General features: G+C 30.7%; 4 protein-coding genes across 4 annotated transcripts; 2 read left to right on the top strand and 2 right to left on the bottom strand.

The window, feature by feature from the left end:
- Window positions 1–4,485: 4,485 nt before the first annotated feature.
- On the bottom strand, window positions 4,486–6,194 carry LOC123200954 (UDP-glucuronate 4-epimerase 1-like). Its single transcript, XM_044616377.1, has one exon. The coding sequence runs from the start codon at window positions 6,025–6,027 to the stop codon at window positions 4,732–4,734; it is 1,296 nt and encodes a 431-aa protein (XP_044472312.1). The 5' UTR covers window positions 6,028–6,194; the 3' UTR covers window positions 4,486–4,731.
- A 19,399-nt stretch (window positions 6,195–25,593) lies between these two features.
- On the bottom strand, window positions 25,594–27,313 carry LOC123200231 (tetraspanin-15-like). Its single transcript, XM_044615383.1, has 2 exons — window positions 26,693–27,313; window positions 25,594–25,890 (listed from the first exon to the last, which is right to left on the bottom strand). The coding sequence occupies exons 1-2, from the start codon at window positions 27,311–27,313 to the stop codon at window positions 25,594–25,596; spliced, it is 918 nt and encodes a 305-aa protein (XP_044471318.1).
- Window positions 27,314–36,760: 9,447 nt separating this feature from the next.
- LOC123200769 (cytochrome c oxidase subunit 6b-2) lies at window positions 36,761–48,750 on the top strand. Its single transcript, XM_044616138.1, has 4 exons — window positions 36,761–36,912; window positions 37,337–37,425; window positions 37,519–37,600; window positions 48,409–48,750. Exons 1-4 carry the CDS (start codon window positions 36,901–36,903, stop codon window positions 48,460–48,462), a joined length of 237 nt encoding a protein of 78 aa, XP_044472073.1. The 5' UTR covers window positions 36,761–36,900; the 3' UTR covers window positions 48,463–48,750.
- Window positions 48,751–58,650: 9,900 nt separating this feature from the next.
- On the top strand, window positions 58,651–60,531 carry LOC123200767 (tetraspanin-8-like). The gene is made up of 2 exons (XM_044616137.1): window positions 58,651–59,351; window positions 60,050–60,531. The coding sequence occupies exons 1-2, from the start codon at window positions 58,845–58,847 to the stop codon at window positions 60,356–60,358; spliced, it is 816 nt and encodes a 271-aa protein (XP_044472072.1). The 5' UTR covers window positions 58,651–58,844; the 3' UTR covers window positions 60,359–60,531.
- The last annotated feature ends 11,558 nt before the right edge of the window (window positions 60,532–72,089 follow it).

The raw sequence follows: 72,089 nt of genomic DNA, 5'->3' as shown, positions 1-72,089 counted from the left end.
CATGAATGAATAATGTCAAATTATAAATAAAATATAGGCCAAAGGATTTATTTTCACCCAAAGTTTATTGTATGTCCAAATTGGTACTCGTTAACAACTGAAAACTCAAACATCTACTCATGAATTGTTAAAATTATTAGAATCAGTTAAGTTTTAGGGTTAAAATCGTCATTTAACTAGTAATATATTAAAAATAATAAAACATTATCTATTTTTTCCTACATTTAGAAAACTAACAATTTTCTCTCAAAATTAAACTTTAAAATGTTATATTTTCCTTCTTAAGGTATCCTTCTTTTTCTCCCTATCTTTTCCAGCATTGTCACTGACTAACTTCTCTCTTCCTCCCCTTTTTTAATGCTTATAACTGGATGAAAAAAAAAAATCCTAATCACGAAGAAGATTTGTTTTTGTCCAATGATGAAGATGTTCTTCGTCCAGTTACTAGCATCGAAAAAGAGGAGGGAGAAAAAAGTTGATTGGTGACAACGCCAAAAAAGGGAGAGAAAAAATAAGGAAACCTTAAAGGTGAAAATGTGATATTTTAAAGTTTAATTCTAGAAAAAATATTGTTAATTTTTTAAACCTAAAGGAAAATAGATAATATTAATTAGTTTTATTAATTTTAACAATTCATAGGTAGGTGTTTGAATTTTCAATAATTAATATGTACTAATTTAGGAATGTAATAAGCTTTGGGTGGGAATAAGTCTTTTGGCCTAAAATAAATAATTGAGTTGTCTAATTATATATGAATATATTAATTTTAATTAAAAAAACCTTTTAATAGAAGGTTCACATATGTTTTCACGTGCACATAAAATAAACTAAATATAAAATATATAATTGAAAAAATAGTTACGTAAATGCTTATCTTATTCAAAATTAAAGAATAATAAGATTTCAAGAGATTTTCGTTTTGTGCATGAAAAAAATTCTCCATGTTTCATGTGTGTACTTGGCCACTTACTTACTTTTTATTTTTGTATTAATATTGTTTAGAAATTAAAATAAAAATAATATTAATCTTATTTTTAAACTGAATCGAACTAGAGGTGTTCAAAATTATTCGATAACCAAATCGAACTGATTTTTAAACCGAACTGAAAAATAAGTTATTCAAAAAATCAGTTTGAATACTGGTTAAAAAATATATATAAACCGAATTTTTGGTTCGATTATTGATTTGTCTAATTTTCAAAACCGGTTAACCGAACCAAACCAATTTTTAAAAAATTGAATAAAAATTTAATAAAATATTGATTATATTTTCAAAAAATTAGAAAAAAATAATAAAATAAGATAAATTTTTGAAATTTGGTTCAAAAATTGGTTAACCAAAATTTCGGTTCAGTTAATTGATATTTTCGGTTCGGTTTAAAATCGGTTAATGTTTAAATCGATTCGGTTTCGGTTCATGATTTTTTTCAAACCGAAAATTCAATTCAATTCAAAAAATTAGCAAAGCAATTCGGTTAACCGGTTTTGAACACCCCTAATCTTAACCAATTGAAAGAAGCTGAAAAAAAAAATAATGATACATACACTAATAATAAATATAAATGCAAGGCTAAAGGATTTATTCCCACCCAAAGTAGGTTGTTTTAGTTTGAATTAACAAGCACTTCATCTTCCTGACTTCAATCGATGTCAGCCAAACGTTTAAGTGAGAGGAGAAGGATTGTTGGAGTGAAAGAAAACATTGGGAGGGAGAGACCGCCGACAATAACGTTAGAGTTTGGAAAATAATCATAGGGGGGAATGTCATTTTTTTAAAACTTGATCTATGAGAGAAATTATTAGTTTTTAGGATTTAGAGGGGAAAAATAAAATAAAATTTTAAAAGGTTAGAATTTTGTTAATTTTAACTATCTATGAATAGGTAAATAAAATTTTCAAAGTTAAGAAGTAAAAATTTAGAAAAATAGGATACTTTGGGTGAGAATTAATCCTTTGGCCTAAATACAAATACAAAGTTAATGTGTTATTATATAATTAAATTATTTTAAATTAAATATTAAATAACATCAAATTAAATAATGACACATCATCAACATTGTAACATGAAGTTAATTTAATTAACAACTTATGCTTATGTATTAAAATGTTATTAATATAATCTTAATTTTGTTATAATTTTACGTATCTCAATATTATTTTATTATGAAATTAACTAAACTTTCTTTTTTTTAATAATTCTAATCAAGATTTGAACTCAGACTTTTTTTCTGAAAATTATAATATTTTACTAATTTTAATAACCTTGATATTTACTATTAAGTAAACATGATAATTATTATATCAATCTATTTAAACATATTATTGATTTATTTTTTTAATAACTAAATTAGTTTATCTTTATAATAATATTTCAGTTTTGAGAATAAAAAATTATACCCTTTTACTCAACCCAAGATTATGTAAGATTGAGCCAAAAATGTGGGTGGATAAATAATTTAATTTTAATATTTGAATTATTATATAATTTTATAATAATAACCCCTATCAAATAATAATAAAATTATATGTATATATAATATATACAATTTTATATATAAATAATTATATATCATTATAATAATATTTTATTATTTAGGCCAAAAGACTTTTTTCCACCCAAGGTATAATGAATTCCCAAATTATCATTTTTGAACTTTAAAAAACCTAAACACCCATCTATGATTTGGAGAACTAACACCTTACCCCCTAAAATTAAGTTAAAGTTAACGACAAAATCATCATTTAATAATAATATTTAAAGTTTACATCATTTTAACCTTTTAATTTGAAAAACTAATATTTTTTCTCAAAATTAAGTTTTAAAAAGTGACATTTAGATTTATATAGATCTTCATCATCCAGACAAAGTTGGCTTCGTCTGGATGACGACGACGATCTAGAAGAGACTGATCTCTTTATCTGGACCGTTGTCATTGTCCAAACGAAGTTATTTAGACGATGAAAATATAGATAAAGAGTTTCGATTCTTCATCTGAATGTCTGAATTTTATCAAATTTAAAAAAATGATATATATTATAAAGTATATTAAATTAATATAATATAATAATATATTATATTATAAGATATATATTATTGATATATCGATATATTTTTTGAAATAAAAAAGTTATAATAAGTATGTATATAAAATTTAAGAATATTTGTAATTTTTTTTAAAATAAGTTATATTCATTATATTTTTTATTATTTTACTGTTTATAAAGTATATTATAGGGTATGACAAAAAATTAAAAATAAGATATAAAAAATAACAAACGACACGTGGACTGTCCGCACCGCACGACACACCACAACAACCGTGACAAAGTAGTACAGAAAGGAGTACACCAGAGGGTGCACTTTGTGAAAATCTAAAAGCCGATAAACGAGGCCCAATATCGGCCAATCTAGAGAGCCTTATTGTCGGCAAGCAAAGCGCAAGATCATATATCCTCCCAAGCATTATCGCAACTTTACAGCCTGGATCACAAGATCTTATTGACCAAAAGTTTTCATCAAATCTAACGGCTACTGCTTGACTTTATCCACGTTCCGTCACGGAACGGTGGGTCCCCATACCAACCATATTCACGACTCTCTGCGCTGTCGTTTTCAAGCTGAGCTGTCTTACGCCACTTTCTTTCTTTCAAAAAGGTAACAAGTGTTGGCCCTCTTCTATCTTATTCTTATCAATCCACCCAAAAGTGCTCTTTCATCATTACAATATTTTAAAATAATATTAATAATAACAAAAATAAAGTATTTATTTACTAAACATTAAAAAAAATTTTCATTGATTTTGTAATAATTAATGAATTATTAAAAAATAATTTCAATTTAAAAAAAAAAAAAGATTGATTCAATTTGAATTAATTTAGACTTGAATTCATATCTAGTTCAAATATATTAAATTAGAGTGAATGTTTCAGTTAAATTTTAATTCAATTTGTCACAATTCTTTGACAAAATTATGTAGTTATATTACAGATTCAAATCGATCATTGTTTAAACTCGATTTGAATCGACATTTAACTATAAAATGAGTAATTTAAATTCAATAAAATTATACTTACATATTTTAAATATACAAATAAATATATATTATTATATAATTAAATAATTTAAAATTAATAATAAAATAATATATAATTATATAATAACATAAATAATATATTTATATATTAAAAATAAATATCTCATTTGAATTTCAATGTGATGTGTAATTCTATACTATACATAGCATATGATTGAATTTCAATCTTACCAATCATGACGGCAAACAAAAACATGAATAGTGAGTGGCACATTCTCATTGGTCCAGCACAAGAAAAATTTGAATAATGAAGCAATCATTAAATAATAAATAATTTTAAATTAAAAATAAAATAATATTTATTAATATAATGTAAATAAAACTATTTGTTTTATTATCCAAAAAATGTGTATTCATAATTAAAAGTAAGAAAATTGAGAGCCTTGAAAGCTAAAAAAGTTAGCGTTGGGCCAAATCAGTTTGAAGCTTTATCTTTACTTACACAAAAGAAAAAGATATAAAAACAAAAAAAATATTACAAAAAAAAAAAAAAAACCCTACCAAAGGGAAGCATGACATTACATTTCACCACTCCCTGAAGAAACGAATAATGTGTTTTTTTATTTTTCTTTATAGATTTTCTTTCCCATTTTTTCTTTTCTTTAAAAAAAGCTTCTAAAAACTTCAAAATAAAATTTTAATTTACATGTTTGCCGTGATTGTAGCCGTAATATTGAAGATACCATCTAACAAACTTCTTCAACCCGGTTTGTAAATCGGTTGTCGGTTTATACCCGAACGCCTTCTGGGCCGAACTTATATTCGCATGAGTGAATGGAACGTCGCCGTTTCCGGGCATCTCGATTATATTTTTCTTTGCTTTCATCTTCAAATGCCTTTCCAGCATCTTTACAAGCTTGGGTACGGTAACCGGTGACGTATTACCCAAATTAAAGATTCTGTACGGTGCGGGTCCCCGTTTCTTACCTCCAGACCCGGTACTCTTACCCGAAGTGTCCAACGACCCCAAACAACCTTTCACTACATCGTCAATGTAAGTAAAATCTCGTGCCAAATCCACCTGGTTTTTCCCTCGATATACCGTGATGGGTTTGCCTTGAAGGATATTTTTCGTGAACGAGAAATAGGCCATATCGGGTCGGCCCCATGGACCGTACACGGTGAAAAATCTTAACCCGGTAATTGAGAGTCCGTAAATGTGGTTATAAGTGTGGGTAATTTCTTCACCCGCCTTTTTCGTTGCCGCATACAGACTCGCAGGCTGGTCCGTCCGATCAGTTTCGGAGAAGGGGACTTTATCGTTTAAACCGTAGACTGAGCTGGATGAAGCCCAAACAATGGACGGCTGAGGATTGGCTGATTTACAAGCCTCGAGCAGCGTGACGAGTGCCGCGATGTTGCTATGAACGTATGAGTGGGGATTCTCCATGGCGTATCTAACGCCGGCTTGAGCCGCCAAATGCATCACGTGCGTAAAAGCCACGGTGTTAAAGAGCTTAGCCAAGAGTTTTGAGTCATTGACATCGCCTTCGATTACGAAAATGCCATGGCTGTTTAGCAGAGCTTTACGCGCTTTCTTTAACGAAGGGTCATAATAGCTATTGAAATTGTCAAGTCCAACAACGCCGTCTCCGCGTCTTTTCAAAGCCAACGCCACGTGTGTACCAACGAAACCGGCTGAACCGGTAACCAGCACTGACATCCCACCGGACCGATGGATCTGAGCAGAGTTCCTCACTTGTTTCTCCAACTGTATCCCTCCCCACGAGGACGAGAAATACCGGCTACCGGAATCCACAAAACTCTGAAAACTCAAATACGACGCCGTTAAAGCCACCAGAAACAGCGCCCACAAGAACAAAGTACTCGTGGAAGCGAAACACCGATGAAACTGGCGGTTTATCGAGTAACCCCTATCGATCTTAAACTTCCCGGGCGTCGAGGGGAACAATTCCTCCTCTAACGACGGCATTCTAATCAGAATTTAGCAAGACGATTCCGTTTTTAGAAGAACTAGAGTTGAAATTGTAATGAACAGAAAAAATGAAAAAGAAAAGATGGGTGTTTTTTGAGAGATTGAAAAGCACAGATGCAGAGAAAATCAAGGGACTGCACCTGCTGAGAGAATGCAAAGGATATGCTAGGTCATATATAATGATAACCTACAAAGAAGGCGACAAGTAGACGCGTAACAGGACGGCCAGATTGGAGGACACAGAGTAGAAATAAATTTTTAATTTTTAATTTTTTATGAATAATAGCTAATTATATTACTATTTACTCCTCGTAGAATTATTAGTTCATTGAAGTTCTAGACAGATAAGAAGTAACGTAATTAACTACGGTTTTGGCTTTTTTGGGTTGTATTAGAGTTTGACTGTTAAAAGTGTTTAGTTTCGTGTGTGAAAATATTTTACTCTAGGGGTCCTTGTTTGACTTTTCATATTTTGAAAAATTCCACGCTAAAATTAGGCCAAAGACTACTTCCCACCCAAGGGATATTGATTTTTTAAAGTTTTCTATGTTAACTTTAAAAATATCATTTATCCATCCATGACCATTTAAATCTATTAATTTTAGAGGTAAAATAGTTATTTTATATTTAATATTAAAAATAAACTTAAATATGATTTCATTTTCCCTACTAAAAGTTTAAAAACTAACTTTTCTTCTCTAAATCAAGTTTGAAAAAGTCACATTTCTCCCTTAAGGTTTAGTTTCAAAATCCAATTATCTCTCAGGTGCCATCGTTGACTGTCTCTCTCTCCCGATGGCTCCCCATCCTCCAACGTGCGACCTCTCTTCCACTTCAACCACTCTAAAGTCCAAAACCGTCGTCTAGGAAGAGGAATCATCTTCCCAAACAAAGACGAAACGACTTGTCTTTCTCTGGGAAGACGTCTTGTCTTCGTTCAAGAAGACGATTGTCTTCCTAGATGACAAAGACTAGATCGATCAATCTCGTCTTCGTCTTTTGGGAAGATGATTCATCTTCCTAAATGACTTTTTGGACTTCAGAGGAGTTGGGGTAGAGGTGAGGTAGCTCATCGGAGGATGGGAGCCACCAAGAGGGAGAGACGACTGACGATGCCATCGAAAAAGGTGATCGAATTTTGAAACTAAACCCTAGGGGGCAATGTGATTTTTTTAAACTTGGCTTGGGAAAGAAAATGTTAGTTTTTAAACTTTTAATTGGGAAAGTGAGATAAAATTTTCAGAGGTTAGAGTTCCGTTAATTTTAACTGATCATAGGTTGGTAAATGATATTTTAAAAATTAACAGGAGAACTTTGAGAAATTATCATACCTTAGGTGGGAAATAGTCCTTTGGCCCTAAAATTATTCAGAAAGGTTTTCTAGTACCATTATAATAAAAAGTAGGCACAATCTTAATTAAAACAAACTTGAATAACGATTCAATTTAAGATTAACGTCTCATCAATGTTATACTGTTGGACTTTGGCTCATTGGTTATTCATTTTATCTTCAATATATTTTTTTTAATTTTTTGATAATTTTTTCTAGATACAAATTATTTTTTTTCAACGATCGTTTTCTTCTTTAATGATTTTTATATATTTTTTCTTTTTTTATGACTTTTCTTTTTACCTCTTCTTCGGTGATACTATCCATCAGTAGAATGAGTTAACCTCAAGTTAAAGTTGATCGTTTTGTACTTGAGTAAAATCTCAAACTGGGTCTTAGCTTGTATTGACTCAACTTGTATCTATCCCTAATTATTATAATTTTTATTTTGCTTCTTCTTCAAAAATAGCATTCACTAGTCAAAACAAGCAAAGATCAATTTTGAGTTAACTTTTTTGAACTTAAGTCGATTTCAAATCGACCCTTTCATCACACCGACACCTCTAACCAAAAAATATTTATTAATTATTATTTTGGTTGGGTACATAACAAGGTTTTAAAATATTTTAAATACATTATAATTACAAATTACATCATGGCCAAAAGACTTATTTCCACCCAAGGTTTCATGTAGACCTAAACTCTTATTCGTTAGCTTTTGAAAACTTAAATACTTATAATTATGTCAAAATTATCTGTTAGAATTAAGGGTAAAATCATCATTTATAAAAAAAAATTAACAAACTAAAATTTTATCTCATTTTCGTCCCTTAGTTTTAAAAAATAATAGTTTTCCCAAAACCTAAGTTTTGAAAAGTTATCATTTTTCCCATGAAACCTTAAACTCAAAAACCAACCAATTTTTCGACAATGAAATCCACTATGGCACAAAATCGTACCATCTTTTTCTTTATCGATGCACGAAGATTAACGACTACTTTCGTCGAATGAAGAGACGAAGATGATTCGTCATCTTTGTCTTTTCAGGCTGGACAAAGGCGATTCATCTTTATATGACCAATGATCGGTGTCGAGAGAATCGTTTTCATTTGATGTTCTATCATAATGAATGAGATCTAGAGCTGATTCAAGGATCTAGATAAGCTAAGGCAAACGAGATTTGTTGAGATTCAATTGATTCTATTGGTCATTCTATCATCGGGAGTGATAGAGAGCATAAGAGAAAGGCCTTCGAATTCAACGAAAGCAGTCAAAGTAGATTTCATAGCTAGAAAATAGGTTGGTTTTTGAGTTTCAAGTGTTATAAGGGAAATGGTAACTTTTCAAAACTTATGTTTTGAAAAAAATGTTATTTTTTTAAATTAGAAAAAAATAAGATAAAATTTTAATTTGTTAAATATTTTTTGATAAATGATAGTTTTATATTTAATTATAACATATAATTTTAATAAAATGATATATATTTAAATTTTTAAAAGTTAACATAAGAGAGTTTGGGTTTACACTAAAACTTGGATGGGAATAAATTAAATTAAATTAAAAAGTGAGAGGTTCTTTTGTCACGAAGAGAACATGGGGCCTGCGAAAAGGTATTAGCCGTTGGATTGAAGTAGAAAACTGTGTGCTTGAGAATAAAAATAATAATAAATAATAGTTCTACTCATACTGGACTACCGGAAGAACCGGTTGTAACTGATGTAAGCCGGTAGTTGATCGATAGAGACTAATTCAGGAAAACCGGCGTGTCCGGTGGGACCTACGACTGTTGCTTGGCTTGCCTTATTAGGTGTTGGGCGGTGCTCCTTCATTCCCTTGTATAATTATTTTAGGCTACTAGATTTATTCCCACCCAAATTTTGATGTATTTTCAAAGTTATAGCTATGAGATTTAAAAGATTTAAAATCTCACTTATGAGTCAATTGATATTAAAATTTTTTATTAAAGATAAAAATAAAATTATCATTTTATCAATAATATTAAAAATAAAATAAAATTCATTATGTTTTTCCCTTAAAGTTTTAAAAACTAAAACTTTATTCTTACCTGAAGTTTTATAATTTTTAAAAGTAACATTCCCCCCTTCAAAAAAAATCTAGGGTTTATTTTTCAGATGCTCTTTGACTACTGGAGATGAAGCTTGAACTCATGAATCTCCAACCACCTTCATCTCTACAACTCTTTCAAGAGATGCGATGAGGACTTCTCTTCGTCTATTTTAAAAGAATTGACGAAGACGAGCATCCTTGTTAATTCCAAAAGAATCATTGATGACACTTATCTTCATTGATTTAGACGAATCGACATGTCTTCTTCATCAAAAATGGTGGGTTGAAGTGTTGTCACCAATAGTCAGCGATGGTGATAGGAAAACATCTAAAAAATAAACTCTAGGTTTTGAGGGAAAAATGTTACTTTTGAAATTTAGAAAATTTTAGGGAGTGGTGAAGTTGTTAATTTTTAAAACCTAGGGAGAAAATTTAATAAATTATATATTTTTTTAATATAAGGCCAAAAGACTTTTTTCCACCCAAAGTATCCTCTTATTTCAAGTTCCACCCTTTAACTTTAAAATTTTCATTTACCTATCTATAAACGATTAAAATTAATATAACCCTAACTCCTTAAAATTTTATTTAAATCCCCCCCTCCCCAAAAAAAAAACCTTAAAAACTAACCATTTTTCCCATAAGTCAAGTTTTAAAAAATGACATTTCCTCCTTAAGGTTTAATTTTCAATTTCCAGCACCAAATCCGACGTCATTGTCGACGATAAAGATTCTCCAACGTATCATCATGCTCTAGTGATCTCTCTCCCCTTCTCTAGATGTATGATTGGTGTCGAATGAAGTTGGGGAGATTGCCTTCCCAAACGAAGCTCTTCATTAGTTGACGTTCCAAAAGAGAGGAAAGAGACTGTTGGAGCATAGTGATATATTATAAAGAATCTTCGTCACTGGTAATAGTGTTGGATTTGGCGTCGAGAATTGAAAACTAAACCTTAGGGGGGAAATGTCATTTTTTTTAAACTTAGTCTAAGGGTAAACTTTTAGTTTTTAAGGTTTGGGGGGAGGGAAAGAGATTAAATTTTAATTTATTTTTAATATTACAAATGAAAAGCTGATTTTGCCTTTGAAATTAATAGACTTAACCCTCTATGAGTGGGTGTTTGAGATTTTCATAGTTAAGAGATGAAAACTTAAAATAAAAGATACTTTGGGTGGGAAATAGTCCTTTGGCCTTGAAATTATTAGTAAAATAATAATTTTACCCTTATCACTAATAAAAAATTTTAATAACAGTTGATTTATAAATGAGATTTTGAGTTTTTCAAATCTCATAGATATGACTTTGAGAACGTATTAAAATTTGCGTAGGAATAAGTCTTTTAAGCTATTATTTTATTGTCTTCTTGGACTCACCCAAGTTACCTACCTTTCATATATTCTTTTATTGAATTTTATATTGTTTGAAAAAGTAAGCTTGGTGATATCAGAATAAAATTTTAAGTATTTTTGTAATTTGTAGGAAATACTTAAGTAGGAATTTTATAATTTTATTTTTATTTTTTCCAACAAAAAAAAAAACACTCAAATTGCTTTCGTTTGTTTGTACAATTAATTACTTAGAAAGATATTTAAGCGATTCTATAGAAATTATCCTTGCTTTCGATCACAAATATAAAGTATAAAATTAGGATCATATATCAGAATAAATGAACTTTTAGTACGAGATTTAATAACTTTGAACTCTCAATTCTCAAATCATAATAATTAACTTTTTGAGTGTGATTCACAAAATTTTATGTTTAGAAGTGTAAAAGAGTCAAGTTGATATTATTCGACTGTATAGAGTAAACACAAGGCTCAAACTCGAGAGTAAAAGTGAAGACTTGAGTACGACTGAAAAAATTATAATTAAAATGTTTAACTTATATATTAATCAATTATCTTTATATTCAAAGTCAAAATCTAAGATTTTAGGGGTGTAAATGTAAAATTTTAAAACTTTAAATGTTTATAATATTATATTTTAATTGAGCAGTGAGTTTGCAAACTTACAAAGCTAAGCAACAACAATTCGAGTATAATACTCAAGCCACTCAAGCTTATCTTACCTCAAGTATAATACTCGACTTGTAATTTATGATCTTAAAAATAAAAATTCAATTCTTTTAGCATTTAATTATATTTTAATTAGAATTTGTTAATAGTTATAATTTCTATCATGGAGTCAAATGGTTTAAAGTTTATCTTTAATCAATCCACTATGAGTTTAAGTTAAAACTTGTTTCAATGATCAAACTAAGTCGACTTGAGATAAAATTAAAGAAAATGATAAATTATATCATGTTATAATTCAATTGTTAGATCAATTCAAATAGACTATTATAATGAAGTTATGATGATGTCAATATGAATAAAACCCATTTAAAAAATTTAATTATTTATTCTAAAGTCAACATGTATTTTTTTTTTTAAATTTAAGCAATTTTACTATTTTACAATTCTTTCAAGTGCAATGATAATCATATTATTTTAAAATTAAAAAAAAAAAGCATAATTAAAATAGAGAAATACACCACTTAGTAGTGCATGGAGCCATTATTATTTAGAGATAGTGAAAATCCATAGTGGAGATTTATATATAAGTGGAGACTTTGTCACTTCCCTAATTATATTGACCTAATCATATGACAGGGTTCTTAATTATTAGAAATTCCCAATTGCATTATCTTTAAGAAAACTTCTAGATTTTATAATTATAATACTATATACCAATTTTTAATTATTTTAGGATAAATTGCTTCAAATACAGGCTAATTCATTAGTTGGTCAATCAAGGGTTGGTGTTTGACCAGGACTAATAATTTTATGTTTTGAATTTTCATTTATTTATTTATCTATCATTCTAGAGAAAAATAAATCAATAAATGAATAATTTTGTAAAATAAAATTATTATACCATTTATGAGGACTAAATATTTGGGGTAACTAAATTTTAAAAGTCTTAATACTATATTTTAAGAGCAATATTTTGTGCATTAATAATAAATATAAATAGAGTTGATTTAAATCAAATTAGCTTAAAATTAGTTTGGTGTTTGCTCTGAACAAGTTAGAGTTCAAATTGTAGCAACTCGAATCAAACGAGTCTCTAGTAAGTTATCTTCTTTGACAACTTCTCATTTTATATTACTTTTTTCTTTAGTTTTAATAGTTTTTCTCTTTCTTCAAATTTTTCTTTAGCAATTTTTCTTTTTTTTCCTCAACATTTTTTGATAGCTTTTTCGATGATCGTATTGCCAACTCGTGTGAGATTGAGCTAAACTTTTTGAATTAGTGTTGAACTTGAGTTAATTCTTGTTCGGACTCAATAGTTTAATTTACCCTGGTACAAATATAGATATAAAAGTTGACTTGTCATGTTATTATATAATTGAATAATTTTTTTATTAATAAAAAATATTTAATTATATAATAACACTTTAATATTTGTATATTTATTTATACCCACCGTCCATGCACAAAAGATTACTGACATATCCAAGCCTTAATAATAATAATAAATGTTTTATAATTACATGCTTAAAAAAGAAACCTTATCTTCCAACAACAACGGAGGGCTTTTATAAAAGTTGGTAAGGGCAAGTAGACCTGTTCAATTTGCTTAAAACATTGGAAAGTTAACACATTACTCCAATTTTTATATAATAAAATTATGTATATATATTTTTAATATATAATTTAAGTATATAAATAATTTAATATTTTTTAATTAAATAATTAAATTAAAATTAAAATAATATTTAATCATATAATGATACATAATTTATATATCAAAATTATATAAAAAAATATGAATATATAAAATTGTTTTTTTTTAACATACACTAGTGGCTTTCACTTTATTTGTTTTTAACTCAACATGATAATTTATGAATTTAAGGTAACTAAAAACTACTAACAAACCCTTTAAGTTTTGAAAACATAGTCCAAATAAAAAGTTTTCGAGTTTGTAATCAATTTCTCCTCAATGTTTCAAGTTGGGGTGGATATGAACTAGGTTGAGTCTAAAAACCCCTTAGCTCGAATAAAAACTGATCTGCCTGAAGTTTGGCTCAAGTTCATTGAGCTAAAATTAGGTTCGGCTTGATAGTTTAACTTAGTTCGATTTGAGTTTGACTAAATTTTATATTTCGAATAAATTGTTTAAATTTGTAGCTCAGTTTGACTCGATCATGGTATGAATTATAACTAAGATTTATGGTTTAAGTTCATGGTTTATAAATAGAATGACATTATTTTATCTAAATAATATTTAAAATTATTGATTTTAGCCATAAATTCGAGCTGAACTGAACTATTGATTCGAACTATAAATTTAAACTGATTTAAGCCAAGAATTTGAATTATTGGTTTGAGCTATAAATTTGAATCAAACATCTCTTAACTTAAATTTGATTAGATTTAAAAAATAAATCGAATCTCTTAACTTAAATTTAATTCGAATTGAGTTAATTTTTAAGATCACATCAGTTTGGATTTTATCTAGGCTTAGTTTCCAGGAACAAATTTGAAACCACTGTTATTAACACCTTTCGTTAATAGATCATTAGTCAATAGTGGAAAAAGCGAAAACAAAATAAAATTACCCTCTTGATTGAAGAGAGTAGAGAGTGTAAAACGACATCGTACAAACGGTAATTAACAAAATTATTATAAAATTAAAGCCGACTTTTTACTTAATTAATTATATAATTATAACTAAATGATGTAGATTCCATATTATCTCTAATTACATTACAATTATAATTAGGGAGACGTTGTCATTCCCTAATTATAATTGACCTACTTGCATGATAAAGTTCTTAATTATTCTAATATTTAAATTATTAGAAAATCTCTAGATTTTATAATTATAATTTATAATATTATAGACCAATTTTTAATTATTTTAGAATAAATATCTCCAAATACAAACTGATTGATTAGTTGGTCAGTCAAGACTTGGTGTTTGACCAAAACTAATAATTTTATGTTTTGATTTTTGATTTTATATTTTTTTGTCATTCTTAATAAAAATAAATAAATAAACAAACACTGATATGAAAAAAAATTGGGTTAGGTTTATAATTTTTCACAATAAAAATATTTAGATAGGATTAGGATTGATTTTTAAAAAATCAAATCGAATTCGAATTGATATGAAATTATCTTAAATTAACTTGAAGATTTTAAACAAAATATTACATAACATAATAACAAAAAAAAATCCCCAATATCTTTTATTTTTTTATTTAATAAACAGTGTTTCAATCCACGTAATCTATATTTTTTAATTCAAATTAACAAAGAAATTGACATTAGATAACCAAGCACCAAACCTACATCACTCATTCACGACTTTCTAAAACATTATACAAGTTAGCTCGATATACACTTTGTTTTCGATAAATTTTGGATATCTATTTAAATGAGCTAGTCTTAGGCCTTTTGTAAGAATATTGTCCTCTTCTACTAAAAATATTCATATTTTAATTTAACAACTCTGGTTGATAGACCTATAAAAAACTATTTATAATTTATTTTTTTTGTTGGTATGTTATAAGTACTATTGAATTGAAGTTATTCTATTTGGTATATTATATTTATATATTTGTTAATAGATTTAATATTTTTAATAGTCGCATTCATTATATAAAATGAAAATTAAATTTCTTAAATATTTAATAAATAGTTGTTAATCTAATTAGTTATCAATTGCATTTTTTCGAAATTGAAGTTGTAGACTTATTTAGGTTTTTGATTATGATATTATGCTTTTATCCTTAAAATTGATCGTGTAAAGAGACAATAAACAGTAGACAAATTATTAGTATTAACTTAAAATAGGGCAATTTTGTCTTGCTGAAATGTCGTTTTGTGTCAAAATATCTTTTCATGTGTTGTTTTATAACAAATCGTGTTGTTTCTTGACATTTGAAAAAGTTTGTTGTTTTGTAAGAAATCACATTGTTATATGTTTTGTTTTGATACGACTTTACTTATTATATGTTTGGATTACTTCGGATTGGGTCAGGTCAACCAAAAAATATTTTGGTTTGGTTTAGGGTTGAAAAATTTTAATATGATTTTATTTTAGGTCGGGTTAAGATTTAGGATCTTTAATCCAAAACTCGAATTGACATGACATAAATATGACTTGATAACATGAATTGTCAGGTCTAAATAAGGACTAAAATTTGGGATAATTGAATTTTTTAAAGTCTGATACTATACTTTTACAAAAATATTCTGTGCATTAATAATAAATACAAATAGAGTTGATTTGAATCGAATTAACCTAGAATTAGTTTAGTGCTTGACTTAAACAAGTTGGAGTTTGAGTTGCATCGACTCGAATTGAATGAACTGAGCAACATCAACTCAAGTATAATACTCAAGCCACTCGCGCTTATCTTACCTCGAGTATAATACTCGAATAGTAAGTAACTTACATGCAACTTTTCTAGTTTGCAGTTTTGGTATTATTTGATATCAAACTCACTATTATATCTTCTCGTATTACTTTGGCGCTAGCAAGGTCGCAAGCTATGGGACTTGAATAAAATACTTCTTCTGTTATATATTGATTTGTATTGAGCATATAAGATAAATTCATCAAAAAATAATTTATAATCTTAAAAATAAAAATTCAGTTCTTTTAGCATTTAATTATATTTTAATTAGAATTTGTTAATGGTTATAATTTTCATCGTGGAGTCAAATGGTTTAAAGTTTATTTATAACTAATCCAATCTGAGTTAAGGTTAAAACTTATTTTAACGAATAAACTAAATCGACTTAAGATAAAATTAGAAAAAATGATAAATTATGTCATATTACAATTCAGTTGTCGAATCAATCCAGACAAATTATTATAATGAAATCATGATGATGTTAAAATGAGTAAAACCCGTTTTAAAATTTTAATTATTTATTCTAAAGTCAACATTTAAAATTTTTAAAATTTAAGCAATGTTACTATTTTACAATTCTTTCAAGTGCAATGATCATCATATATTTTTTTTTAAATTAAAAAAAAGCATAATTAAAATAGAGAAATATACCACTTAAAAGTTCATTGAGCCATTATTATTTAGAAATAGTGAAAATCCATAGTGAAGATTTATGTATAAGTGGGGGCTTTGTCACTTCCCTAATTATATTGACCTAATCATAGGATAAGGTTTTTAATTATTCTAATTTTTAATTATTAGAAATTACCAATTGCATGATCTTTAAGGAAACTTCTAGATTTTATAATTATAATACTATGTAGCAATTTTTAATTATTTTAGGATAAATTGCTTCAGATACAAACTAATTCTTTAGTTGGTCAATCAAGAGTTGGTATTTGACCAAGACCAAGACCAAGACCAAGACCAAGGCAAAGACAAACACAAACTTCTAGATTTTTGATTTTTTATTCTTAACAATATTAAATATATTTATTTTTTATACACAAATATATATGACATATTATCATATGATTTGATATTATTTTATCGTTAATTTAAAATTATTCAATCACTTGATGATATATGTTAAATATATAACTATTTATATGCATAAAATGAGTATATTTTGGGGTAACTCATTCTAAAATGAGTATACATAATTTTATTGTTTTATTTATTTATCATTCTAAAGAAAAATAAATCAATAGATGAATAATTTTGTAAATTATTATAGCATTTATGAGGGTTAAATATTTGGGATAACTGAATTTTTAAAATCTTATATTATATTTTTACCGTAATATTTTGTGTATTAATAATAAGTACAAATATGATTAATTTAAATCAAATTAGCTTGAATCTGTTTAGTGTTGGGCTTGAATGAGTTAGAGTTCAAGTTGCATCGATTTGAATCGAATGAGTCACTAGCAAGCTGCCTTCTATGACGACTTCTCATCTTCTATTACTTCTAATAATAATAATAATAAAAGTTTTATAATTATATGCTTAAAAATCAATCCTTAGCTTACCCCAAAAAAATTAAAAAAAAAAGAAACTTTATCTTCCAACAATAATTGGAGGGCTTTCATAAAAGTTGGTAAGGGCAAGTAGGTAGGGTTAGATTCGAACTGAGTCGAGTTTAAACTCAACTCGATTTATATATAGTAAAACTTAAGTTTGAGCTCAAGCTCGTGAAAGTCAAACTCGAATTAGATTCAAATTCAATTTGACTCTTTTCGAGCTCGAATTTTTATTTATTTCGTTATTAAAATCATGTCATTTTGATATATATTGATCAAAACGACGTCATTTTGTATTAAAATTTTTAATTAAAAAATTTAATGAGTAGCTCGAGCTCGACTAAGCTTATATAGGGTTGGCTCGTTTCGGGCTTGTTCTAGCTGAGCTCGAGCTCAAGCTCGAACAGGCTCAGTTCAAGTCTAACCCTACAAGTAGGCATGTTTTAAATTGTTTAAAATTTTGAAAAGTTACCACACACCTTTTTTTTTTGTATAATTTAGTAATTTAGGTACATAAATGATTTGATATTATTTAATTAGATAGTTTTAAATTAAAGATAAAATAATAACTAATAATATAATAATATATTATTTATGTATTAAAATTGTATATAAAAAATATATACTTATAATATTACTTATTTTGACATACACTAGTTGCATTTACCTTATTTGTTTTAAACTCAAGATGGTAATTTGTGAGTATAAGACAACTAAAAACTACAAACAAACCCTTTAAGTTTCGAAAATCATATCCGAATAAAATTTTTCGGGTTTGCAATCAATTTCTCCCCAATGTTCAAGTAGAGGTGGATACAAACTAGGCCAACTTGAACACCCCTTGATTAGAGTTCGACTCAACTCCGTCAAGCCAAAATTAAGTTTAGCTTGAGTTTAGTTTAAATGAAAAGTGGTTTAGCTCAGTTCAGTTTAAATTTAATTCAATTTCGCAGATCGAAATTTATGGTTTAAATTTGTAGTTCGGTTTGGCTCGATCATGATTCAAATTGATAGTTTGAATTATGACTTAAATTTATAATTTATTGACAAAATGATATTATTTTTATCTAAATAATAGTTAAAATTACTTATTCAAGCCAAACTGAACCACTATTTTGAGCTGATTCGAGTTACAAATTCAAACTATTGATTATAACTATAAATTTGAATCAAACATCTCTTAGTTTGAGTTTGACTTGATTTAAAAAATGAGTAAAATCTTTTGATTCAAATTCAATTTGAACTTAAATCAAATAAATTTGAATCCAATCAATTTTCAAGACCAAAATCAGTTTGAATCGTATCTAAGGCTAGTTTCGAGGAACAAATCAGGAACCACTGTTATTAACATCTTTCGTTAATGGATCATTAGTCAATAGTTGAAAAGGCGAAAACAAAATAAAATTACCCTCTTGATTGAAACGAGTAGAGAGGGTAAAGGTACATCGTACAGACGGCTACTAACAAAATTATTATAAAATTAAAGGCGACTTTTTACTTAATTAATTATATAATTATCACTAAATGTGATGCAGATTCCAGATTACTTTAAAAAAGGAATTAATCAATTTTAATGACATGTCATTATCTCTAATTACATTACAAATATAATTAGTGAGGCGTTGTCATTCCGTAATTATAATTGACCTACTCATATGATAAAGTTCTTAATTATTTTAATATTTAAATTATTAGAAATTCTGAATTGCATCATCTTTAAGGAAACTTTTAGATTTTATAATTATAATTTATAATATTATAGGCCAATTTTTAATTATTTCAGAATAAATGTCTTCAAATACAAACTTATTGATTAGTTGCTCAATCAAGAGTTGGTGTTTGACCAAAACTAATAATTTTATGTTTTGATTTTTCTTTTTTTATTTATATGTTTTGTTTTGATACGAACTTTACTTATTATATGTTTGGGTTAATTTAGATCAGGTTAGGTGAACCTAAGAATATTTCGATTTAGTTTAAAGTTAAAAAATTTTGATACAATTCTATTTCGGATCTGATTAAGGTAAAGACCCAAAACTTGAATTAATATAACACGAATATGACTCGGTAATATGAATTGTCATATCTAAATGAAGACTAAATATTTGGGATAATTGAATTTTTTAAAATTTGATTCTATACTTTTACAACAATACTTTGTGTATTAATAATAAATACAAAATGATTGATTTAAATCGAATTAGCTTAGAATCAGTTTGATGTTTGCCTTGAACGAGTTAGAGTTAGAGTTACATTGATTCGAATCGAATGAGTCGCCAACAAGTCTCCTTCTTTAACAGCTTTTCATCTTCTATTACTTTTTTCTTTAACTTCAGTGATTTTTCTTCATCTTTAACTTTTCTCTAGCGAATCTTATTCTTCTTTCTCAATGATGTCTAGTAGCTTTTTTGATGATCTCACTGTCACCTTGAGTGAGCTTGAGCTAACCTTTTTGAATTGGAATCGAACTTGAGTTAGCTTTTGTTTGGGCTCAATGATTCAAATCCATCCCTAATTACAAATATAGATATAAAAGTTGATGTATCATGTTATCATGTATTCGAGTGTTGTTTTATTTTTTAATCAAAATTACTCAATTATATAAAAATTCTTTAGTGTTTGTACCTTTATTTATACTCATTGTCGATGCATTGTTGATATTTTTAAGTCTCAATAATATATGCTTGAAAAAGAAACCTCATCTTCCAACAACAATGGAGGGCTTTAATAAAAGATGGGAAGGCCAAGTTGGCAAGTTTCAAGTGGTTTAAAACTTTGGAAAGTTAACACATTACTCCAATTTTGACATACACTAGTTGCTTTCACTTTATTTGTTTTCAACTCAAGATGGTAATTTATATTTAAGATACCTAAGAAGTACTAAAAAACCCCTTAAGTTTCGAAAATCACAGTTCGAATAAAAAATTTTTGGGTTTGTAATCAATTTCTCCCCATCATGTGAGGGAACTAGTTAGAAACTACTATTACTAACATATTTTGTTAATAATAAAACTATACATATATATTTTTAGTATATAATTTGAATATACAGATAATATATTATCATATATGATTGAATAATTTTAATTTAAAAATAAAATAATATTTAATCATATAATAAAATATTATATATATAAAATATTTATAAAAAATATATACACATTATTATTATTATTACTCTCTGGTTGATAAAGTGAAAACAAAATAAAAATACCCTCTAAGATGGAAGAGTACAGTGCAAAAGTACAACCTATCATAATTAACAAAACTATTGTAAAATTAAAGCTGACTTTTTACTTAATTATATAATTATCACTAAGTGTGATGTAATTTCAAGATTACTTTAAAAAGTGATTAATCAATTTTAATAACATGTCATTATCTCTAATTACATTTACAATTGACATGACATCTAATGTTAATTGGCTATGTCCCCTAGGCATCAATTTTAGTTTTTTGTCAAATTTGAGTTAGGTTAATAGTACCCTAGAGTTAAACAGAAGCAGATGTGAGAAAGAGAGAAAGAGAGAAAGGGAAAGAGAGAAAGGGAGAGAAAAGAAGAAAGGAGAAAGAAAAAAAAAGAGAAGGAAAAAGAATAAAGAATTGGCAGGAGAGAGAAAAAGGCATTAATTTTTTTTGCAATTTAACTTTAGGGTTTAGTTTTTACTATTTAATTTTGAGATTTCCAAAATTATAATTATGTTATTTTAAATTGATGTAAATAAGTGAGAAAAGAGGAAGATTTATAGGAAATTTTAATACTGGTTTTAGGTCTATTTAAATTTATGAAATAAGATTCATAAGGAATTTCAATGCTAGCTTTAGGTTTATTCAAATTTGTGAGTGAGAAACAACTTTTGAACTATTGTGATACATCATCATTAATTTTCATTATAAGTATGTATAACATTGCTATATAATAAGGGAACACATTTATAATGAACAATAAACAACGTAAAAAAAACACTTTGAAGATTTTGGAAACATCTTCATTTGACATATCTAATTAAGACTCCAAATAAAACACACAAGAAAGTCTTCTGTTTGGACAAGTAATAATTAAATTTTTTATATCCTTGTAAAAGTTAACATCCATTGTTACCTTTAACCCTTGTTCAAGCATAAGATCTAGTTGATGAATTCCTCTCTAACCCTGTTTCACCATCTGCTGACTCAGAAGAGGAACTTGAACTTGAATCAGACCTAGAACTAGACCCAAAACCAACTTTTGCACAAAAGCCAAAATCGTTCCTACCCAACCCCAAGCTTAGCCCAATACCAAGACCAATACCAACACCTCACAAGTCCACCACAAGGTCCTTTCTTGTCACTTGCCCTTGGCTCAACACTCCTAAGCTTGAAAACATAAGCAAACCAAAAATAAGCAAACACCCCAATATGGCCATGGCTCAAAAACAAGTCTAAGAGTATCAAACAAAGTCTTTAGCATAAAATGTGCATTCTAGGATACAAGAAAGCTAGAGGCTTTGTGAAATGAGATCGAGAGATTAAGGTAAATTTATAATCATATTTGTAAATAACGAATGTAAGATGTAGCATGGAATTAAGAAAGGGAAGAAATTTGATCAATTGAGGAAATTTGTGGCTGCAAAATTGTGATAAATTTTGTAATGGCATTGTGAAAATTGGACTGATTTGTTATATGAGGATTGGTGCCACTATAATTGCGCCAACCCATGAATTGCCCACTCAAAATAGTGGAGTTTGCAATCTTCGCTTGGATTTTAAGGCAAAATTTGTCACTACACCAAAAACAAGAAATAGGCAAAGGGTTTTTGTGTAACTGTTGAACAGATGCAATACATAGATTGTAACACCCCAGGTCCAATAGCCCGGCCCACTGTTAAGATATTGTCCACTTTGGACACACAGTCCATCATGGGTTTGCTTCTGGGCTTTGCAACCCAAAACGCGTCTTAACAGTTTAAGGAGCTCACAGGCTATTTAACCAATCCAATTCTCCCACCACTAACCAATGTGGGATCCATAGCAAAGCACACACAGACCCAGCATCTCTCCCGTGCTTTGTCGATGTGGGATTCGCCTAAGGGTATCACATACACCCTCCCTTACAGGACTCAGCGTCCTCGCTGAGGTTTGCCCCACCATCGTTCAAGAGGACACGCGGAGTTGCTCTGATACCATTTGTAACACCCCAGGTCCAATAGCCCGGCCCACTGTTAAGATATTGTCCACTTTGGACACACAGTCCATCATGGGTTTGCTTCTGGGCTTTGCAACCCAAAACGCGTCTTAACAGTTTAAGGAGCTCACAGGCTATTTAACCAATCCAATTCTCCCACCACTAACCAATGTGGGATCCATAGCAAAGCACACACAGACCCAGCATCTCTCCCGTGCTTTGTCGATGTGGGATTCGCCTAAGGGTATCACATAGATGGTAATGATTATTATAAAGAAAGATCAAGCAAGAGAGTTAAAGATTACATAATGGGTTTGATCATGGTTATAAAGACCGGATTGAATCAAGACTCGATGACTTTTCTAGTTCAATTAAGCAATCTAATAACTTTAACCATTATATCACTTTAAACCACCATGTCTTAGCATTTGTTGAAGATAAACACCGTTACGTCATAAATGAGTTTGTGACATATTATAAATAATTATACATTTAAATAATATTATTTTCCAGATCAGACCAAGAAAACCTAGTTTGAGCATTTAATCGGGTCAAGACCAATCTGATTTTTATAATATTGAGGTCAACATTAATCAATTTATCATGTCCCTTATGATGTTGCACTTAACCTCCATACTTGTCTAATTTCATACTTTATTATGTAGTATAAAATATGTAGAAAATTTATCATTTATGGCTTATTTATATTCAAATTTATATCAGTGATTTGTCGTGTTCTCATTCAAGATTTGGAATCAATTTGAACAATTTTTGGACACTAAAATGATCAAAAGTTTTTGCTGTTTTCTCTTTCAAGATTTGGAATTGGTTTAAATAATATCACTAATAAGATAAACAATATCATTGAAAGGATGAATGATGTCACTAATGAAAATCAATAATATCGTCGAATGAGAATTCCAGTCAAACTCTAATCAAACTATCAAATAGAAACGTCAACTTAAATTCAGTTCAAGTCAAGCCAAAGACTAAGAATAATAAAAAAAAAAGTGTTTTAATCATTTAAATGTAAATATAATTAGAACATAAGTATATATTCTATAATGTTATATTAAAAACTTGATAATCAAATACATATTAATGGTTCAATATCAATGACAAATCATCTTTTAATTTTCTTCTCTAACTATAGTTTGTTAAAATAAAATTGTTATTTTTAAGTTTTCTTGTATCTTAGGTGACTTTTTATTTAATTACTACTAGTATCTTATATATTTTGTAAACCATATTTCACAATTGAAATTATAGTTATCAAACAAATTTATTTATAACTAAAATTTCACATGTTAAAATTGTAATTTAATTATACATTTTGTGACTAATATTATAGTTACCAAATAAATTTATGGCCAAAACACTTGTTCCTACTCAAAGTATAGTGAAATCATAAAGTTATGCTCTCTAATTTTCAAAAACCTAAATATCTAGATAATTTAGTTAGGATTAAGGGTAAAAACCGTTATTTAATAAAAAAATTTAAAAAACAAAACTTTAATCACATTCCTCCCCCCACCCGGTAAAAAAAAATTCCTTTAAAGTTTGAAAAGTGTCAATTTTCCTTTAGAATTTTTTCCTCTTTCCTCTAGTGATGATCCTTTATCTCTGACCATCGGTTGTCCTCTCTCCTTTCTTATCTCTCCCTCCCAACCTCTCTCTCTTTCCTCTCCAACCATAGATTAACAAAAATTATCTGGAAATCTAGATGATTTTCGTCTGGATGCGTCGTCATCAGACAAAGAGGACAACAATGCATCTAGACAATTTTTGTTGATCTATGATCAAAAAGGAAAGGACAAGAGACTGAGAGGGAGGATGATCAATGACTAGAAACGATGGATCATCATCAAAGATAGCATATCATCGTTGAAGAAAAGAGGAAAAAACCCTTAGAGGAAATTGTCATTTTTCAAACTTCGGATAAGAGAAATTGTGAGTTTTTAAACTTGGGGAAGAAAAATATAATAAAACTTAGATTTTTTAAGTAAATGATAGTTTTACCCCATAATTGAAATTTTTAAAAGAAATTAATTCATGAATGAGTGTTTGAGTTTTTAAAAGTTGAATGATAGAATTTTGAGATATCACTATACCGTAGGGGGGAACAAGTCTTTTGACCTAAATTTATTTACAACTAAAATTTTAGATACTAAAATAACGAAAATGATGAAATTATCATGCAACTAAGCCTTTAGTTGCTAAAACAAAATTGTAACTAAAAAAATTAGTTGCAGAACATGCAAAACGTCGTTACTTGCAACTAGAAATGTAGCTGCAAAAAATTAATTGTAGTTGTATATTTTGTGACTGCCATTATAATTGTTAAACAAATTTATTTATAACTAACATTTTAGTTGCTAAAATAACGATTATATTTATTTGTAATTAAAAAGTTAATTACAGAACGTTAAGTTTACTTCTATTTTGTAACAAAAAACTTAGTTATGAAAATATAATTAATTGCAATTAAAAATTTAGTTTCAAAAAACTAATTTTAATTACACATTTTGCTACTAACGTTATTTATAACTAAAATTTTACTTGCTAAAATAATAATTTATAATTTTTTACACCTAAAAAAATTACTTATAGAATATTAAGTTTACTTATATTTATTTTTCATATACCATTGCCTTGTATCTCTGACACACATAAATTTTTCATTCAATTTTCATTGTAACTCTTATGTAATATCTTCGTATTATCTAGTTTTGTGCAATTTCTAGCTATCACAAATAATATTGAATATGGCCGTGGATCGACCTCTATTATAACACATTTCATTTTATTTTTCTTTTTCTACCACATGATTTAAAAAATGATAGAATTTGAGGATGTACCAAACGAAAGGCGAGGTGTAATAGAAACTTTTAGCCGAAAATTCTAGTGCCTTTGATTAGGCTTTATCAATCACAGAAACCCTAACTCGTAACCCCCCAAAAAAAAAAAAAAAAAAACCCTACTCATATATAAGAGAAAAACTAAAAGAAAATGGCCTTCTCAATTTCTCTAACTTCCAAAATGCTCCAACATGGTGGCAGTGAAGAGCAACAAATGAGAAACAATGAGCAATAAGGCCATTAAAACCAGGAAGAGGCCAAGCTTCCGCCATTTGCCTCTCAAAGTTTTTACAAATCCTTCTTTGCAAGCCTGACAATTGTAGCACAAAATGGTTCTATCATTTGTCCATATATCACAGTCTGAATCACGAGGACCAGAGTCGTTCATGGCTGCATCATTTTTCCTCCAAAAGGTTGCATTCACAAACTCCATCTGACAGGTTGATGGTGGCTTGCAACAGCCGGCCTGCAAATTCACAAACACATTTATAAGAATAGTGCATGCATTTCGAGTTATTAGAATCATTAGGGGTGGATTCCATTCGAATCGAGTTTGAGGTTAGCTTGAACTCGAATCATAAGCGTAATACCCAATTTGAGTTTGAATTTGTTTAAGTTGGTGATAACTAGTGTCACTAGAGGCAGTTGACTAAATTGAATAGTATCACCAGATAAACAAATAAGTTGATTTTAAATCGATTTATTGAGTTGAAGCTTTAATTCAAAATTGACTTGTTTGAGTTGAGTTGCAAATTTGATATGGGCCAACTTGAACTGGAGGTGGTGTCTAGTGTCATCAATAGGTAACTAATGGGATGAATAATAACATTGGAGAGGTAAAAAAGTGTCATTAACAGGATGAATGGTGTTGCCAAATGAATAAAAGGAGTTGATTTTGATTTGAATTGCTAAATTGAAACTCTAATTTGAAATCAACTCATTTGAGCGGATCCAACTTCGATTGAAGTCACCCCTAAGAATCATATTAATGAAACTACATACATGATGTTATTTGATTATAATAATATAGAATTATCAGACATATGCCTTATAACACACGTAATAAAATTATATATATTAACAATGATAATTAAATTATGTACAAATAAATAAATATTATTATATGATTAAATATTTTTTGTTTAAAAATAAAATAACTTCTAATCATATATTGAGATATCATCATTAGTTTTCATTTTCGTAACATAAGCTATAATACCTCAGTGGAAAAGAAAAGTAAGAAGGTGAAAGATGATAAGTCGTTATACCTCAATGGAAGTTAACTTGCTAATAGTAAAATCATAAGATTGATAGGCACTTGATCTTGAAAACAAATCATCACAAGTTCTTGTCTCATAAATGCAAGATTTAATACGGTTCCAGTTCAGATCATCTACAATCTTCGCCCTCAACCACTTGGGTGAAGCAGGAATTCTTCTGCTCTCCATATTATAAGCCCCCACGAGGGCAAGTCCAACGACGAGCATCACCAGCAATGGCACCATAACCAGGAGGAAACCGGGCATTGGAAACCGCTGCCGCAAGAACAAAGCGGCGATGCAGATAATGAACATGAAGATCAACGCAATGCCGATCTCGAATTGCAGTTGAGGAAGCCTCAAGAGAGCCTCGCAGTCGGAGTCTCTCATGTAGAGAAGCCATATGACTGCGGCGAGAATAGGAAGGGAGAGAATGAAAGACAACATTGTTAATAAGCCCGAAATAGTTTTTGCTTTAAGAAGTGCTTTTGAGCCTGGTGGTGGTGCTTCTGAAGCCGCTGTTTTGTCTGCCATTTTTGTGGGTTGTGGAGGTGCTTCTGTAGGTGGTGCTGCGACTGGCGGTGTGGATTTTTCTTCAGCAGTTGTAGTTACTACAACAGTTTCAGCCATGTCAGTGAAGACTGTACAGGTTGGTGGTAATAAATGTGGGATTAATTTTTGCATGCAAAAATTATATATTTTACCAAGTCAGTTGTCAAGTGTTTTTTCAGAGAAATCCATGGCTAGATCAGAAATATTTGGGCAAAATTAGGAACTACCATTTGACGTTAATATTTCCGGGGTTTATTGCAGTTCCACCGCTGAGGTTTGGTGCAAAAAATTCTTTCCCTCCCAGTTTGGTAAATTAACGTCAGACTCTTTCAAATAGAGGTTCATTTAGTTAAATTTAATGATGTAAGGGATAAAACAATATTAATTAATGATATGATTGAGTGCTTTTAAATTAAAGATATTTTAAATAATTAAATTATTTAATCACATTAATACTAAATAATACTTTAAAATCCTTTAACTAATAGTTATAAAATCTATTTAGGAAAGTTTAGTTTAACTGAAATCACGTAACAAAAATGAGTTCAAGAACACCCCAAAAAATTCTCTTACAACTTCAACATTGTAAGACTTGATGACTTATGTTTTGATAATTGTACTCATTAGGATGAAGTTCTTACATTGCTGTCCATATAATAATGATTCACTTTAAGTTGCAACGTAATTGGTTAGTCTTTCGTGTAATCTATAGTCTATTGAAGGTCAAAGGATTATTTCTCATCCAATGTTGGGTGTAAAGACAAACACACACTTGTGAAAGTTCAAAAATCCAAACATTCATCTATCCCTAAACTTTTGATAAAATTATTGTTAAATATAAGAGTAAAACCATTATTTTCATAATAATTTTAAAAAATATATAATTTTATTTCACTTTCTTCAAATTTTAAAAAACTAATAACTTCACTCTTACCTAAAGTTTTAAATTTTTGAAAAGTCACATTTCTCTCCTAAAACCAGTTTTTTTCTTTACCTTTCCAACCACAAGAGATTGTCAGTTTTCAACCTAAACTTGGCCACCATCTTTGTTGTCATCTCTCTCTTCTCCTAGGGTTGACAAATGACAACTTCACCCTAAACCTAGAGATGATGAAGGATGATGTTTATAGTCTAGATCTAGATGATTGTGATGTGAATGATCAAGGCATAATTTCACCAAATTCGCACATGGGGAAGCATAACGATGGAGGTTAGAATTCTACTTCAACAAACACGAAGAATTTGAATCCATTAAGCTATGATGGAGGCCCAATTACATGAGCAAGAGCCAAGAAGATGAAAGCGACAATCATTGGGATTGTTCAAAGTCATTTGGTGCTTATGGGAAAGAGTTTGAGTGAAGTCAAAGGGCAACTCATGGTCAACGACATGACAAGCATGAAGTTTAGTTCAAGACTTGTGCATTTAATTACTTTAACACAAGGAGCCCAAATACATGAATTGGTCAAAGGGCAGCAAGGAGCACATGTTGGGCATTATTCCTAAGGCCAAATTTCATACTTAGCCGAATATGCATATGGAAGCCCAAGTCACATCAATTCAACTAGCCCTTTTGTGATTAGTTATTATCTAATTGTTATCCTAGTTTAATTAGAAAAGCTTGTTTAGTTATTATCTAATTGTTATCTTAGTTTAATTAGGAATCTTAGTTTAATTAGGAGAGTGCTTAGTTGTCATGAATTGTTATTTTCCTTTTTTTTTAAAGGATTTATTTCGTTTTTTAGGGTTAGAAGCAACATATATATGTATTAAACTAAAGATTATGGGCAGCCTTGATTCTAATAAAAAATTTCAAATTTCTCCAAAATTCTTGTGAGAGTTTTCTTTGAATTCACTTCTTGAGAAAGTTGTGAATTCTTTCTTTGATAATTAGAGTTTCTTGTTGTTAGATAACAAAAGGGTTCTAATTCTTTTGGTTTATGCTAGATAGATCTTTGGGCAAGATTCCAATAGATTGTTATAATTCTTGTTAGATTGATCAGCAAGGGTTAGATCAGTTTGGTATTAGAGCATTGGGTCTAGTATAAGCTACGTAGCCTTTAATCTTGTGTTCGTGCATCAATATAAAAAAAAAATTTTTGCATTATTCATCATCAAGTGATTCGATATTAACAAATTCAACATCAAAATTCTTCATACAAGTGGTTTGGGCAACATCAAATCAAGAGGAGCCGCAAAAGCACCAAAGTTCCATTCCTTGTCGATTTGCATCATCACCAAAATCACATATCATGATTCAAGCTTCAAAAGGTGTTCGAAGGCTTCCAAATCTGTTTAGCTAAGAGTTTTAGTGTTAATCAGTAAAACAAAAAAAAATATGAAAATCAAGCAAAAAAAAGAAAAGGAGAGGAAGTCGAATTTAGTTGTGGTCGAATTTACCACTGTAAAAGGCCATAATTCAATTTTTTTTTGTTAGCTCTAATTGTCAAGGACTGTAATTTGTAATTCTTTTTATAAAGTGAGTAGTAAAGGTTAACTCAAATAAGAATTCTAAGGGAAAATTTGTGTGTAATTGTTTTGGTGAGCGTATTAGAGTGTTACAAACATGTTCGAGCAAAACACATGAGGGAGTGTTAGAATAGGTGTTTTCTAATGTTTTCTCACAGGTTTACATCATGGACCCTAAGGAGAAAGTTTCCTTAGAAGCAATACAAGTAATGTTATAGAAGATGATGACATAACAAGACGACATAAAGAGTGAAAACCGTAATGTCCAAGAGAGGTTGGAAAGGTTGGAACAAGGTACCCTTAGCCGTGACAAGACAAGAGACATAAAACACAACCTCTTTGATGATTTAGAAGGGAAGGTTGAAGAAGAAGGATCTACACATTCCATCAAAAGCAAATCAAAAGATGGGAATTTAGGATCAATCAAAATGAAGATTCCAACTTTTCATGGTAAAAGTGATCTAGAGGCATATTTAGAATGGGAGAAAAAGGTAGAATGTGTATTTGAGTGCTATAACTACACTGAAGAGAAGAAGGTGAAATTGGCAGTCATCGAATTCACCAACTATGCTAGTGTATGGTGGGATCAATTTACCTCTATTAGGCATAGAAGCAGAGAAGGTATTGTTTCTTCGTGGTTTGAGATGAAAACAATCATAAGGAAGAGATTTGTACCATAACACTATTATAGGGAACTGTACAATCGATTACAAAGGTTGAATAAAGGATCCAATAGTGTTGAAGAATATCACTAAGAGATGGAGATGGCCATGATTCAAGCCAACATTAAGAAGGATAGGGAAACCACTATGACACATTTTCTTTCAGCTTTGAACCATGATATTGCTAACCTTATTGAGTTGCAACATTATGTAGATTTAAAGGATATGGTATACATAGCAACTAAGATTGAAAAACAATTAAGAGCGAAAACCAAGGCTGTTTTGACCCTAACATCATGGAAGTCGAACTGGAAAGGGAACAATAGAGGTGATACGAATACAAATAAGGGTAGATCTGATCAAAGCAAAAATAAAGAAATCATTACACCAAAAATGCAACCTAAGGATGAAAAATCCAAGGGTAAATCACGTGATATACAATGCTTTAGGTGTTTGGCATACGGATATAGAACTGCACAATGTCCAAATGCAAAGGTGATAACCTTATGGAATGGGGAGGTGGCGAGTGAAGATGGGAGTGAGGATGATGATGACTTGAGTGACATACCACCATTGGAGGATGTTTCAGAAGAAGAGAGTGATGAACCAGCCCCTAAAGGACCAATTTTCACGTTGGTTGCAAGACATGCTCTAAACATGCAAGCTAAGGAAGATGAGGTACAACGCAAAAATATCTTTTATACTAGATGCATGATAGATAATAAATTGTGTAGTATGATTATTGATGGTAGTAGCTGCACTAACGTTGTTAATGTTGGTTTAGTTGATAAAATGGGGTTGAAAATAACTAAATATCCTAGACCTTATAAGATGTAATGGTTGAATAATAGTGGGAATATTAAGGTCACAAAACAGGCATTAATTTCATTCTCTATTGGGCGCTATTATGATGAGATTTTATGTGATGTAGTACCTATGCATGCTAGTCACATATTATTGGGACGCCTTTGGTAATATGATAGGCGTGTTATACATGATGGGTATTCTAACCGATATTCATTCAACATGAATGGTAGGCATGTTAATTTGTTACCTATGACTCCTAAAGAAGTATGCGAAGATAAAAAAACTTTGAGTGAATGTGAAAGTGCATGTGGAAAAGAAAAGATTCACAAGCAAAATGAGAGCTATGAGAAAAGCCAAGAGAGGTGTGCAAATAGAGAGGAAAAAAAGAGCAACCAGAGAGGATGTGCAATGAGAAAAAAATTCATGAGAGTGCACATGCAAAAGGAGAGAATAATGTACAAAGAGTGGCAAAAAAAGAGGTAAAAGACAATTTCTATGCAAGAGGGGGTGAGGTTCAAAAGGCTTATTTAACAAGGCAGCCTTTGATATTATTGGTATTCAAGGATGCGTGTTTATCTTTTGAATCTAACCTAATTCTCTTTTCTCTCCCTAGTTCTTTTCAAGCTTTGTTACAAGAATTTGAAGATTTGTTTCCTGAATCCATGCTTGATGGATTGCCACCATTGAGGGGGATAGAACATCAAATTGACTTCATTTTTGGAGCACAAATTCCAAATCAACCAATCTATAGGAGCAATCCCGAAGAAACAAAGGAGTTACAACATCAAATCGATAAGTTGTCAAAAGGGTTGATTAAAGAAAGCATGAGCCCATGTGCCATTCCTGTTCTATTGGTACCAAAAAAAGATGGATCATGACGTATGTGTGTTAATTGTCGTGCCATCAACAAAATCACTGTAAAGTATCGCCATCCTATTCTTCCTTTAGATGATATGTTAGATGAATTGCATGGTGCACATATATTCTGTAAAATTGATTTAATGGCTGGTTATCATCAAATTAGAAAAAGAGTAGGAGATGAATGGAAAACTGATTTTAAAACAAAATATGGTTTATATAAGTGGTTAGTGATGTCTTTTGGGTTAACTAATGTTCCTAGTATGTTCATGTGCTTGATGAACCATGTTTTACGTGAATTTATTGGCAAACTTGTTGTTGTCTATTTTGATGGTATACTTGTGTACAACAAATCACTTGAAGACTACATTTTGCATGTGAGATTTGTTTTTAGTGTTTTGCGTGCACAAAAGTTGCATGCTAAGCTTGCTAAATGTACGTTTTGTGTGCCTAAGGTTATATTTTTAGGTTATGTTGTTAGTGAGCATGGTATTGAGGTTGATAATGAAAAGGTTAAGGCTATTGAATCTTGGCCTACACCTGAAAACGTTGGGGATGTTTTTAGTTTCCATGGCTTAGCTAGTTTTTATAGGCGTTTTGTGCATGATTTCTCTAGCACATCCACCCCTTTGACAGAAGTTATTAAAAGGAATGTTCGTTTTAAGTGGGGTGATGAACAAGATAAGACATTTAATATGTTTAAATCTAAGTTAATTTCTGCTCATGTTCTTGCTTTGCCTAACTTTGATAAAACCTTTTAGATTGAATGTGATGCTTCGGGAGTGGGAATTGCTGCTATTCTTATGCAAGAGGGCAAGCCAATCATGTACTTTAGTGAAAAATTGAATGGCGCAACATTGAACTGCTCAACATATGATAAGGAAATGTATACATTAGTGAGGGCATTAGAGACGTGGCAACACTACCTTGTGCCTAAAGAGTTTATCATCCATATTGACCATGAAAGTTTGAAGTATCTGAAGGGTCAAAACAAACTCAATAAGCAACACACAAAGTGGAGTGAATTTCTTTAATCCTTCCTATACGCCATCAAATAAAAGCAATGTAAGGAAAACGTTGTGGCTGATGCATTGTTAAGAAGGTATGCACTTCTTACTACTTTAGATGCTAAATTGCTTGGTTTTGAGCATATTAAAGAGTTGTATTAACATGATCATGATTTTAGCAATGTGTATAATGCAAGTGAGAAAGCCGCCTTTGAAAAATTTTATAGGCATAAGAAGTACTTGTTTTGTTTGAATAAGCTTTATGTGCCTAAGTGTTCTTTGCGTTTGATGTTAATTCGTGAGGCACACGGAGGAGGTTTGATGGGTCACTTTGGCATAGCTAAAACTTTAGATATTTTACAAGAGCATTTTTTTTGGCCTAACATGAAATTTGAGGTTTCTAAGTATTGCACTAATTGTATCACATGTTTGCAAGCTAAGTCTAAAGTGCATCCACATGGTTTGTACACGCTATTGCTTGTCCCACATTCACCTTAGGTAGATGTTTCTATGGATTTTGTACTTAGACTACTTAGGACTAGACGTGGTAATGATATCATCTATGTGGTAGTTGATCGATTTTCTAAAATGACACATTTTATTTCATGTCATAAAAGTGATGATGCTTCATATGTTGCTAATTTATTCTTTAAAGAGATAGTACGTTTGCATGGTATGCCGAGAACTATTGTTAGTGATAGGGATGCAAAATTTTTGTCCTACTTTTGAAAGACATTGTGGGTGAAATTAGGAATTAAGTTGTTAATTAGTACTACCTGTCATCCACAAACTGATGGTCAAACTGAAGTTGTGAATAGAACTTTAGGGCAATTATTGCGTGCTATCATAAAAAAGAATATGAAGTCTTGGGATGAAAGTTTACCCCATGTAGAGTTTGCATATAATAGAGTTGTGCATTCATCCACGCACTATTCACCTTTTGAAATTGTGTATGGTTTTAATCCTTTAACACCATTAGATTTATCTCCTTAACCTTTGGAAGAGCGTGTTAATTTCGATGGTGCTAAGAGGGCAGAATTTGTACATAATTTCCATGAGAAAGTAAGGCAAAACATAGATAAAAGGAACCAATAAGTGGCAAACTAAAGGAATCAAGGGTGTAAGAAGTTGGTTTTTGAGCCTAACGATTAGGTTTGGCTGCATTTGCGCAAAAAATGGTTTCCTCTGCGAAGGCAATCTAAACTTCATCCACGAGGAGATGGACCTTTTCAAGTTGTTGCAAGGATCAATGACAATATATATAAATTAGATCTCCCTAGTGAGTATAATGTTAGTGCAACCTTTAATATTTCTGACCTTCTTCCTTTTGATTATGCAGGTGGAGATTCGAGGTTGAATCCTTTCGAGGAAAAGGGGAGTGATGCAAATGATCAAGGGATAACTTCACCAAATTCGCACATGGGGAAGCATAACGATGGAGGTTAGAATTCTACTTCAACAAACACGAAGATTTTGAATCCATTGAGCTATGACGGAGGCCCAATTACATGAGCAAGAGCCAAGAAGATGAAAGCGACAATTATTGGGCTCGTTCAAAGTCATTTGGAGCTTATGGGAAAGAGTTCGAGTGAAGTCAAAGGGCAACTCATGGTCAACGACATGACAAGCATGAAGTTTAGTTCAAGACTTGTGCATTTAATTACTTTGACACAAGGAGCCCAAATACATGAATTGGTCTAAGGGCAGCAAGGAGCACATGTTGGCCATTATTCCTAAGGCCAAATTTCATACTTAGCCGAATATGCATATGGAAGCCCAAGTCACATCAATTCAACTAGCCCTTTTATGATTAGTTATTATCTAATTGTTATCATAGTTTAATTAGAAAAGCTTGTTTAGTTATTATCTAATTGTTATCTTAGTTTAATTAGGAATCTTAGTTTAATTAGGAGAGTGCTTAGTTGTCATGAGTTGTTATTTTCCTCTTTTTAAAATGATTTATTTCATTTTTTAGGGTTAGAAGCAACATATATATATATATATGTATTAAACTCAAGATTATGGGTAGCCTTGATTCTAATAAAAAAATTTAAATTTCTCCAAAATTCTTGTGAGAGTTTTCTTTGAATTCACTTCTTGAGAAAGTTGTGAATTCTTTCTTTGATAATTAGAGTTCCTTGTTGTTAGATAATAAGAGGGTTCTAATTCTTTTGGTTTATGCTAGATAGATCTTAGGGCAAAATTCCAATAAATTGTTATAGTTCTTGTTAGATCGATCAACAAGGGTTATATAAGATTGGATGATGCTTTGTCTAGACGAGACAACTTCTTCATCATCTAGACGAAGGTTTTACCTTTGAGAGATAAACACTATTAGGAAAGAGCATCATCAGGAGAGAAACACCAAAGAAGGAGGTTACCTTTTGCTGGAGGAAGTGACCTAATTTCAGGATATCAAACCCTAAGGGAAAAAGTGAATGTTTCAAAATTTAATCTTGAAAGAAAATTATTAGTTTTCTAAATTGAGGAGAAAATTGTTAGTTTTCCAAATTAAGGAAGGAAAATAAAATATAATTTTATTTATTTTAATATTATTAATAAAATAATAATTTTATCCTTAACTCTAATAAAAAATTCTTGGATATGTGAAAATGAATTAAACTTTTGGTGAATATTTAAGTTTTTAAAATCTCATTGGCCTATATTTGCTTCAACACCAAACCTTAGGTGGGAAACAATCCTTTGGCCTTTTTTGACATTATTTTATTTTTATGCACATTTTAGGTGGATAGAGACTCGCATGTTTGCATTTTAGGAATTAATTCTCCATTTATCACAACATTTTATATGTATACTAAAAAATAATAAATGTTTTCATTATTTTCGTTTGCAAAAAATATTACGTTTTTTTAAACTACAAAATCAAATTTCCTATTTTTCAATATTAATGGTTATATTAACATTATATAATAATTTTATATATACCTATTTTAAATATATAATAAATATAATTTATATATTATTATATGAATATATATTTTTTATTTTTAATGGATTGCCCCATGATTCAGTATAAAATTTTTTATGGACTCCTGTAGATCTCCCTCTTTTCCCTCTTCCCCTAAAATTTTAAAAACGTTAAATTTTTTCCCCACTCGACGGGCACCCGTTGAAAGATTATCATAGTGTCAACAAATCTAACATATTTTTCAGCTAAAAATCATCATTTCAGCCTTTAATTTCAACACAAATCAAATTTACACATCTAATAACACAAAACCCCTAAAGAAATTCAAACAAAATAATCAAGACTTAAATATTTTATACATTATTCAAAATCGGAATCCTAAACATTCAAACATCTAAATCTCCCTCAAATCTCAATACTCTTAACAATAAATTGATTCAAACAAGAAGTGAGATGATGTACTATCATTATTTGTTATTTTTGATTGTCGAAAAATACGAAAAATTGAAGAAAAAGACAAAAATCCGTTACGTCCGTAGGAATTTGAATTTTTCTCTGAATTTAAATAGTAAATCCGTGAGAAATATAGGGTTTATATATAAGAGCAGTTTAGTTATTTCTCAAATTAAGAATATTTTTATTTAATATTTAGAGTTTTAAGTAATTTCAGTTAACACCCTTAATAATTTCCTTACAAATAATTATTTAAAAAAAATATGATGGTTGGCAATTATTTAGGTAAAGTAATCATGTAACCAAACAAGAGCTATTTATACATTGCACTCTGTACACGTGGCTAATTTTAATTAGCAATTGGACGAACCGGATGCACACTACGGATACTCGTTTTTTTATACGGCTTTGTACACTGAGTCTCCGTATTAAATTCAAAGCCACCAATTTCTTGTGTTCGTTGATCGGATCGGATCACCCATGGCGGACGAGGTAAAATTTCTGGTGTTTCCCTGGAAACTACCAAAATATAAAAGAAAAAATTAGTGAACTCGTTTCTTATCAGATATAAAATTTAATTTCCAGTCGTCATATTATTTATTTATTTATTACTATTATCTCGTTTCGCTGAATGAATAACGCTAGCAATCTTGATCTGGATTTATTAGCTTTGTGATTTTGCATATTTTCATCTGTATTTAGCTCCATGCTAGGGCCCCTGTTAGGTCTGGTAACGTTACCGGAATTCCTTGGCCTTTGAAGTGGTATTTTTATATTTATGCCATTTTTGTTACAATTCGTTTATGTGTGTAACATTTTAGGTTGCAATAATAGCGGATCTGGTAACGTCCCGGTAGTTGCGATTTTTATGTGATGTAATGTAATTTTTTATTGTTTATTGTGGTTTTGTTTTCAGATTGAACTCAAAACGGCTCCTGCTGATTATCGGTTCCCGACCACTAATCAAACCCGACACTGCTTCACTCGCTACATTGAGTTTCATAGGTAAAGTTTTTGAATTCTTGGCAGTTTTGGTTGTGATGGAAATGTTTTATGTATATTGTAGGGGGTTATTGAAAAACTGAATGTTTGTTGCAGGTGCTTGGCCGTGAAGGGTGAAGAATCTAATGAATGTGAAAGATTTGCCAAATACTATCGTTCCCTCTGCCCGGGTGAATGGGTGAGTATGTTGAGCTTTTTCTATTTAACTAAGCTGCGTGCAATTCATTTGTAAGGTGTGGAATGTTATGTGCTGTGACTATGGAACTTATGGTCTTTTGGAAGGAAAAGTGCTAATGCGTCTCATAGACAAATTTTGAGTATATAGGCTAACTCTTCCATTGACTGCTTTTCTATTTCCTAATTTTTAGATATCTGTTCCCTTCTGTGGGAGTGCTAAACTATACTAGTATTCTTAGAGGGATTGGTAAACCTTTAGGATGCTACTCTTTGCTCTGTTTGTGCCTGGCACTCATATATACTGGCAGAAAATATATTATCGTGCATTTGCATCACTAATATAGTAAATTGTAGTTGTGTTGTCATTGTCATGTCTAAGTTTCTGGGAGTTGCGATGTTTGAATCATTGTGTGATACTTTTGATACTGATTCTATGCATATTATTGAACATTTGAAACAATCCTTATATACATAAAACCTTTTGGGGACGTTTGGTTTGGGTAATGTTTGATTACTAAAATAGAAAGATTACCTTGAAGATAGATTCCTTAGAAGATTACTGGGTATAAATGATTACTATGTTTGATAAAATTTGATAGGTATAAATAATTATTGTATTTGGTTAAAGGTAATAAAAGATTACTAGTAAATTATTTTATTTAAATGCCCTTGAATATAATTATTTTTAAATATTTTTTATATTATTTGTCATATTAATTAAAAATAAATTTATTTTTATCTCAAAAAATTAATAAATAATAATTTTTCTATAATAAACTAAAGATTACCCTAGTAATCTTTAAATACCTATGGTGAAGGTGGTAATCAGATTACCACTTATATTATCTGTCACATCAGCATTGATAATAGAAGATTACTGTAATATTTTATTACTGACAAACCAAACAAGGAAATAAAAGATAGATTACTAAGGTAATTTATCTTACCGTCAACCAAACGCACCCTTTAGGCTTCGCTTAATTCGAGGGTGTAACACACAAAAATAATTGTGTAATTCTCAATATTTCATAAGAAGGAATTACAATCATTATATAGGGAATTAAAAATCCTAATTTAGGAAGGACTATCAATACATTCCTATTTTAACACAAGAATAATTGTGTAATTCTCAATATTTCACAAGAAGGAATTACAATCATTATATAGGGAATTAAAAATCCTAATTTAGGAAGGACTATCAATACATTCCTATTTTAACATGATACTATTACCTAATTTATTATAATCTCATTTTAGAAAAATCCTAATCTAATATGTATAACTCAACACTATCCCTTAATCAGGCGTATATAAATCATATGTACTAAACTTGTTTCAAATAAACTCGATATGAGGACCTCCAAGAGACTTAGTGAGAATATGTGCAAGTTAATCGTTGAAGTTGACATGATTGGTAATGATACATCTAGACAAGACCTTTTCTTGAATGAAATGGCAATAAATCTTTATATGTTTAATCCTTTCGTGAAAAATTAGATTAGAAGAAATGTCAAGCGCTACCTGATTATCACAAAAAAGCTTCATCTGAGATATCTTTGTAAATTTTAACACCTGAATAAATTGTTTTAACCAAACTAGTTCATAGGTAACCAATGCCATAACATGGTATTTTGGTTCTGTACTCAATCTAGCAACAACATTTGCTTCTTACTTTTTCATGAGACTAAATTGCCATCAATAAGGATACAATATCCTGAAGTTGACCGCCTATTAGATGGAGAACTTGCCTAATCTGCATCAGAATATCTGACAATATGTGTATGACCTCTATCTTCATACAACAACCCTTTGCCTGTTGCTCTCTTAATATAACTTAAAGATTTGACTAACTGCATCTTAATGAGAGTCATGCGAAGATTATAGGAAATGACTAACAACACTAATTAAGAAGGAGATATCTGGTCTTGTGAAAGTAAGATAGTTGAACTTGCTTACTAACCTTCGATATCTTTCTAGTGGCTTCCCTTGTCCTAGCACGAGTCTAGTATTGGGTTATATAGGAGAATCAATGGGTTTACAATCCAACATCTTTGTCTCTTCCAAGATATCCAATGCTTTTTTTGAGATATGACTATACCTAATTTAGATTGAGCAACTTCTACCTCAAGGAAGTATCTAAGTAGTCCTAAGTCTTTGGTTTGGAAATGATTAAATAGATGCTTTTTTAACTGATTGATACCCTTTTGATCATTACTAGTAATAACAATATCATCACTATAAACAACATGATAAATACACTCTCTTCGTGATGTATGTCTATAAAATACAAAATGATCTGATTTACTATGAAGCATTCCAAACTTTTGAATAACCGTGCTAAAACGTCCGAACTAGGCACGCGAAGATTGTTTTAGGCTATACAGAGAGCGATGAAGTTTACAAACCAATCCAAACTCTCCTTGAGCAACAAAACTAGACGGTTGCTCCATATATATCTCCTTCTACAGCTCACCATAAAAAAAGACATTTTTAATATCCAATTGAAACAGAGGCCAGTGACGAATGGCAGCCGTAGATAAGAGCAACCGAACTGAGGACATCTTGGCTATCAGAGAAAAAGTATCATTATAATCCAAACCATAGATTTGAGTGTAACCCTTGACAACTAGACGAGCCTTAAGGCGATCGACTTGACCATCAAGCCTAACCTTAACAGTGTAAATCCAACGACAACACATTGTAGACTGTCTTAGGGGCAATGGAACCAAATCTCATCAACCATAGCCTGTTCTCATCTAGGATCGGCAAGTGCCTCACGGATAGAATTAGGAATAGAAATAGTGGATAAAGTAGACAAAAAGACATAATTTGGTAAGGATAAGCGATGAAAGCTCAGGATGAGGGTTACGAGAAAACCTTACACATTTTCTGATGGCAATGAGAAATTGGTCATGAGGAGACAAGCTCATGGAAGGTGCAGATGTCAATGTAGGAAGAGAGTTAGGGATAATATCTGAAGCAGTAGGAGTACCAGCATCTGGAGCAAGGGAACAATATCAATACAAACAATAGGATTGGGCAAGGGTGGAGCAAGAATAGGCAGTGAGCTAGAGAGTGGATTGGGTGGAGGTGTGGTCCCAAAAAGAGGGATTAAAGTAGGTATGGGTAAGATGTTTGTGTCAAAAGATGGTTCAAATGGAGAACAAAAGTAAGGAGACGACTAAAAAAAGGTAACACCGACAGAAACAAAGTAATGATGTGTAGGGGGACAATAACATTTGTAACCTTTCTATAGCTAGAAGTAACCTAGGAAGATACACTTAATAGGCTGAGCGGACAATTTATCATGGCCAGGAGACAAATTATGAATGAAACAGGTGCAACCAAAGACTTGTGAAGATAGAGGAAACAACATGGAATCAGGAAAAAGAATAGAGTAAGGAACCTGGTTTTGTAAAACTAAGGAAGACATTCAATTGATAAGGAAACAAGCTATGAGGACTGCATCTGCCCAAAAGTGGAAAGGAACATGGGCATGTAGAATCATAGTGCCGGCAGTCTCAAGAAGATGTCTATTCTTGCGTTTAGTAACCCCGTTTTGCTGGGGAGTGTAGGCATTTGATGTTTGGTGGATAATACCTTGGGAAGACATAAAGTTGGTAAAAGAAGTAGACAAATATTCACAAGTATTATCACTACGCAAACTACGAATAGATGTATTAAATTGAGTTTTAATTTCAACACAAAATGATTGGAATATAGAAAATAACTTAGACCGGTCTTTCATTAAAAATAGCCAAGTGCACCTTGAAAAATTGTTAATGAATGTCACGAAATAACAAAAACCTAAAACAGACTTGACTTGGTTAGGTTCCCACACATCGGAATGAATTAACTCAAATGGGGATTTAGTCTATTATTGACACGCTTTGGGAATGAAAAATGAGACTGCTTCCTAAGTTGATAGGATTCACATTGAAAAGACAATAGATGCGATAGATTGGAAACCATTTTCTGAAGCTTGGATAAACTTGGGTGTCCCAAACGGTTTTGAAGCATGGCTAGAGACTCAGTAGCAATATAGGTAATAGAAAAAGGCAAACAAAGGTGATAAAGTCCTTATGACTTAAGTCTTGCGCCAGTTTTCTATCTCAAACTGCAGTCTTGTATAACAACAGAGTCTTTAATAAAAGTAACTGAACAATTTATGGGAGGAAACAGATGCTTTGTTTTGTAGTTTATTATAGAATATGATTGATTCTCAACTTCATCCTATCTATAAGGCCTACAGAATCTGTTTTAAGATATAGACTTAGGCCAAACGTCTTTACACTAATGACATTTATAGACTTTATTTCGTTGTATCCTCCCATGTCAATCTAAAACAAGAAATGGGCATGTCTGAGTTTCTCGGTCGAATAGCCTCCCTGAATGCAAAATTCAATTCATCGATACCTGTTGGCAAAACTGACACCGAAGAGTTGACTTAATGAGATAAATTCTTCATGGTGTTCACCTTTACTGCTATTAATCAGAATCTTGGCTTAGTTCAGGATCGAATTTTGTCTAGTGCTATTGTGCCCACTTTGGATAATGTGTTTGCTTGGTTGCTTTGGGTTTCTTTCAATATCATGGGATTTGAATCTATAACCCTTGATTCCTCTGCCTTGGCTTCAAATTCTCAGCCTAATCCAAGTGTTCAAAGAAACCGGGGGTTGGCCTAGATGTAGTTACTGTAGCTGGTGGGGGTATATTAATGAGAAGTGTTATAAATTGAATGGGCGACTTACTGAAAATGCAAATATTGCAAAGGCCAAGTTAAATCATTTAGCAAGTCAACTTGAAATGTCTACAGACCAATTTTCTCAACCCTTATTGACTCTTACAGGTGTCGATTAAAAAGAATATATATGATTTCAGGCCGTCAAATAGTCATGTCAATCTTTAGTTGCCTCTCTTGCTAATTCTGGTAATTCAATTGGCTGTCTCACTCAGTCTTCTAACTTGGGACCCTTGGTCCTTGATTTTGATGCTTCTGATCACATATTTGGAAACTTCAAATTATTTTCTCATTTATCTCATTCCACATCTTTACCCTCTGTCACTCTAACAGATGGTACACTGGTCTTGGCTAAAGTTGTGTGCTCTGCTCAACCACTACCTTCTTTACCTTTAAGATTTGTTCTTTATCTTCTTCATTATCCTTTTAATCCTGTGTCTGTTAGCAAACTTACACACACCTTGAATTGTTCAATTACTTTTACTAAAGACTCTATTGTTATACAAGACTGCAGTTCGGGACAGACAATTGGTGTAGGACTTGAGTCACGGGGACTTTATCACCTCTGCTTTCCTTCTTCTATTGCTTGTATTGCTATTGAGTCTCCAGTCATGCTTCACAATCGTTTGGGGCACCCAAATTTATCCAAGCTTCAAAAAATGGTTTTCAATCTATCACGTTTATTATCTTTTTAATGTGAATCCAAAGTGTGTCAATAATAGAGCTAAATCCCCATTTGAGTTAATTCATTCCAATGTGTGGGGATCTAATCGAGTCGAGTCTATTTTAGGGTTTCATTATTTTGTGGCTTTCATTGATGATTTTTCAAAGTACACTTGTCAATTTTTAATGAAAGACCAGTCTGAGTTATTGTTAGGAACCCAACTCTTTTCAACCAAAATACAAAATTAAAACACAAAAAACATAATAAACTAAACTATTTCATTAATGGAAACATTACAATGAAAAACTGAACAATTCGAAGAGTTCGGAGCCTCCCATTTTTTTGCCGTTCGAGGCGTTGGAGACCTCCCTAAATCAGCCAAAGATGGCTGCCCTCAAATCAAATCCTAATACATTTTCTTCTTTCCTTCTTTTGAAACCTAACACATAATGGACCGTTGGATTGAGGACAAATGTCCCAATCCTAACATTTCCCTCCCCTTCAAAACCATCTTGTCCTCAAGATGGATGTTTATATAATGATTTTTTTAAATTTTTTTGATATTTTAAATTTTTTTTTTAAATTTATTATTATTATTATTATTTTTTCTCCCTACCTTCTCTCTCTCCTGTTGCTTCTTCACCTTTTCTTTTCTTTCCAACGGCCCCACATCTTCTCTTTTTCTCTTCCCAAGAAGCCCACCTACTGCCTTCCCTTCTATTTTCCCAACCACAACTCTTCTCCTTTTCCCAACAAGCCAACCGTCACTGCCCTCTAGCCCTTTTTTTTTTCAATTTTTTTTCTCTCTTTCCTTTCTCTTTCTTCTCCTTGTCTTTTTCTTTTCTTCTTTCTTCTCCTTCGTCCTTCTTTCTTCTTCCTTCTGCTTTCTCTGCATTTTCTCCTTTCTGCCTATGTAATTTTTTTTTTCAGACTCTTGCTGACGTTCCATTTTCATCCTCGGTTTTCGTTTTCTTCTTCTTCTCTCTTTTTTTTGGGCACTTTTCCAACATATAGCCACCGACTCATTTCTCCCATTTTCTTCAAGTCAGCCTCTTTCGTAAACATTTTCTAGCAACTCTTTACTTTTTCAACCATTATCTATCTTCCCCGCTGGATCGAATGCTCTGATACAATTTGTTAGAAACCCAATTCTTTTCAACTAAAACACAAAATTGAAACACAAAAAACATAATAAACTAAACTATTTCATTAATTAAAACATTACAATGATAAATCGAACAATTCGAGGAGTTCAGAACCTTCCATTTTTCGGCTGTTCGAGGCATCGAAGACCTCTCTAAATCAACCAAAGATGGCTGCCTTAAAACCAAACCCTAATACATTTTCTTCTCTTCTTTTTTTGAAACCTAATACATATATTTATAATAGAAATGGACTATTGGATTGAGGACAAATGTCTCAATCCTAACATTTCCCTCCTCTTCAAAACCATCTTGTCCTCAAGATGGATATTTATATAATGATTTTTTTAAATTTTTTTGATATTTTAAATTTTTTTGTTTTTTTTAAATTTATTATTATTTTTTTCTCCCTACCCTCTCTCTCTCCTGTTGCTTCTTTACCTTTTTTTTCTTTCCAACGGCCCCACATCTTCTCTTTTTCTCTTCCCAAGAAGCCCACCTACTGCCTTCCCTTCTATTTTCTCAACCACAACTCTTCTCCTTTTCCCAACAAGCCAACTGCCACTGCCTTCCAGCCCTCTTTTTTTTTTTTCCCCTCTCCTTTCTCTTTCTTCTCCTTGTCTTTTTCTTTTCTTCTTTCTTCTCCTTCGTCCTTCTTTCTTCTCCTTCGTCCTTCTTTCTTCATCCTTTTGCTTTCTCTGCGTTTCCTCCTTTTTGCCTATGTAATTTTTTTTTTCAGACTCTTGCCGACGTTCCATTTTCATCCTCCTTCCTTGATTTTCGTTTTCTTCTTCTTTCTTTTTTTTGGCACTTTTCTAGCATATAGCCACCGACTCATTTCTCCCATTCTTCTTCAAGTCAGCCTCCTCCGTAAACATTTTTCAGTGACTCTTTACTTTTTCGACCATCATTTATATTCCCTGCTGGATCGAATGCTCTGATACTATTTATTAGGAACCCAACTCTTTTAAACCAAAATACAAAATTAAAACACAAAAAACATAATAAACTAAATTATTTCATTAACCAAAACATTGCAATGATAAACCGAACAATTGGAGGAGTTCGGTGCCTCCTATTTTTTAGCCGTTCGAGGCGCCGGAGACCTCCCTAAATCAGTCAAAGATGGCTGCCTTCAAACCAAACCCTAATACATTTTTATCTCTCCTTTTGAAACCTAACACATATATTTATAATAGAAATGAACAATTGGATTGAGGACAAATGTCCCAATCCTAACAGTTACTTTCTATATTCTAACTTTTTTGTGCTAAAATTAAGAGTCGGTTTAATACATCTATTCGTAGTTTGCGTAGTGATAATGCTCATGAATATTTGTCTACTTCTTTTGCCAACTTTATGTCTTCACAAGGTATTATCCACCAAACATTATGTGCCTACACACCCCAATTAAACGGGTTTGTTGAGTGCAAGAATAGACATCTTCTTGAAACTACGCACACTATGATTCTACATGCCTATGGTCCTTTCCATTTTTGGGTAGATGCTTAGCCAAGACTTGTGTACCATCAGCTAGAGCAACATAGGGTAAAAATGTGAAATAAGATAAATGAGAAAATCATTTAGAGTTACCAGACATGTGATTAGAAGCACCAAAATCCAATACCTAGGGTTCCAAGTTAAAAGACTGAGTGACACAGGGAATCAAATTACTAGAATAAGCAAGAGAGGCAACTGAAGATTGAGATGAGTGTGTGGTGGCCTAAAATTGTAGATATTTTTCATAATCAACACTTGTAAAAGTCAAGGAGGGTTGAGAAGATTGGCCTGTAAACATTTCGAGTTGACTTGCTAGATGACTTAACTAAGGCTGTGCAATATTTGCATTCTGACTTTGTCGCTTATGTAATTTATAACATTTCTCCTTAGTATGCCCCTATCGACTATAATAACTGCGTCTGGGTTGATCCCCTTATTTCCTCAAGCACCTGAATTATATTGAGAATTGGAAGCCAAAACAGAGGAATTAGGAGCTATGGATCTAGATCCTATGCTATTGGAAGAAATCCGAAGTAGTTGAGCAAATACATCATCTAGAGTGGGAACAATAGCACTGGACAGAAACGATCCTTAATTGAGGCAAGATTCGGATTAATAGCAGTAAGGGTGAACACTATAAAGAATTTACGCCGCTGAGCTAGTTCTTCGGTGACTATTTTGCTAGTAGGTATCAATGAATTGAATTTTGCCTCTAGGGAAGCTATTCGACCAAGAAACTCAAACATGCCAATTTTTTGTTATTTTAGATTGACAAGGGAGGACACATTGGAATAAAGTCTTTGGATGCCATTAGTGTGAAAGGGGTTGGTTGAGTCCATATCTCAAAACAGGTTTTGTAGGCTTATAGATAGGATGAATTTGAAGATCGACTGTATTCCAGAGCAAACTATCTAACATAACATCTGTTTTCTTCCATGTGAACTTATCCACTTTGATATTGTCAACGCAGGTAATTAAATGATTCTTGAGGCCTTGCCCTATGCACCACAATTCAACTGAGGCAACCCAAAAGGTGTAGTTGACACTTCTTGCTAATTTTTCGATTGTAATAACCGGAAGAGAGAGAAATGAGAAGGATTCAGATTTGAAAGTATCGATAGCCATTTGACCAAACAAGATGGAGAAATCAATCAAAAATTGAGGAATGCTAGTGAAGAGCATCTGGAGACAAAAGGCTGGTAGAGCAAACACAACCTGGAGAGAAGGAAAAATTCGACAAAGACTGTTTTTCGGTGATGAACAGGATCGTGGATGACCAGAGAAGATGCGCTGTAAGCCCATGCGTGTCAAAAATAACAGCTTAAAGTAGTTGAATTGAGGAGGAAACAACCACCGCGTGTGGTTGATCCCAACGTCTGATGATGGCGAGGTTACCACAGATAGATTTGTTGGCGTCTTCTAAGTCCAATGGGAGAGGTGGTGTTGTTGCATAGTTGTCGGAATCGAGGGAATGATTGGCGCATGGAGGCGCGTGCGATGGTGAACAAAGATGCTTCTTCCAGGTGTTTGTTGACAAGATAGCTCTGGTTACAATGATGTAGGCACGACCATCGAAAAAGGGCACAAACACGGTGATCGGAGAAAATAGTTGGAAACAGACTTGGAGACATCAAAAAACGAACACTGGACAAATTTTAAAAGCCTAATATAGGCTCTAATACCATGTAACACATAAGAATAATTGTGTAATTATCAATATTTTATAAGAAGGAATTACAATCATTATATAGGGGATTAAAAACCCTAAGTTAGGAATGACTATCAATACATTCCTATTTTAATATGATACAGTTACCTACTTTATTATAATCTTATTTTAGAGAAATCCTAACTTAATATGTACAATTCAACAGTAGGTATAAAATTATATTGGTAATCTAGCTTTTATTATTGATAATATCTTTTTGGTTTGTTAAGTAATAAAAGTTGACAGTAATATTTTATTATCAAATTGACATAATAGGAAATATAAAGTAATCTGATTAACACATTTTTTATAGTTATTAAAATATTATCAATGTAATCTTAATTTTGTTGCAATTTTACTCATATTTCATCAATTTATTCTAACATATTAAAGATATTTGAGTAAAATAATATTTCAATATACTTTTATTACTATCGACTAAACATAATAATTGTTATACATACCAATTTATTTGAGCACATTATTAATATCTTTAAAGTAATTTATTTTTATGATAATATTTTAATTTTGGTAATAAAAGATTCTCTAAACTCCCTTGAGATTGAGATAGGAATTGGAGGAAATATTATTTTAATTGAAGATCTGGCCCGTGGCTTTGTGTTTTACATTATGATAATGGTGGTTTTCAGTATCAAGTTGTATCATATCCAAGAGTGCATTCATGATAACCGTCATCGTATCTGTGTTTTTGGAAAACAGTTGGTATTTAAGCATCATATATTCTGTTGAGTTGACAGTTGATTTTTGAGAGCATGATAAATCACATTATACATGCAACTAATGCTGTTTCATTATTTGGGATCAGAAATGGCATTTCTTGGTAATGTGGTTATTACCATCTGTATTTGTTTCGAAACAATGAAGTTATTGTTTTTGCATTCATTTGTTATTCGGATGGCTGATTTGTAGAAAGAATCACCATGTTTGTCAGATGGTCCTTTGTATTCCATGACCTTACAATGGGATGTTTTCTATTTGCTGAGGGACTATCAGTACTCTCATTTAATCTTTGTTTGTTCTTACATTGCTACAGATTGAAAGGTGGAATGAGCAAAGGGAGAATGGGACTTTCCCAGGTCCTCTTTAATTTTTAGACAGCTTGGTTGGTTCATATTGGGAATGTGAAACTTATTTTTGCTTTTTCGTTGGTTGTTGTTGAATCCTCTGAATTAATCAGACGCAGTGGAGATTCTTTTGAGTTTATTCTTTGTTGATAATTAAAGTTGCTGAAGAACTTTGAAATCCCAAATTTTCTCATGTCCTTTATTTACGATCCTGCACAGAATTCTTTTGTGTTTTGTTTTCCTCCAACCTGGATTGGCGTGTGATTTTTTGTGGGGTAATTGAAAAAAATACCATTTTTTGGTCTTGTCTACACAATTTTATCATACTTTTTATATACATAACAATTATATAATAAAAGTTTTACAGTTAAAATATCACTATTATGATTAAAGTTTGAATTTGTATGTTGGTACTGTTTATTATTTATTGTATTGTTTAGGGTATGCGATTTTAACTATCCATTGTCTATTATATTGTTTTACAATAGAATTTTGTATAAAATATTATTGTTTATCATATATTGATATTGTTCACAATAGAGAAATTTTACTGTTTATCACTTATTGTATTATTTATAGTAGTCTTTGTATAAAATGTTATTGTTTATTGTCTATTGTTATTGTTTATAGTAGGTAATTTTCACTATTTATCTCTTATTATACTGTTCACAATAAGATGAAGATAATGATAGTTTAGATATTTAATTAATAAAATAGTATAAATGTATAATTAAAAAAACATGTGATAAAATTGTATAAACGGGTGAAAGAAGTGGTACATTTTTCAAAATCCTTTTTCGGTCTCTGTGTTTAATCCACATGCGTGCTCCTGTATTAATGTTGCTTGTGCACCCCTTTGATGATACTTTGAGACTGAATAAAGTGAACATAGGAAAAGTGATTTGTCCTTGCTGCCAAGAGGTCTTGGCCTGGATTGTGAGAAGTTGTGATGGGTGAGGGTTTGGGGTGAATTCGAATTGAGTTAGTTTGCGATAAAATGAGTCAAACTTGAGGTGGAGCTCAAATTTGACAACTTAGCTTGAGTTTAGCATGTTTGTTTCTCTTATGATACTATTTATTTTGTTTGTAATATTATTTATCTTGCCAACACACCCTTTGACATTATCTGGTCTTTCAAATTGAAGGAAACATGATATTATGGTACTTTGAGTGACCTAATTAAAGCTAAGGGTATATATGTAAAATAGTAATTTTATCATTTAAAAAAAATTAAAAAGAATAACTCATTTACGAACCTTTTTTTAATATTCTAAATATAATAGTTTAATTATTTTACGTGTATGAAAATCTATGATTTAGTCTTTAAAGACCTAGTTACCACTTTGGCTGGAATCTCATCACTCCACTTTTGCATCATTGCCACCAATGCAACTAGGAGAGTGTTTAGCATGTTGAGGAACAACATGTTGATTCAAGAAATTGTTATACTCTTATTTTGATGATAACAAACTAATATATTTCTAATTATATATATTAATGATTTTGTTTGAGTGTGAGTTTAGATTATAAGAATTTATCTAATAGATTTAAAGGAATATCAGGATAAAAATCAAAGACAAGGGTCAAACAAAGAATTCTTGAAGATTTGAAGAAAACTTTAAGTTTACGGAGATTGTTTTTTGTATATCTTGGAGCATTAGTTTTAATTAGAATATTTATTTACATATGAAAGCTTAAAAATTTGTTTTCATATCTTAAAATTTTTGGGTTAAAATGTCATTTTTTAAACTTATTAAGTCGAATTTATCATATTTCATTAACTTATTTAAAATTATAAAGTTTTGTGGATTACATGTTCATATTTCAAAGTTGGTTTTGAAAGAGTTTTCAAAAGAGGTTAAATTGTTACTTTTCAAAGATTTAGGAAAAATTGTAATTTTTCAAAAATTCAAGTGGTAAATATAGTAAAATTTGGTTGACGAATTTGACCAGTCAAATTTTTGAATAGCGGTTGTCAGATCATCCACAAGCCATGTATTTTGGCTTTCATAAATTCAGTCGATCGAATTCCTTTCGATCAATCGAATTGAACTATGAATTTTTCAACGGTTAGTGCCACATGGACGCTATGGAAGTGCAATGTCACATCTGATTGATCGAATTCTGTGTCTTCTAAAAAAATTAAAATGGGTAATTTTGTGTACAACGATAACTCTCCTTATTTTTCTTTATATAACCAATCAAAATCACTTTGGTATGACTTTTGCAACAAAAGAACTTTCATATATTTGAGAGCAAATTATTTTTGGGCCATTCACTTGGAAATTTTCTCTTCTAATCAAAACATTTGTTTATACACTTTCTTGAATTTTTGTATTGGGTTATAATAAACTAAAACTTTGATATATACTATTTGAGAGAGTTTTTAAATTTCTTATTAATTTGAATTATAAAAGAGTGAGATTCACTCTTAGTGAGGCTAGAGATTTTTAGAGAGAGAAAGTGAATTTTAGTTAGGGTTAGATTCGAATTGAGTAAAGTTGAGTTCAAGCTTGGCTTGATTTATAGTAGCTAAGCTCGAGCTTAAGCTCGGGCTCATCGAGCTCACCGCAAATAAGCTCGAACTCGAGCTTTAAATAACTCGATATTAAAACCATGTAGTTTTAATACATATTAGTTAAAACGACGTCGTTTTGTATTAAAATTTTTAGCTTGCGAGCTTGACAAGCAGCTTGAGCTTGAGCTCATTTGGGGTTAGTTCGTTTCGGGCTTGTTCGAATAGAGTTCAAGCTCGAGTTTGAATGAGTTTAGTTCGAATCTAACCTAAATTCTAGTACTTATAAAAGTTAATAGTACCTTGGAAGCTATTTGTTTTATGAAAAAAAAGTTTGGTTGGGGTTTTGTCAAATCACTATATATTGCTTGTTTGATTTTCTCATCTCTTAAATTCATATTTTGTATTATATATTGTTTTGATTGTGTTAATTATTTGGAATATATTTTGACATTTTCACAAATTGCATTAAAAATTGCCATTTTTCATTAAGTTGCTTAAATTGGTTTAATTCCTTAATTTGCAAAAAAATATTTTAAATTGCTTAATTCACCTCTCCTTTTAGGCTATTTGATCTTCACAACATTGTCGATCCTTTTCTGAGTTGGTTTTTACACATTGTTTCAATCTTTGTGGCTAATGGGAAAGACAATTAATAGATCTCTAGCATTTTGGTGTCAATCAAAATATTCAAGACATTTAATATGTGCAGTTGCAACGCAAAGGTCTCGAAGATTTTGTTGATATCGGTTCTTCTTAAGTTTGATGGTGGGTTTGACAAAGAATTCATAAATCGACTCATCATTGTCATCAACGTGTAGAATTCTATCATGATGTTGTTATTATTGTCAACTTGGAGATTTAGACATTGAAGAAGTCACAAGATTGAGAATATGGGGGGGCTGTTGGGGTAAAAGGGAGGAGGTCCGGAGGTAGTGGCGGGGGTCAACAGGGCCATTTAGGAAGAAGAGGATGGTGATAAAAATGCAGAAGAGAAGAAGGAGAGGGTGTTAAGGAAATTTGACATCTAAAAGAAACTTTAAATTATTGTTAATTTGAAGTAATATGATAATTTTGAAATTAAAATAGGCAGGGTAATACAGTAATTTAATTTTATAACAATGTGTTAGATTTTTTTTAATATTAACAAAGTTTAATTTTGGATTAGAATGTGTGACTTATGTCATCAAGGGGTGGCCAAGTTTTGGGGTAATCCTTGCACGGGAAAATGTAATTCACCCAAGGTAAGCATAAAGGCTAGACATAGTATAGGCAACAAGTCATGCCAAAATTGGCATAACTTGTAGTGTCATAGGCCACATTATGTCAAGACTCACAAAAATGCAGTCCCTCATCGGTCTTATTAACCCGCAAATTTTGAAGGCTTAGATCATGACTCATAACATGGTGGTCGTGCCTCTACACGCTTTTTAGTAGGTGGACTTGCGTACTTTGTGGGTTGACCCATCGATAATTAATTTTTTTTTATAAATTTAAAAATTTATTATTCTTATTTTTTTAAGAAATGAAGACATTGCCTCCGAAATTTTATTACGAAACCCTCGCTTATGAGAGAAAAAAACCATTATTATATGTTAATGAAAATTAAGTCAATAAAATTAAAAAAAACCTATAGACCAAAGATGTTATTTATCTTCAGATGAACCTGAACGCAAACTTAAATGCGGTTGTTATGTTTGTGTATTGTTTTCATATTTTATTTCATAAATCAATATAATTCACGTGAGAATTTTTTAATATGTTATATTATTAATAATAAAAGAGGTCTCTAGATTTTTTGAAATAAAATGTAACAAATTTTGTACTCTTAGTAATTTTGCCTTAACATCTAGTAAAATAGATAAAACAAACAATATATGTTTATTTTCCCAATTTTTTTTAAAATTTTATTCCATTATTTTTGCAACACGTCTAAAAGCTTTATAATATCTATAACTATTAAAAGTAAAACTAATATTTATTATATAATATAAAATTAAGCAAATTGTATAATAATAAATACTTACAACATTGATTAATAGAATTTGTTAGAGGTTCTAAATTAGGCCAAAGGACTTATTTTAACAAAAGGTTTAATATTTTTTCAAACTTTTATTCGCTAATTTTTTACAACTTAAAATCACACTTATAAGATATTAACTTTAACCGAGTATATTAGTATTAAGTATATAATTGTTATTTAACCAATAAAATTAAAAAAAAATATTTTAATCAAACTTTTGGCCATTTCCTTCCTTGGAAACCATTTGATTTAATTCCTTTCGTAACCTACATAAGATTTCAAAGTTAAATACTTGAAGTCCTAATGAGTTTTAACATTGGTTTTCAATATTTTCTTTTTTAATCTCATTTGTTTTCACATCGTATAATATTGTTGTAAACATGAAATAGATAATGAAATAAAAGTAATTACATGTTTAATTGTTGTTATTTTTTTAGTTTATTTTATTACATCTTGTGTAATTAAATTTATTATATGACATACATATAATATGAAACAACTTTACCATTTGATGATGCATTATCAAATGTGATAGATCTTTTCATTTGTTTCATATTAAGTAAAAATATCCACATATTATGCTAAGAGTAGTGTTATGTGCATAATTTTTATATACAAACAACGATATATTATTATGTGATTGGATAGTTGAAAATTAAAGATAAAACAATACTCAATTATACGGTAATATATTATTATTTGCATACAAAAGTTATGTACATACTATTATTGTTACGGGAATATGTGGATTTCTAAGGCATAATATACATGAATTTTCCTTTTAAGTAGCACTATGTGTACAAATTATAGACACAAACTTGTGAATAAATGATGACATATTACTATATGATTAAATATTATTTTATCTTTAAAATAATATATCATTGAATTGTGTATAAATTTATGTTCATTATTTATGTGTATAGTTTTATTGTTTATTTTTTAGCTGCCAACTATAATTAATATAATAGCATTTTGCACAAATATATTCTAAATCTTGGCTACCATAGGTTCACAATTTAGAGGGAAATAAAATAACTCCATTAAATTGACTTGAGCTTATTTTTTATTTTTAATTTCATTTGTTCATAATTTCTTACAATATCAAATTTTAAAGTGTTTTTAACAACTCTTCTAAAAACATATTGTATATTATTTTGTATAAATCATTTTATAATACTATAATCACCAAATGAAAAAATTTAATTAGTTGTGATAACGTACTTGACAATATAGTTTCTTATGTTTTATCGACTATCTGTGAAGTAGAAAATCATATACATTATAATATTAAGTGCTCTAGTAGATTATTCATATATCGATTTTAACTTTATAAGCAAAATTAATTGTTGCCAAGTGTTGTGACATTTTTTTTTTTAACAATACTCGGTAATATGCCTACGGAGATGGGATAGGCAGTGCCACCCGAATGCACATATGTTAAGTTGGAACAACTATATTTGTACAATGTATATTAAACCATTTTATCATCGACAATTTCTTATGTTTGACTAAAATACTTTCGAAGCATAAACTTTTGCTTTCTTTTCTGTTTTAACGGTAGAGACTGTAAGTGTGATTCTTTATCAATGTACATATTTTTTAAATATCAAAATGATAAAATTCATTTGAATTTAGATCCATTTTGAAACAAATTTGAGGAAACAATATAATTGACTAAATTGAATAATATTAAAATAAAATAAAAATTGAGAAATTGCGATATTATGAGAGCCAGAAAGTTGAGAACCTAGAAGGGTCTGATGTGAAAAATTGAAGAAAATTAATTTGGTATTTATAAGAAATTAAAATTAAAAAAAAAATTTGAAGTAGCAGTTCTGCAACAGCTACTTAACCATTGGCCATTGGAGGCTAGCTATTGCAAAATGGCTACTTCCCAACATCTTATTTGTTTGTTTGTTTTTATTTTAATCATGTGAACTTGGTAAGTCCATAGGCCGTCTTGAGAGTTCATTTTATCTATTATTAGATAAATCAATATCGTTTCGTGAATAAATCTTGAATTTAAATTATAATGTAAATTATAGATTTAAGTTATAAATTTAAATTATAAATACAAATTAAATTCAAATTACTTTTAATTTTAATTAAATAAAATCTAAATTAAACTTAAATCTAGTTATTTTTAATTTAAGTCAAAAACTTTAGTCAGAAAATCTTCAGGCTGAGTTTATTTAGTATCCACCCCAAACTCAGTCGGAGCTGCATGTCGCTCTACCGGAAATAGTTAGAGGCCTCGTGGAAAATTAAACAATGGTCATGATGGGCAAGCTCACAGTGGATTATTACTCGTCCAGCAGTTTAGAGACATTGGGGGGCAAATACGTTAAAAATGCTCGTCTTTCCAACGACTGCCACGTTTTTAATTGCTAGTACGGTTTCCGAGGAGGATTTGACCGTAAAGAATTATAATAGTTTGACCATAGAGTTTGGTCATGTAAAAAGGCTTTATGTTTTTTTTTTTAAAGCTGATGTTTATTTACTTTTATTAATTAATTTAATTTAAATTATTTTTAAATCTAGAAAATTTATTTCTCTTTTTGATACTATTTCAACTTTTGAAAATTAAAATAAACCCTAAATTTCAAACTCTTTAACCTAGACTTTAAACCTTAAACTTTTGTACCCTTAATCATAAATTACAAATCTTAAACCCTAAATTGTGAACCATGAACTCTAAATCCTATACTTATAACCACAAACCATAGACCATTATCTCTTCATAATTTTAATTATAGAAGAAAACACTTCGAAATATTTCGAGAATATACATAAAATAAGCTGAAGATAATTTTGAAAACAAACCATGACTAGGCTTGGATATGATTCGAACCGGCTCGGTCTCGAAAGCCAATTTGGCTCGATTTAACTCGGTTCAAATTTGTTTGATTAAAATTCAAATTGAACTCAAGCCAAAGGATTTCACTCATTTTTTAATTAGAGACGAACTTGAGTTAAAAGGTGTTTGGTTCAATTTAGCTCGAATTTAGCTTGATTGAAGAATGTCTTGGTGTACTTTCTTGTACAGATATTCTTGCTTTAGTTGCAAAGGACTCAATTGTCATCATAGTAAGAACTCTATTAAATTATCTTCAGACCTACTTTTTACATTTTCATACTCTATAGATTTCGTTTCTGGCTTACTATCCTCTAAATAGAAAGGTCATTTTTGGAATGTTCCAACTGAATATAAAGATGGGATGATCTCTAATTTTCAATACGGTCTGAATCTAAGTCGAGCCGACTCGGTCTTGAAAGTTTATTCGGCTTGATTTAGCTCGACTCAAATTTGTTTGATTAAAATTCGAATCTAACTTGAACCGAAAGATTTAGCTCAATTTTTAATACGAGCCGAACTAGAGCCAAAGGGTGTTTAGACTCGGCTCGGCCCGAATCCACCCCTAACCATGACACAAAGTCTTTGATACAAGTACCATATTATTCTTATTTTTACTTATGTAACTTAATTTGTATTAAAAAAATAAAGATGCAATCGAGTTAAGCTAAGTCGAGTATTGGCGGGCTTCAGCTCAACTCAATTATTTTAGAAATATCTTGAACTCGTTGAGTTGGGGAGATCTAGACTTGAACCTGAGTCAGAGATAAGTTTAGTTGACTCGAGCTTGACTAAAAAAATTCTTTTAACCTTTAAATTTCAAATTGCTACATTTTAACCCCATAACTTATATATATCTAACAATTATCTCTATATTTAAAGTAAAAAGATAAAATTTTAAGGGTGTAAGTATATCATATAAAAAATTTTTGTGTTTATTGATATTCTAATCAAGCCAAATTGTGAGCTCATAAGCTCATTGAGCTAACAATCTTCAAGCTTTAACGTAGGTCAAAAGTTAAAGTCGAGGAGCTTGACCTTGACTCGGCTGACATTTCTAATAAAAACTTTATTTATGATTTTTTTTAACACAAAGTTGAAAACAATTGTAATGCATAACCCATTATATTTCTTCAATTTATATTATATAATAATTCAATGTGATAATTAATATTTTTCCTATTACATTTTCAAAGTTTCTTATCATGATACGATAGTAATTAAATGTGATAATTAATATTTTTTCTATTATATTCTCAAATATCAAAAATGGATTTTTTTCCTATTATATTTTCATATATTCCTATTCGGGATATGATAATAATTCAATGTGATGATTAATATTTTTCTTATTATATTTTCAAAAATACCTATTAAAATATGATAAAAAATTTTATTTGGATTGTGTTAATTTGATTTCTTTTTAGTCATTGAATTCATGGCATGGGGTTATTCAAATTAAAACATATTTTTATATTTTATATCTTTCATGAATATTCAAATATTTATTCACATTTAAAGAGTAAATAGTTTTTTTGTAAGATTGTGTTTATGCAATTTTAAGCTTTGTTTCAAAATATTAAACTTATGCTTTATAATGGCTTGAAACTAGTAATCTTTATGTAACAATCGGAAATGTCATGCGTTCATTTTTGACTTGAAGCCACATACTGCACCAAAAATTGAAAAAATAAGTAAATTTTGATAACATTTGCACACTATTTAATATTAATGCAACAAACCAATTTTTTTTTAAAGTAAACATGCTAATATTACTTATGTTAAAAAGTATCAATTGAGCCTCCCCACCCTGAAAAATATCAATTACCCCCCAAATATATAAAACATCAATTAACCATACTAAGCAGGTAACACGTTATATAAGGAAATGCCCATTTTGAAAAAAAAAAAAAACCGCGTATAAATATGAAAGATATCAATTACACCTCATCATGTGAATAATACACTCTCATAAACCACGCATATATGAAAAATATCAATTACTCTCACTATATGAGATAACACATACCTTATTAATGAAATGGCAAATTTCAATATCAACACACATTAAAAATGTCAATTACACCTCACTATGCGGATCATACATAGCTAAGGCAAATATTTCTAAACCTCCACCTTCCTCTTCTCCCCAGTATGTATGATCCGCATATTGAATACAAATCACATGTATTAGAAAATTTGTTATTAAACATCTATTTTCATGCACTAATAATAAATTTGAACCCTAAACATTCATACAAATCAAGAAAATTACAATTGATTCAATCTATTTAACACAAAAACAATCCAACCAAAAGGCTTCCGTCTCATATCTTTGATATCTCAATTTTCATTACAAAACAAGCAAACCTCAATATTCTAAGTAATAAAATACGAAGATGAATAGTTTACTAACCTCTTTCTCCATTTTTAGTAAGAAAAATCTATTGAATCAAGGGGAAAAATCAAGGGAAAACTTGATATATGCAACAAGTTGTGTATATGAGTTTTGAAATATTGAAACTGATTTTAAGACAAGTTTATATATGAGGTAAATTCATCCAACCCTTGTCATGTTCATATTTATGTAACCCTTGAAGAGTTAATGATTTATGTGTAACCCCCTTAAATTAGATATTTTAATTAATTACCCTTTCTAAAAAATCTTAAAAATCTAAAAAGAAAATTTTCTCATTTAAAATAAGGTAATATTATTTACGCTACTTACTATCAAAATAGATCAACCCCAACACGACATGTGCCCCAATAAAATGTTCACAAAAAACGTGTACAACCCTAGGCATTCTTCTTCAAGATTAACCACCTTTTATCTCTCCAATACTCCAAAAACTTTCTCTGCAGTTGCTCACAGAAAATCAACTCTTCTGTTCACAACAATCTAAATCCCCGCTTCAAATCTATCCCTTCCCATTCAATTTCAGTTTTCCTCCCTAAAGCTTCAATCTTTCACTACCCTTTTCTTCCCCCTTCCTGGGTTTTCCTTTTCACAATGTTTCGTCTCAGCAATAACTTGATCGGCATTCTCAACTTTATCACTCTCGTCATCTCAATCCCCATCATCGGTGCCGGTATTTGGCTCTCCAAAAGTGGCGCTACAGTGTGCGAGAAGTTCCTCGAAAAGCCGGTGATTATTCTCGGAGTTTTTCTCATGTTGGTCTCCTTGGCCGGTTTGATTGGCGCCTGCTGCAGAGTTTCTTTGCTCCTTTGGCTTTACTTGTTCGTCGTGTTCTTGCTGATTGTGCTGCTTTTTTGCTTCACCATCTTCGCCTTCGTTGTCACCAACAAAGGCGCCGGCCAAGTGTTGTCAAACAGGGGTTATAAAGAGTACAGATTGGGAGATTACTCGAATTGGTTGCAGAAAAGAGTGAATAGCACCGGTAACTGGAACAAGATTAAGAGTTGTTTGGCCGATAGTAAAGTTTGCTCAAGCATTTCCAACAAGTTAATTAATGACACTGTTGAAAAATTCTATTCAGAAAACCTGTCTTCTATTCAGGTACAATAATTTAGATGTCTTCTTTGGTATCATCATCAATAATTGAATTTTTGGACTCTGAATTTAATCTTACACTATAAAGTTTTAATCTTTGACTTGGTTTTGGGTTAAAGATTAGAGTTTTGTGTTTGCATAGGAATCAATGGACTTTGAATTTGATCTTCCTTGAGAAAGTTTGTAACTTTGATCTGGGTTTTCTGCATTTGTCGGAGATCTTGAGTTTTGGTTTCCGTTTCTTACACGATTTTGCTCAAATTTTTATTGAGTTAGGATGTGGGTTTCGACAATGAGTATAAAAAATTGTGTTTTTCTGAGTAATATGTTTAGTCATCCTTACTAAGAAAACAAATTAGAATACATTTGAGATGATTGCTTCTTAAATTTTTTGTTTATTATTAAAGCATAGATGGTGACATCTTTAACCTAAGTTATCTTGGAAATATATAACATATATTACAAACTTATATATACAATCTAATAAAATGATTTTAAAATGAAAAAAAAAATACAATTATATCATCAAATTATAAATTGTCATTTTAATTTATACATATAAGTTAGTAAGATTTATTTGTATGCATGATTTTTTCAGACCAGTTGGGTCCTCCAATTTGTGTTTATTTTTGGTCAAGATCGTTGTTTGTATATGTTTGAAAGATGGTGCTGAATGACCAAATTGATTTCTTGTATGTGTGCAGTCTGGTTGTTGTAAGCCATCAAACGATTGTGGATTCACATATGTGAGTCCAACAAATTGGACCGCTACCAGCACAACGTCAAGCAATCCTGACTGTAAAGCGTGGTCGAACGATATAACTGTGTTGTGCTACAACTGCCAGTCATGCAAAGCTGGGCTGCTGGACCAAGTCAAGACTGACTGGAAAAAGGTGGCCATCGTCAACATTGTCTTCCTCATTGTGCTCATCATTTTCTATTCCATTGGATGCTGCGCTTTCAGGAACAACAGGAGGGACAATACCAATGAGACCTATACAAGACTCCCTTGAGGGACGCCATGTGTAGTAGTAGAAGGATCATATATTCCTGCATTTAGTGACTTTGTCTTATTGTTGTTGTTATTAACTTATGTCGGTTATATTTTTTAAGATGGATTATTTTTGCTTGTCATTAGAACATATCGAAATCCAGTTTCAACAAAAATCAGTTGGTGTTTTCATCATGATGGTAGTCTTGTTTTGTTTCATTGCATTTGCATAGGCTGTTATGAATGTAACAGCAGCACACGGAGAACTTATAATAATCCATTCAAAATCAAGTTTGGCTTGTTCAGATATCACTGGACAAGAAAAAAAAGTCAACGTGGCAACATTGGCGCGGCAAGAGGGATTGAGACGAGAAGCTTAGATTGAATCCACCTCTACATCTACAGGGACAAAATGTTATGTTCAAAAACTTAGGGTGGACAAATGATGTGGATTAATATTACCTTGCATAGCAAGATTACATATTTATTGTAAACATTAATGTATTGCAGGTTTAGATATATTCCCAAAATATTTTCACAGATTTATATGGTAACAAAATAAAATCCATTAATTTTTCAAATAGACGACTCATTTTCAGATATGTTTAAATAAACCTCTTTTTTGTTTGGTAAGCATGTTTAAATAAACTTGCTCTTAGTAAATTTCTTAACTTTTAGGATCGAATTTCAAAATAAAACTAAAGAAAGCATACGTTATTATGATTAAAAACGTGGCAAGTAAGAATATTTAAAATTATCTTATAATCAAGCCAAACCAATTTTCAAACAAAAAACTAAACCAAAAAAAAATTATTTAAAATATCATTTTGCATACCGGTTTAGAAATTTAGAAAAATTGAATTTTTAAAACCTATTAACTAAACTGAACTAGTTTTTATAAAGTTGAACAAGAAATCAATAAAGTAATGAACATGCTACTTTCAAAAAATTGAAAACAAAAAAGTAGGATGATACTTTGAAATTTGGATCAAAACTGGATAACCAATAATTTGATTCAGTTAATTAGTATTTTCAATTTGGTTAAAAACCGATTAATCTTTAAATCAGATTGATTTCAATTTATGATTTTTTTGAACTAAAAATTTAGTTTGGTTTAGAATATTATCAAATTGGTTCAATTATCTAATTGTGAGCACCCTTACTGACAATATTTGTTTGCTGTTAAGGTGTGATTAACAGTGGCAGACAAATTTCATTCATCCGAATTAAATAAAAAAAAAAATCTTCCCACTATTTTCTTAGAGCTATATATCTTTCTTTTTCATTGAATATATACAATTCACCAAAAAAGAGCCGTCCAAGGACAACATATACATCTTAGGCTCATCAGTTCAGGGACAGATAGTAGAGAAAACCTAATACAAAATCCTAATAATGGACTAAAATGCCGACAAACAAAAGTCACCATACCTAACTAACAACACTAAAGAGAAAAGGTCCACCTTAGAACTCTATATCTTGACTCCGTCTCTCTCTCGATTTTTCATGTTCAAACCTTTGATCTAGAATCCATATCCTGTTTATAGCATTAGAGTTATAAAAACAAACATCGATTATGGCTAATCCATCATCACAATCCTTCTTTATCATCTTCTCTACTAGAAAGAGTACTTGATTCATCCACGATCTCTGTAAACCTTGATCCAAAAAATTTATCAACATAAGTTTCATCAAATCTTCAATTAATTTCTTTGAACTTAATACAGTCAAACATGAGCTCAATGTGAATTTAGAATGATCAATCTGAAATCAAGTTGTTTATTACAGAAGGAAAAGACATCAAATGCGGCAAAGAGCCAAGAAACTAAAATTGAATCCACTCGTACATCTAAGTGTACAAAATGATAAAATCTGTAAACAGTAATGTATTGTAAGTGTAGATATATTCCCAAAAAAATCCATTAATTTTCCAAATATACTGCTCATTTTTATATATGTTTTAACAAACTTGTTCAGAGGAAATTTCTTATGATCGAATTTCAAAATAAAGCTAAAGAAAGCATGCTTCATTGTGATTTCACGGTGGCAAGATTTGACAGGTGTTGAGGTTTGATTAACAGTGCAGACAGATTTAGCTTGTTCAGTTAATGCCTTGGCTTGTTCTTTTAATATTGTAATTAGCTCCGTTAGCTATATAAGGGAGCACTCCTCATCTTCTCATCATCATAGCCATACAGACAAACGTCGATCATGGCTAATCCGTCATCACAATCCTTCTCATCATCTTCTCTACCAAAAACAACAATTGATTCATCCACAATCTTTATGTATCTTAGTTAATACACAATTTATCTGTAGTAAGTAATTTCTTTAAAGCTGACATGTTCAAACTTTAGATTCTAGAGATCTTAAGTTCTATTTGCAGTCAACACTCACGACTTAGATGATCACATTGTTGGTTTGTTATTGTCATAAATATATTAGACTTATAAGTATGGAGATTAAAACTATATTATACAAAACTAATTGGCTTGTGTTAAGATCTAATCTCTCACACTTATATACCACTTACTTATATTGTATTTATTAGATGTAAAACTCTTTTTATAATGCCCTTAGGTACGTTCTAGGGGTATTTATATCTTTTAACCATATTTTGAGATATTTTTAGTTTTAAATATATATGTTCGCATGTATGTATGTGTTATATATATATATATATATATATATATATATATATATATATATATATATATCTCCATATTAAAAGAAATGGATATATATAAAGAGAGAAAGACCAAAAAAAAAAAAGAAACTTTATGCCTTTTTCCATCATCTTTTCCCATCCATTCTAGAAGCTCAGCCTTCTTCATGTTGTTTTCTTCATTTTTTAAAGAAAAAAGGAGGAATTAAAGGGGTTTTGGAAGACAAAATTAGAAAAGAAAAAAAAGAAGCACTTTGGAAGCTTTGGTAATCAAAAGATCTCCTTATTTTCCTTTTAACTATGTTTATATATATTAGATACATGTTATATGAATATGTTAATGTGTTTTGGTGTTGATTTAAGGTAGTTTGGTGATCAAAGAAGCAAGACAAAGTGGAGGGAGCCAACTTGACCAAGACTGACTTGAAACAAAGTAAGTGACATTATTCTTGGTATGTTTCATGGTTTTAGTTCCTTGACTTTATGTGTGTGATTTTGTTTATGACATAGAGTTGAATAATATTTATAATTTTACCACTAATTTTGTCCCACATTTTGACTACCTTATCTGATGAATCATGAGTGTTATTATAGCTTGTTGGAAAGCTATTTGAATTCTTTTTTCAATGATATATAACTGGTATGAATTAGAGACTGCTTGAACTATTAAATTATATGAACAAAAGGACTGCCTTACCAAATAAACAATAAATATAGTTTTTTGTCATTGATTTCATCCCATGTTTTGACTGCCTTATCTGATGAATCATGAGGGATGTTATAGCTTGTTGAAAAGCTCTTTGAATATTCTTTTCGATGATATATAGTTTTGTATTAATTAGAGATCGTTTGGACTGTTAAATTATATGAACAAAAAGATTATCCTACTAAATGAACAGTCTAATAAACAGTAATTTACATTTTTTGGAAAGAAAGAAAGAAAGAAAAGGAGGAGAAAAAGAAAATGAGGAAAGGAAAGAAAGGAAAGGAAAGAAATGAGAGAAAAAGAAAAGGAAAAGAAAAGAAAGAAAAACAAAAAAAGGAATTTGGGGCTCAAGATTTAGGGGTCGTCCTAAGAGTGTGGTTTAGTGGGTTATGAATAGTTTTAGATGGAAGCAAGATTAGTAAGAGATAAAGCACGCGTGCATGCTACGAACTATATATGGGCATTTTACACTACACTACCAACAATAAGACACGTCCGCAATAGGACACGTCCATAGTAGGACATAAACTAGTAGTAGAATCCGTTCGCAGTAGAGCATACCCATAGTAGAGCATAATTTAGATTAAAAAATGATGTAGTAAGAGAAAGAAAGAGAGCTCTAGCTTAGAAAGTGTCAAATCCCTGTAGTTAACTTCTAGAAAGTATCAAACGGACATCAGATGGGACAAAGTATGACCCAAATAGTAAATGATGAACTAGATTATCCTCTCATTTCTTTAAGGAGGTTGTAATGTGAGATTAAGTCCTTAGAGTGATTTAGAACAAGAATGGAGATAGTTTACTTAATTCTTTTCCCTTATTGAGTATTCTTATCTCTTACTTCCTTTTCTTTCGTGATTGCAGGTACAAGTGATCAAGGTAGCTGCGAGGCAGGGTCAGATCAACAAAGATAGATCTAGGGCTAGAGCAGGTTATTTCTGGTTTATGTTACATGCGTACAACCATATGTTATTATTGACTTTTGGCCTTTTTCATATGGTTATATAGTTGTATATGATTACTCTATGTTTTCATATGCTTTTCAGATGAGTTTTCATATGTGATATATACATCTTTTGTTCACTTCCAAATTTTCAATTTTTTTAGAATAATTTTTAAACACTTTTAGTGATGAGTTCATTTTAAAAATTTGTCTTAAAATAATTGCTCTAGATATTAATTCGTAACATTTCTTCTTCAGAGGGTAGTACTTCTTGGGAGGGATGTTACACTTTTTTTTTTTTAAATTTAAGTCTCTAATACTTTTGTTTAAGCACAATCACTTAGACTATTAGACCCGTTATTTGGCTAAGCCGATTTTTTTATTGGGTGTATTGTCACTTGTATCTAGGAATACTTTAGGTTGTTAGACTTAATGTTTAACTTGTGCTTTGATACTATATTAGAAATATAATGAGCCTGTAAGTATGAATATCAAAACCTAATGACAGACATCCCTCTTTATGCAGTCTACCTCTGCCCTTTTTGGCTTTGCAGTCGAGCCTAGAATAATTATGCCCTTGAAAATCACCTCCTAAACCGAGGACTACTGGGCAGGGGTTTCTCCATCGCTATCAACTCCGGACTCCAAAAATACAGAAGAAACTTCAACTGTTGGGAGGGCTTAAACAAACTACCAAAAGGCCTTAGACTTTAGACCTTAAACTTGGCTGTAAGACAATCTTAATTCTACGAGTCTTGGGTCTTTACCTTAGGAAAGAAAAAGTTGAAATCTTGGCCTAACGAATAAACTTCATTCATAGATTCTTGGTAATTGACTATTAAGGTCTAATCTTTTACACTTATATACCACTCACTATGAAACTTTAGTCACTTCATGCAAGTGATGTTAGATGATTCTAACCCTAACTTCATGTTTGTTAAGAAAGTTAAGCGTAATTTTGTGTTGTCGAGGTGAATTGAAAAACTATTGGTTACTTGGTTGCTTGTATCGATCTATGAGAAAAATTTTTTCCTTTTATTTCCAAAGGTCTATTTTCTATTGAAATTTTGACAATGTTAGAGAAAGAGTTCCTTATTGAATTTGAGCCATAATACCATATATTAGAAACATGTTATGGACCATTGGGAAAGACATTTTGAGTATCAATAACTATGTACTTAGAATGAAAGTTATGTTGAAACCTTAGCTTCAATAAGTCATTATGTCTCAACTGCATCCTAGACAACTTAGATCCAAAATATGATGCAGTTGTTGTTAGTCTCATTTTTAGGATTGAATCCAAAACTGAGTCACATGGATTACAAGATGCTCAGTATTTATTTCAATAACATGAGATGAGATTTGAAAAGGTTAATGCTGCTATGAGTTTAGTCATCTCGATGGATTTTCATAATAGTTTTGTCAATATAACCAACTTAGTTAAACCACAAGCAAAGTTGTTGCAGTGAATGTATCATTTTTGTTGGAACTTCAACTATGCTATATTTCTTAACTTTCAAATCTTAGAATTTGCCTCATAGATCACACATTTCACAGTTCAATTTTGGAGGAGAAAATGCTTTTACCCAAGGTCGACACAAACAACTTAAAAACCTACCATCACCTACTAGCTATCAATCACACACACACACACATATATATATGGGGATATTGAAGTTTTTGCCCTAATTTGGGCCCACTTATATATTTATATCACACTTTTCACATCTTAAACATTTTTACTACTTTATGTATTGAAATATTTAAGTTGGCCCTGTCTTTAGGCTTGAAAAACTAGATAAGACATTACTATTCTTTTTATGCATTACAAAGAGAGAAAACATATGCAGATATATGGTATCAATATTTAAAACAAAGTTTTATATATGTGTTAGATAAGACCAAGTGAATTTAAAAATTTTTGAGTTTAAATTTTTTCGATTAAATTACATTTGAATTTAAACTCTTATCACATTATCATTACTTGAAATCCATTGCCCTCTAAAACAAATTTTAAATGTGACTTTTTCCATCTTGACTTAAAATAAACCTAAAACATAAAAACAGCTATGTTGAAATATAAAACCCTGGGCATTAAGGCCAAGATGCATCTTTTATGTGGGACTAGAGGGTTGGCATTAATGCCAAGCCTTGGCGTTGATGTCAAGGGTTGGCGTTGATGCCAATCCATTCTTCCTCTATTTTTTATTCAGATTTGGATCTTTTCAACTCATTTCTAGTTTTACTCAAATTATATTATAAAAACATTAAACAATACAATAATACAAAATCACAATATTAAATAATATAAAAACAGGAAATCACAACACAATTATATTTCACATGAAGTCATAAACATGAATTTACCTTATATTATTTGATTTTCAATTGTTAAAGAGGAAAACACAAAACATAAGAGCTTAAATAAAGACTAACCTGAATTTGAATGATTTTGCTACGAAATCTTTGCAAGAAATGTGAATTTTCTAAAGAAATTTAACAAATTTCATCTCTCCTTCCCTTGTGTTTATATGAACCTTGTTGGAAGGCTAATAAAAAAAAAGAGAGAATCTCTTTGTATTATTGTTGTGATATTTTAAAATATGGATATTTTTTAAAAAATATTATTGTTGTGATATTTTTATTAAGTCAATAAGTTGTGTGATATATATGTATATACTGTTAAATATTGAAAGAGGAAGAGGTGTGTGTGTATATATATATATATATATATATATACATATTTATTTATTTATATGGAGTAAATTTGATTTGAGTTGGACAATTTCTTTTGAACTGAGCCGACCACACCAAATTGATAAAACCTCAAGTACGGTTACTGACCTTATAACCACTACACCAATAGCTATTAGTCATATTAACCCATTGGTTCTGCATCACTTATAACCTATATACTAATCTTATCAACCTACACATCAGTACAACTATACTATTGTATTCAATTTAGAAAGGGGAAGAGGTAGGTCTACTGGCAGAGGGAGATTAATCTATCAAGTATGTAGCAAAACAAGTCATAGAACATGCCAATTTTATCATAGATTCAATGCTAGTTGATACGTGCTGTCATTGACACCCAAATTAAATCCTAAATTTCTGCAACAAAAAATGTAGTAAAGGAAAGTAGGGATCGTTCCCTCAAAGAGCTTTGATTAGTACGTTGTCACACATAAATCGAAACAAAGAAATAAAAAGGGGGTTTTGAAGTGAATGCAAATTATAATGAGAAAAAAATAAATAAAAATTCAGTAAAATAATCTAAAAGGAATAAATCAATTTAACAAACCTTGGTCTTCGGTCACATCTACCATTGGAACTACGATTGATCATCGAAACCAAAAATATCAAATTAATTATTCAAATATTCGTTGTGGTATTAAATTAACCTATCCTTCCTTACGATTAGTTAACCAAAAACATGTATTCCAATTAACCCTTATTGATTAATAATTTGGATACGATCTCAAATTTAATTAAACAATAGCATTACGAATTAGAAAGACCAACGAAGGAAGATAACACAAACGTACGACGTTGCATTTAATCCAGTTGATTATTTTCCTAGGATTTAAAGTTTCTGACGCAGCAAACGATAAACCTAGTTGCCACTTCGATTAGATGGGTTGAACAATTACGGATTCATCACCTAAACTAGCAATAGATTATATTAATTGGTAAACTAATTGCGCACCTTAGAAATCAATCAACACAATCATGAAAAATAATTCAGAAAGATAATCAATACTCAAATAATCAAAAAGATGCATTAAAGAACAAAAATAAATCTCACAATCATTGTAGTTCCATGGTTTCAGATCCCTTCAACCAAGATAAATTATTCAGCCACTGTTAACCATATTTTGCTCTCTAATTCCCTAATTACAATGGTTGATAATTCTCAAATAAGAATAAGAGTATATATATTATCTTCCTACTAAAAATCTGGAAATTGAAAGTCAATCTTAATCTCCTAATCCAATCAAGCAAAGTGATACATATCTTCCCAAAAAGAAAGGAAAAGATATGTATCTTTAATATATATCCTTCCTTAAAAAATATCCTTCCTTATCTAGCTCAATTAATCCTCTTTTCCAGCTGGTGATTATCCCTTTCTTAGGAAGCAAATCTTAATATTTTATGGACTCTTACAGCTGATCTGGGCGTTCAGATCTGTTTTCTGAATTTTGCTCTCATCTTTCACGTGCCCATGCCTAGTCTGCATTACGGAAATTCCAGATTAATAGATCTGCTCCAGTTTTTCATCTTTTTGGCCCAACTTATTCCAAAATTGCTCAAAGCTTCCTAAATGCAAAAAGATAAGTAATTCCATTAGATTGAATTAAATTTCCACACAATATAAGGGAATTATAAATCAAAATAATAATAATTAATGGAGTTATCAAATTCCCCCACACTTATCTTTTGGTCGTCCTTGAGTAAAACAAAAACAAAAACAAAGCAAACACAAAAATCTTCCATCAATCTCTTTTCTCATGATACCAAAAAGTGTGCATACCTTAAGGTTCAAACCAACCAAGATTCAAGCATCAACACACATCATTATCAAACTTTACAAGGAAGTATGCACAAAGACAAATCAAGATAATCGCATTCTAAAACATGTATAAAGTTTTGGTGAATCTCCTCATGGTTATCACTCATATCACTCATGTGTTTAATGGTTCGGTGTTTCGTTCAAATTCTTCCAATGCAAACATTCTACCATAGGCTTGCTTATACACCAAATCTCCACCACTTGGATTATATACATGCATAAATCAAAAAGACTTTATTTTAGGTTGTAATGGGGTTTTGGGTAAAGTTGAAGATTAATGGATACAAAAGGTTAAAACCATGAATATTAACAAAACATTTAAACACCTAAGGAGAACAAAAATGTAAAGCTAAAGCCACCATATTCACCACATTTCTTTGCTAATTGCTATTGCCTTTCTTTTCTCTTTTTTTTTCTTTTTTTCTTTTCTGTCTTTTTTTTTTCTTTTTCAACATTTTTTTCTTTTTTCTTCTTGAATAACTAAGAGAATTAGGTAGCAAAGATAACAACATAAGGCATCTCAATAGCACTCTTTATGCCAACTTCTTTTCATCATCTCTTCTTATACAATTAAGTTCCCTTTTCCCCCACACTTAAATTTCTCAAGACAACAAATTCACCAAGCAACAAATTTTAGTTTAAATGCCCTGCTAATTTTCATGGTTGGGTGAGGATACTTGCTTGAAGGCTTGGGTTTGTAATATGGTTCCAACACAAAGAATCAAGGGCTTTGTAAGGCTCAAAGGGCTAACTAGGGAAATTAATAGAGGTTGGCTTTTTAAGCTAAAGGGTTTAAACAAGAATGCCTTTATCATTTTCATGCATGCACATATCAATGTGGTCTCGAAACAGTTCAAAGCAAGTTCTAGAGATATATTCACATGGGAGAATATCACTCGTCAAAGAAAATATAGATTAATATGTATGTTTCAATTTTTTTCTGCTCAAAACTCACGGGATAAATAAATTCACCTCAACTTCAAACAAACTCTAGCACTCAATTATCAAAATTTGTTTAAGTGCATACCCCTAATTAATCTAACAAATCAGTGTACAATGCTCTCCTGTTGTATCGGCTAAATTCCAAGGCATGCATACAAATTAATTCATTCAAAGTGAGATTAATGGACTGTTTAGCTAACTAAAAACAGGGAAGGATACACTAGTTGCCATAAAAATCAAACTTTATCTAGCAAGGAGCAGTAACATAGACAAAACAAAGCAAAAAATTTAGGCATAACAGAATACGCCTAACACAGGGAAGATAGAACAACAAACTGACAGAAAAAAAATAGAACAGATAGATAGAACAAACTGAAAGCAGAACAGAAGGATAAAACATAAGAACAGAGTAGGAAAAAAATAAATTAGGACTGAAGGACAAAAAGCTGAAAGACAGAATAGAAAACAGCAGAAAATAAAACACAAATACACCCTCCCCCACACTTAAACCAAACATTGTCCTCAATGTTTAAACAAAACAAAATAATAATAAAAACTGAAATTTAAAAGAAAAAGGAAAGAAAACTTCTCTGGATTTGGGGAAAAGGAACAGTAGTTCGAATTATGGAGAGTTGCAATTGATGGAGGATTCTTCAGATTTTGATGACAACTCTGGTGCAGGAGGCCTCTGATGGGTGGACTTTGCTACTCTTTGATGTTGTGAATGGGTTCTGACCATGGTGTTGTAGAATGAAGGAAGGGGCTGTTAGGTTTTTATTTTAGGTGGAGAGAAATTGTGAAGCGTAGGTTTGGCGAAAATGGTCTCTGGAAGCAAATAAACCCAGCCTTATAATCACACTAAATCATATGACCCCCTTGAATTTAAGAAAATAGCAAAGCAGAAGCTGGACTTTTGATAGAAGCACATGACCTAGTTCAAGAACACCAAAATGTAGATTCCTCCCCCCGTGAACATTTACAGAAGGCTAATTGGGACCTGCATGAGGAAGAAGATGATTGAACAGTAACATGAAAATAAATTAAAATAAACCTAAGCGAAAATCATAAAATAATTGCTAATTAAATATCCAAAAATCATAAAACTGAATTTAAAACTAAAATTGAAACACATAAACCGAAATTAAAAATAAATGTCTAGAAAATTAAAATTTAAGTATTAATCAAAATAAGATTGAAAGCTTGGGTTGCCTCCCAAGTAGCGCCTTGGTTTACAGTCGTTGGCTCGACGTAATGCCTTCATCTATTTATCCGGGATCTTTCAGCTCCACTTCTCTGATGTTTTCAACTGACATTCCTTTGTAAAACGGTTTGCATCTATGACCATTAACTTTAAATACTTTTGATGTCGTTAAACTCTGAATCTCTACTATATTTTTCAGCTCTCTGCACTCATTTATCTCTGTCATTGCATTCTGCATATCTGAAATTAATTTAAATTCATCTATTTCTTTCAAAATATTTTTATGGTTAGCCACTTTTAACTCATCATCACCATCAAGTATATCCTGCGCTAGAGAATCAATTAAATCAACTGAATACACAGGAAAATCCATATCAGGATATTTCATAGCATCATAACTATTGATAACACTATTAATTGTTATTATTTTGATTTATAATTCCCTTATATTGTGTGGAAATTTAATTCAATTTAATGGAATTACTTATCTTTTTGCATTTAGGAAGCTTTGAGCAAAATTTTGAGCAAATTTAGGGCATCCTTAAACTTACTCAATAGCACAGACTTTGTTAAGATATCAGCTGGATTGACATCTGTTGATATTTTCTTCACATTAACTTTACCAGCATCCAACACATCTCTAATGAAATGTAACCTCACATCAATGTGTTTAGTCCTCTTATGAAATGCATAATTTTTGGATAGGTGAATAGCATTCTGTGA

Source organism: Mangifera indica, chromosome 17 (genome assembly GCF_011075055.1).
Source record: "Mangifera indica cultivar Alphonso chromosome 17, CATAS_Mindica_2.1, whole genome shotgun sequence".
NCBI lineage: Eukaryota > Viridiplantae > Streptophyta > Magnoliopsida > Sapindales > Anacardiaceae > Mangifera > Mangifera indica.
Note: the sequence above shows the minus strand (reverse complement) of the source record. Positions and strands in the feature narration are given on the sequence as shown.

Excerpts from the sequence above, each read along its gene's own strand:
- LOC123200954 (XM_044616377.1), bottom strand. The coding sequence starts at position 6,027 with ATGCCGTCGTTAGAGGAGGAATTGTTCCCCTCGACGCCCGGGAAGTTT.
- LOC123200231 (XM_044615383.1), bottom strand. The coding sequence starts at position 27,313 with ATGGCTGAAACTGTTGTAGTAACTACAACTGCTGAAGAAAAATCCACA. Across the intron at positions 25,891-26,692 it reads GCAAGTTAACTTCCATTGAG|GCCGGCTGTTGCAAGCCACC; the intron begins GTATAACGACTT and ends GTGAATTTGCAG.
- LOC123200769 (XM_044616138.1), top strand. Across the intron at positions 37,426-37,518 it reads CGCTACATTGAGTTTCATAG|GTGCTTGGCCGTGAAGGGTG; the intron begins GTAAAGTTTTTG and ends TGTTTGTTGCAG. Across the intron at positions 37,601-48,408 it reads CCCTCTGCCCGGGTGAATGG|ATTGAAAGGTGGAATGAGCA; the intron begins GTGAGTATGTTG and ends ACATTGCTACAG.
- LOC123200767 (XM_044616137.1), top strand. The coding sequence starts at position 58,845 with ATGTTTCGTCTCAGCAATAACTTGATCGGCATTCTCAACTTTATCACT. Across the intron at positions 59,352-60,049 it reads AAAACCTGTCTTCTATTCAG|TCTGGTTGTTGTAAGCCATC; the intron begins GTACAATAATTT and ends GTATGTGTGCAG.